Genomic DNA, 72,089 nt, shown 5'->3' with positions numbered 1-72,089 from the left:
AGGCCCATACCCCTTAACCTAAAAATCCTACCAAAAAACCTACAATAAAAAAAGGAAAAAGCCTAAGACTAAAGAAGAAGGGAGTTGAAAAAAGCTGCGCAGCCTTAGAAAATGGACGATCCCCATCGTCTTCTTCAAAATCAAAACCAGAGAACGACCCCCCGACCCCCCTCCCTGCGTCGTCTTCTTCAAGAACACCCCCCCCCTTCGTTTTAATTTCCTTGAGCAGCCATGAACAAGGAAGCAGCCATAAATGACTGAAGCTTCTTCTTCTTCATGAAGACACAAAAATAAACGGAGAGATCGAGAGACGAACGAGTCACCCGCAGAACACCAAGCAAGATCCCCCCCTGTATTTCATCTTCTTCACCTCATATTCTTCCTCATGAACCAAGACACACACCCATAGCAGCCTAACCCTAAAAGAACCCGCAACCTTCAGCTCCACTCCACCCCCTAGCCATTGCCGACCACCCTCTGAAACCAGTGACCCCTCACGCCGAACTCCCTTCCTCTCTAATATCGGAGTCGACTGCCAGAACCCTAGAGCGTCCGGTCATCATCCCCAGCCACTTTCAACAGTTGTAGACCACCTTAACCCTAACAACGACGTCTGCCTCTGCACACGCCATCACAGCTCGCCGAAAAATGACCATCTCCAACATCAAACGGAACCCTTGTATTTGAAGTCAGTAGTAGCTTTTAGAAAATCAGGGGATGTGAGGTTGATTTGGATCTTGAAACGATATGAAAGGAACAAAAAAAAGAACAAAAACAAAAAAAAAACGGACAGAAGCCAAGGAAATCAAAAATAATACAGATTCGTGTTTTTTATCTTTATTTATCTTCGATTCTGTTTTTCTTGGGTTTCAAGGACGAATTTTGGTTAAGAGTTGGGTTTGAATCCGAGCTTGGTTGAGTTTTTGGTGCTAATTCGGGTTCCGTCCGCAGTTCGTCACATTTTTGAGTGTTAAACATTGAAACACAAATTTTTCGGCTATATTGAGGTCCAATTCTATCATTCTCTATCCGCTTTATTCAAGCTTAATGTTAAATGTTTGTCTGGTGATATGATCCCATTGTTTATGTAGTTGTTTTTTCAGTAGTTTTGAATTTGCTCGCATGTTTGTTCGAATTGGTTATAGCTGAACATGATTTTGTCACAGTATAGAAACCGGGTGCTATTCATCAACTGAATTATGTCAAAGAAGATTAAAGGGGCTCGGGTGTGCATTTCATGTGACCCAAATCCAAATCCCAAAACGTTGAATAAAATGTGTTCCGGATTGCGGGTGCATTTTATGTGGCGCGATCCAAAGACATGTTTTAAACGACGTTTAATCTACATCAAATGGAATAAAAGCGGTTAACAGCTAAAATTTGCACATAGGTTCATAATTGTTTAAAATCAGATAATTAAGCTGAATATAACAGTTGAGCGACCGTGCTAGAACCACGGAACCTGGGAATGCCTAATACCTTCTCCCGGGTTAACATAATTTCTTACTCGAATTTCTGGTTCGCGAACTGTTAAACAGAGTCAGTATTTTTCTCGATTCGGGATTCAACTGGTGACTTGGGACACCATAAATCTCCCAAGTGGCGACTCTGAATCTTTATAATAAATCTCATTTCGATTGTCCTTTAATTGGAAAAACTCCATTATACATCCCTTCCGGGGGTGTAGATAAAAAAGGAGGTATGACAACGGCCGCGAAAAATACATTGCGGTAGTAGTCCAAACTTTAGAGAGTGCATCATTTTTCCATTTTTCCAGTTTAGTTCCTGCACTGCATCAAACCAATCCTACACACATCTCACAACCAGTTAGACCAAAAGTAAATCCTATACGACAAAGAAAATTAAAGAAAAACAAAAAGAAAGACACATGGGTTGCCTCCCAAGAAGCGCTTGATTTAACGTCGTGGCACGATGCAGGTTACCATCAAATCACTTTAGATGGAGCAGTGCCACCATGTGGCTATCATCAATCTTGCCCAAGTAGTGCTTGACCTTGTGACCATTAACTCTGAAGACCTCCCCATTTTTTTTCTTCAAGTCAAGTGCACCAAACAGAGTCACAAACACCACTTCAAAAGGTCCACTCCATTCCGACTTAAGCTTTCCCGGAAACAGACGTAACCGAGAATTGTACAAGAGAACCAAATCACCCACTTTGAACTCCTTGCCACGAGAATACTTATCATAGAGGTACTTCATCTTGTCCTTATACAAGGGCGGACTGGAGTAGTACTAGAATCGGAATTCATCAAGTTCATTAAGCTGCTCCACACGAAGATTTGCTGCCACATCCCATTCAAGATTCAACTTTCTCAAAGCCCACATGGCCTTGTGCTCTAACTTAACCGGTAGATGTCAAGCCTTCCTAAACACCAACCGGTACAGAGACATGCCAATCAGAGTCTTGTAAGCAGTTCTATAATCCCATAGAGCATCATCCAATTTCTTTAATCAATCGGTCCTATTTGCATTGACCGTCTTTGACAATATACTCTTGATTTCCCTATTTGAGACTTCAACTTGGCCACTCGCCTGAGGATTATAAGGGGTAGAAACTTTGTGATTGACACCATATCTTGAAAGCAAAGTATCAAAAGCTCTATTGCAAAAATGAGACCCCCATCACTTATGATTGCTCGAGGAGTGCCAAACCTAGTAAAAATGCTCTTATTGAGAAATGCAACAACACTCGGAGCCTCATTGTTGGGCAAAGCCATGGCTTCAACCCACTTTGAAACATAGTCGAATGCCACTAGAATGTATGTGTTCCCACACGAACTAACAAATGAGCCCATGAAATCAATGCCCCACACATCAAAAATATCAACTTCAAGAATGGTATTGAGAGTCATCTCATCTTTCTTCAAAATTCCAGCCGCTCTTTGACAATCGTCGCATCTCTCCACAAGTTCACTTGCATCTTTGTACAAAGTAGGCCAATAAAACCCACAACTAAGAACTTTTGAAGCCGTCCTTGCCCCGCCATAATGGCCACCATAGGGAGAGGAATGACAAGCCTCTAAGATACTCAATTGCTCCTCCTCCAGGACACACCTTCGGATTACACCATCCGTGCAGATGTTAAACAAGTACGGTGCATCCCAATAGAAGTCCAAACTATCCTGTTTGAGCTTCTTCCTTTGGTTAGAAGAGAGCTAACATGAGATTATACCTGTCACAAAGAAATTAGCAACGTCCGCAAACCATGGCATACCATTCACCGACACAGAAAGGAGTTGTTCATTGGGAAATGAATCATTTATCTCTAGGCCATCACAAGGCCTCCCCTCCTCCTCCAAGCAGGACAAGTGGTCCACCACTTAATTTTCACTACCCTTCCGGTACACAATCTCCAAATCAAACTCTTGAAGTAACAAGACCCATCATATCAACCTAGCTTTGGAGTCATTCTTCGTCATAAAGTACCGGAGTGTGGCATAATCGGTATGAACTATGACCTTGGCACCCATGAGATACGACCGAAATTTCTACATTGTGAACACAATAGCCAAAAGCTCTTTCTCAGTCAACGTGTAGTTCACTTGAGCATCATTCATTGTCTTGCTCGCATAGTACACCGGATGAAACATTTTGTTCAGTCTTTGACACAAGACCGCTCCAACCGCAACATCACTCGCATCACACATAAGCTCGAAAGGCAAGCTCCAATTGGGTGCGGTAATAATAGGAGTGGTGGTCAATTTGTGCTTGAGAAGTTCAAAAGCTTTCATACATCCCTCATTGAACATGAACTTGGCATCTTTTTCTAATAACTTGCACAAGGGATTCACTACCTTTGAAAAGTCTTTGATAAATCTCTAGTAGAACCCCGTATGCCCAAGAAAACTTCTAACTCCCTTGACAAAAGTAGGGGGAGGGAGCCTTGAAATCACTTCAATTTTTGCTTTGTCTACCTCTATACCACGCTTTGAAATTCTCCTCAACCATGAAGTGTCATTTCTCCCAATTAAGAACAAGATTGGTTTCTTCACAACGGGCCAACACTCTATCAAGATTTTTCAAACATTCATCAAACGAGTCACCCACAACGAGTAAGAGCCAACGAGATTTTCTTAGGCTCATAAGAGTAAGAGCCCATTCCATGTAAGGCCTTCATCCTCATTGACACACTCCACTCGGCCTTCATCCTTATTTACATCAAGATTAAACAATACCGCCTCTAGAGGGTCCTCCGCATTGATCATTGCACTAGTATCATCAACTATCACTTCCATGACAAGGTCCACAAAGAGCACACTTCAGAACTGTTGGTCTACTTCATTGACTTGCACACATGAAAGACCAATTTCTCATCACCCACTCGGAAGGTGAGTTCCCCTGCTTCCGCATCAACTAAGGCCTTCCCAGTAGTAAGGAAAGGTCTTCCCAATATGATCGAAACCTCATAATCTACATCACAATCCAAGATCACAAAATCATCTGTCAAGATAAATTTGTCCACCTGTATAAGAACATCATCGATTATACCCAAAGGTCTCTTCATTGTTCTATCTGCCATTTGCAATCTCATGGAGGTCGGCCTCGGTTTCCCAATACCGAAAGTCTTAAAAACTGAGTAGGGCATCAAGTTGATACTTGCCCCCAAATCACATAGAGCCTTATCAAAGTCTACACTCCCAATGGTATAAGGAATGGTAAAAGCACCAGGATTTTCTAGCTTCGGGGCCATTGAGTGCACTATTGCACTAACTTGATGGGTCATCTTGATAGTTTCACAATCCATGGATCTTTTCTTTGTCACCAAATCTTTCATGAATTTAGCATAACCCAGCATTTACTCTAGAGCTTCCACCAAACGCACGTTAATGGATAAGCTCTTCATCATGTCAATAAACTTCTTAAACTGATTCTCATTTTTCTGCTTCGCAAGCCTTTGAGGATAAGGTGGAGGTAGACTTAGCAAAGGAGCCTTGGCTTTAGGCACAACCATTTTTGATATGCCTATTACGTGTTCCCTAGACGGGTTCACGTCATTCTAAGTTTCCACCTCGGCATCTTGGATATCAATCCTCATATTCATCAATCACATTCTTAACCACCAAATGAATCTCATCTTCTTGCAACTTAACTTCATCACTCAAAATTTCTTTTTGCTTGGAGGCATGCACATCATCGCCTAGTCCACTTCTTGTAGTTACTGCCATAACATGCCCATAATTGCTCCCACCCTTGTGGTTGACTACCGTATCACTAGGAAGAGCCCTCTTAGGACGAGCATTAAAGGATTGTGAGATTTGGCCTAATTGAACCTCCAAGTTTCGGATTGAAGTATTGTGGGAAGCCAACTAAGCATCAGAGTCCGCATTCTTTTTCATCATATGTTCAAACATTATTTCAATTCTCCCCATTTCATTATTGGAAGAATTAGGACCTTGGGATAGAAATGGGGGTAGATTGTTCGGTTGTTGATACATTGGGGGCCTTTGAAAGCCTTGCCCCCGATTTCCTTGGTTGCCATTGTTCCAACCACCCTGATTGTTGTTTCCACCCTAGTTGTTGTTGTTGCCACTCCAATTACCCTGATTGTTCTAATTATGTTTCTAGTTCCCCATTTAGAATTTTGGTTATTGTTCCCCCAATTATTATTCCCTTGTTGTTGTTGATTTCCCCAATTGCCTTGGGGTCTCCATTGTTGTTGGTTGGATGAATTGCCCCTTTGGCCCTAATAATTGTTCACATATTGTACTTCTTCATTCTGCCCATCATAGCCATCATCTTAGAATCCACCACTATCATTGTCATATTGATATGAATTCCCTTGGTTCTGTTGACATCTTTATCTTCTTTTGTAAAACTAGCATGTTGACACCCTCCATAGTATTAACCTATCGTGGATTTTGAACCTGCTATAACTATGCCTTTGCTAGCTGGTTCATTGTTGTTGTCAGCTCTGCTATTGCCTGCCCATGATCATGTAGATCTTTGTGCAAGTGAGTGACCGTAGGGTCACCCTGTGGCACATTGGCTCTACTTTGCCAAGCGGAAGACGTGTCAGTCATCTCATCAAGAATGTTACAATCCTCATCATAAGACAGCTTCATGAAATTACTCCCGGCAAGTTAGTTCACTATGCACTGATTTGTTGTGTTAATGCCCCGGTAGAATGTCTGTTATATCATTGCCTCAGTCATATCATTATTGGGACATTCCTTTACCATGGTTCTGTATCTCTCCCATATCTCATGTAATAGTTCGGTGGTCTCCTGCTTGAAAGGTAATATCTCATCCCTCAATGCTGCCATGTGCCCAGTGAGAAAAACTTAGCAATGAATTTATCCACCAACTCATCCCCCGTTGTGATGGAATGGTTGGGAAGTCATTCAAGCCAATCCAATGCCTTACCTCTAAGTGAGAAAGGGAATAATCTCAATCGAAGTGCATCCTCTGACACATTAGATTGCTTGCTCCCCAACAGGTATCAATGAAACCCTTAAGATGTTTGTAAGCATTCTGATGGGGAGCACCCGTGAAATACCCTTGCATCTCCAACAATGTCAGCATCACATTTTTAATTTGAAAATTGCCCGCCCGAATCTGGGATGGAACAATTGCACTAGCATATCCTTGGTTTGGAAGCACTCGAGGAGCCACTCTTGGAGGTAGCGGGGAGGGTCTGCAACATTATCATTGGCCTGGAGGCCTCTCCTTTGAGTTTGAGGTACTATAGGAACCTCATCATCAATATTGTCATCTACCTCCTCCCCCGGTGGAAGATCTCCAAGAGGTGCGTTGTTTGCTGCCATTTTGTACCATAATTTGTGACACACACAAATTAGTAACGTAGAAGGAAAGAAGAACAATATAAAAAACTACTTAGATAGATAGCCAAAACCGTTAGCTCCCTGGCAACGATGCCAAAAAGTGATCGGAGCCAACCCTACACCACTACAAAGTGGCGAGAGCGGTCAAAGTAGCTTTTACCCGGGATGGTTGGGATCGAATCCACAGGGAGCTAGAATTGCGAATTGGATTCCTATCTAAACTAGAAATGCATAGTGCTCTTAATTACACTTCCAATCATCTTTGGTTGTTTGATACTTCTAATTTTTAAACTAAATTAAACTAAGAGTGAATGCTTGTAAGATTTTCTAAATATTTAAAGAGGCACTAGGGAAGTGACTTTCTCCTAGGTGAATACTTGACGGGATCTAAAGCCTAAGGCAAAGAAGTTATGTTGGGGATTGTGATATAGCCAATGCACGGAATTACTCAATCTAAACCTCTCGGTAGCTTGAGTGACTTTGCCCTAATAGACTTTCTCAAGACCAATTGGGTGTCAAAATTGTGCAAGCAATATAGGCTCAACTCGTGTATTACTATCTCTAGGTTTAACCCTTTAATTGGGGCTATCAATCTTTTGATTACACCCCAATTCTTTGTTGGATTGATTTTCCTAGACTCAAGTTCTCTTTCTCAAGAAGATCCCAAGTCAAATAGGCACAAATTAGTGTTTACAACCACTAATTCAACATGAAAAACACAAATCAGTCCAAATATCAACTACCCATAAAAATCAAAGCCTTAAATCAAAAGACCCATCAAATACCCACACTAGGGTTGAGCCATAACCCTAGCTAATGGGTCTAGATACTCATAATAATGGAAGAAAACAGAGAAATAGATGAAGAATAACCCATAAATTATAATTACAAACTAAGATATTGATGATTCAGTGTTAATCTAGCTACAAATTACTTAAAATGGAATTAAACAGCCGTTCATGTGCTCTGGGATCTAACAGATTACAAAAGATCCCCTAAAAATGTGAAAAGAAAGTATTTATACTAGGCCAAATTTTTTGGACAAAAATACCCCTGACGAGGTACTGCATTCCGTATAAAATGCACCGCGGACCGCGATGAGGTTTCTTGGCTTAAATATTTACTCTCTGAAGCTGGCCATCGCAGGCCACATAAAATGCACCGCGGCCGCGGTGGCTTCAACTACGGTCTGCATAAAAAGGACCGCGGGCTGCATTGGCTTTTATCTTCAAACTCCCAACTCTCTGAACCCCCACTCCGCGGACCGCACAAAATGGATTGCAACCACGAAAAGGCTACTGCGGCCGTAAGAAATCCTCCATGGACCACATTGCCTTAGGCTCCGAAAGTGCACCTTTCTGAATCTCCTCACTACGGACCGCACTAAATGGCTTACGGCTGCGGTGGGTCTGTTGCAGCTGTACTTTGACTTGTTATTGGTACTTGTGCATGTTTCACTCCTTTTTGAGATGGTTTTGACTAATTGTCACCTTTTTGACCAAACCCTGCAAACAAGTACAACATGTAAGCCTTTTGGACTATTTGTATACATTTTTAATCCAAAACTTGAGTAAAAATGAGTGTAAAAAGAGTTAGAATCCCTAGTTATCATCCATCCTTCCAGTCCGTTTGATTCAGCACTACAGGCTTCTCACGATGCTCCACATGGACGTGGTTATAATGTACCTCCTTCAGGACAGCCAGCTCCTATCAGAACACCTCCTCTTCAGAGCTATTCTCAAGGTCAGTCGGCCTGCCAGGGTCAGTCTCAGTCTTCTCAACCGCAATACTCACTTTGAGAGCGGTGGGTATGGTCATATCTGGAAGGCTTGTTTGATATTAGTGGTTGTTCAGTCGCAACATCAGGGTTCACGTGCCATGGTTCAGGCATCGGTTGTTCCACTTCCTGCTCAGCCAGCTAGAGGTTGTGGTAGAGGTGCTTGAAGTGGAGGTAGAGGTATTAGAGGTGGAAGTCAAGCCGCTAGAGGTGGAGGCTAGCCAGCAGGAGGCCATCCCAGGAACGTAATTCAGAGTGGTGGGGCCCAGCCCTGATGTTATTCTCTTTTAGCCAGGCCAGAGGCTAAGGCCTCTGATGCAGTTAGAGGTACTAGAGGTAGAGGTAGAGGTTCTAGAAGTGGAGGTAAAGGTATTAGAGGTGGAAGTCAAGCCGCTAGAGGTGGAGGCCAGCCAGCAGGAGGCCGTCCCAGGAACGTAATTCAAAGTGGTGGGGTCTAGCCCTGATGTTATGCTCTTTTAGCTAGGCCAGAGGCTAAGGCCTCCGATGCAGTTATCACAGGTATTGTTCTGGTTTGTAGTAGAGATGCTTCAGTTCTATTTGATCCAGGGTCTACATACTCCTATGTGTCATCTTATTTTGCCCCGTATTTGGTCATGCCTATTGATCCTTTGAGTGCTTTTGTATATGTGTCTACACTGGTAGGTGATTCTATTTTGGTGGATCGTGTCCATCTTTCATGTATAGTTGTGATTGGGAGTCTTGAGACTCGAGTAGATCTGTTACTTTTGGATATGGTTGACTTTGATGTCATATTAGGGATGGACTGGTTATCACCTTACCATGCTATCTTGAATTGTCATGCCAAAACTGTGACCCTAGCCTTGCGGGGTTCATCTCGTTTAGAGTGGAGAGGGACTTCTAGTCATTCCACTCGTAGGGTTATCTCATATATGAAGGCCCGACATATGGTTAAGAAGGGATGTTTTGCCTATTTGGCGTATGTTCGTGATTCTAGTGCCGAGGTTCCTTAAATGGATTCTGTACCGGTTGTACGTGAGTTTCCAGAGATATTTCCTTTAGACCTGCCGGGGATGTCACTCGACAGGGATATTGACTTTTGTATTGATTTGGCTCCGGGCACTCAGCCCATTTCTATCCCGCCATATCGTATGGCCCCGCCAGAGTTGAAAGAATTGAAAGAACAGTTGTAAGACCTGCTTGATAAAGGCTTTATTAGACCTAGTGTCTCTCCTTGGGGTGCACTGGTATTTTTGTTAAGAAGAAGGACAGATCCATGAGGATGTGTATAGATTATCGACAGTTGAACAAGGTCACAATCAAGAACAAGTATCCATTGCTGAGGATTAATGATTTGTTTGACCAGCTTTAGGGTACCAAGGTATTTTCGAAGATTGATTTGAGATCTGGCTACCATCAGTTGAGGATTAGGGCATCCAATGTCCCTAAGACAGCTTTTCGCACTCGGTACAGGCATTATGAGTTCTTAGTGATATCATTCGGGTTGACAAATGCCCCAGCAGCTTTCATGAACTTGATGAACCGAGTGTTCAAGCCTTACTTGGATTCCTTCGTGATAGTCTTCATTGGTGTTTTTTTTATCTACTCCCGCAGCCGAGAGGAGCAGGAGCAGCATATTCGCGTAGTTCTCCAGACTTTGAGGGACAGTTAGTTATATGCTATGTTTTCAAAATGTGAGTTCTGGTTGTGTTCAGTTGCATTCTTGGGTCACGTTGTATCGGTAGAGGGTATTTAGGTGGATCCGAAGAAGATAGAGGCAATCAAGGACTAGCCTAGACCCGCATCAGCTACAGAGATCCGGAGTTTCTTAGGTTTGGCGTGATATTACCATCGGTTTGTGGAGGAATTTTCATCTATTGCAGCCCCGATGACCAGGTTGACCCAGAAGGGTGCCCAGTTCAGTGGTCGGATGAGTGTGAGGCGAGCTTTCAGAAGCTCAAGACAACTTTGACTACGGCGTTGGTGTTGGTATTGCCTCCAGGTTCAGGGCCATATACAGTATATTGAGATGCATCTCGTATTGGACTTGGTGCGGTGTTGATGCAGGATGGTAAGGTCATTTTGTATGCTTCACAACAGTTGAAGATTCATGAGAAGAATTATCCAGTTCATGATTTGGAGTTAGCAGCCATTGTTCACGTGCTAAAGATTTGGAGGCACTGTTTATATGGCATGTCATGTGAGGTGTTCACAGAGCACAAGAGTCTGCAGTACCTGTTCAAGCAGAAGGAGCTAAATTTGAGGCAAAGAAGGTGGTTGGAGCTAAAGACTATGATATCACCATCTTATATCATCCGGGGAAGGCCAATGTAGTGGTCGATGCTTTGAGTAGAAAGTCAGTCAGCATGGACAGTCTAGCGTATATTCTAGTTAGTGAAAGACCGCTTGCTTTGGATGTTCAAGTTTTAGTCAATCAGTTCGTAAGGTTGGACGTTTCTAAGCCCAACTGTGTATTAGCTTGTACAGTCGCTTGTTCTTCATTATTTGAGCATATCTGAGATTGGCAGTATATTGATACTCATTTGCTTATCCCGAGGGACACAGTGTGGCACGGTGATGCCAAGCAGGTTACAGTTGAGATGATGGAGTTTTGAGGATGCAGGGTCATATTTGTGTGCCTAATGTGGATGGACTTCGAGAGTTGATTCTAAAGGAGGCCCATAGTTCCTAGAACTCCATTCATCCAGGCGCCGTTAAGATGTATTAGGATTTGCGGCAGCATTACTGGTGGAAGAGGATGAAGAAGGATATTGTTGCATATGTGGCTCGGTGTTTGAATTGTCAGCAGGTAAAGTACGAGCATCAGAGACCTGGTGGTTTGTTTCAAAGGATTGAGATTCCCGAGTGGAAGTGGGAGTGTATCACTATAGACTTCATTGTTGGACTCCCATGGACTCAAAGGAAGTTCGATGCAGTGTGGGTTATTGTTGATAGGCTGACCAAGTCAAAACATTTCATTCTTGTGGCAGTCTCCTATTCTTCAGAGAGGTTAGCAGAGATCTATATCTGGGATTGTTCATCTACATGGCGTGCCCGTGTCTATTATTTCTGACCGAGGTACGCAGTTTACCTCACATTTATGGAGAGCAGTTCAGTGTAAGTTGGGCACACGGGTCGAGTTTAGCACAACTTTTCATCCTCAGACGGATGGTTAGTCCGAGCATACTATTCAGATTTTGGAGGATATGCTCCGAGCATGTGTTATTGACTTTGGAGGTTTGTGGGATCAGTTCTTGCCATTAGCAGAATTTTCCTACAACAACAATTACCAGTCGAGCATCTAGATGGGGCTCCCTATGAGGCTTTATATGGTAGGCAGTGCCTATCACCAATATGATGGTTTGAGTCGGGAGAGGCTCGGTTGTTGGGTACATATACAGGATGCCTTGGACAAGGTTAAGATCTTTCCGGATAGGCTTTGTACAGCTCAGTCCAGGTAAAAATGTTATGCTGACCGTAAGGTTCGTGATGTGGCATTCATGGTCACAGAGCGGGTGTTGCTTCGAGTATCGCCCATGAAGGGCATGATGAGATTTGGGTAGAAGGGAAAGCTAAGCCCTAGGTTCATTGGTCCTTTTGAGATTCTTGATCGAGTGGGAGAGGCGGCTTACAGACTTGCGTTGCCGCTGAGTTTATCAGCTGTGCACCCAGTGTTTCATGTGTCCATGCTTCGGAAGTATCATGGCAATCCATCCCACGTGTTAGACTATAGCACTATCCAGTTGGACAAGGACTTGATCTATGAGGAGGAGCCAGTAGCTATTCTAGACCAGCAGGTTCATCAGTTGAGATTGAAGAGTTTTCCTTCGGTTCATGTTCAGTAGAGGGGTCAGCTTGTTGAGGCAATGACCTAGGAGTCCGAGCCCGATATGCGGAGCCGATATCCCCATCTTTTCTCCGACTCAGGTACTTTTGTTATGTACGTTGGACGAACGGTTGTTTTAGAGGTGAAGAATCTGATGGCCCAAAAGGTCATCGCTCATTTTGAAAGTAAATTCTTTGTCTCGAGGCCTTGAAAACCTATTTTTGTCGCACATCGATTTGCGTACGCAGTCCGGACACATTTTCGAAAAGATTTTATGCGAAATCAAAGTAAAATAAGGAAATTGGCTTTTAATTTGATTAAAAATTGACTTTGGTCAACATTCGTGGTAAACGGATCCGGACCCATGATCCGACGGTCTTGTAGGGTCCGTAGTAAAATATGGGACTTAGGTGTATGCCCGGAATCAAATTTTGATGTCCCAAGCCTGAGAAAAGAATTTAAAGAAAATTGTTTGTTGGAAAATATAAAGGCCTTTAGAAGTAAAATGATGCATTTTCTTGATGGTATCAGGCCTGTATCATGGTTCTGGAGCCCGAAAGAAGTTTAAAATAATAATTAAGTTGAATCTGTGAAATTTGGTAAAGATCGGAATTGATTTGGTATAAATCGGACGTACAGTTGAGAAAATGGAAATTTTGGTGTTCTTGAGTAATTTTATGAATTTGAGGTTGAATTCATAGTTGTTGATGTTATTTTGATGATTTGATTGTACGAGCAAGCCCGCATGATGTTTTTAGACTTACGTGCATGTTTGATTTGGAGCCCTGAGGGCTCAGATGAGTTTTGGATAGGCTACAGGGTGAATTGGACTTAGGAAATTTCTGCTGGTATTTGGTATTTTTTGCCTAGGCCTCTAATCTCGCAATTGCGAGATCAGGCTTCGCAAATACGAAGATCTTAGGCTTGGGAAATGCGACTCAATCGTCGCAATTGCGAACCAAGCCTGAGCAGGCCATTCTCGCAAATGCAACATTTTGGTCGCAAATGCCACTATTCCTTCACAAATGTGAAGCTGACAGGATTTCAAAGAGTTCGTACATGCGAACCCCTGGTCGCAATTGCGACAACTAAGACCTGTTAAATGGGATTTTGACGAGATTCTTCTCATTTTTCAAACTTTTTCAAACCCTAAAACATCTTGGGCGATTTTCCAAAGAAAGGTTCTTCTCCAAATCAATTTTACGTCATTTCTAACTAATTTCTTTCAATCTAATCCTTCTTTTTACAGGATTTAATTTCAAAATCAAGGGTTTTTCATGGGAAATTGGGTGATTTTGGGTAAAACTTAGGATTTTCAAATTTTGGGGATTTAGACCTCGATTTGAGGTCCGATTTCGAAACAAATTATATATTTGAGTTCGTGGGTGAATGGGTGATCGGGTTTTGATTTGAACTTCGAGTTTTGACCCAGCGGGCCCGAGGTCATTTTTTTGACTTTTTGGGAAAACATTGGAAAACCTATTTTCATGCATTAGAATTGGCTTGTTTAGCATTTATTAATGTTATTAAGTAAATTGTGGCTAGATACAAGCGGGTTGGAAGTGGAATCAAGAGGTAAAGCAGTAGTTGAGGCTTGACTGTGTTTGTGGCATTGAGGTAAGTGTTTGGTCTAACCGTAGCTTGAGGGAATAGGAGTTGTGGTCTTATTTGCTATGTGTTAAGTGTTGAGTACGACGTATAAGTGTGGTGAGGAGTATCTATACATTGGTGTCAGACATGCCCGTGAGTCTTATACTATGATTGTTGTGACTCTGTTGTGTATTACCCATGTTTAATATGTTGATTATAAATATTGTAAAAGGCTTAGGAAAGTATTCTTGGTAATTGACCATTGTTGAGCATTGGCTCAAATTGAGACTTATGTTGTGAAGTAATGGTTGAAACGAGATGAGGTATATTGTTGATTCCCTTGCCGGAATGTTATTGTTTCCCTTGCCAGGAAGTTATCGTTTAGAATTGATTCCCTTGCGGGGATGTTATTGCTTATGATATTGTTTTCCCTTGCCGGGATATTGTTGTTATACTATTGTTCCCTTGCCGGGATTCTTTTGTGATTGGTTTTAATTTGTATATTGGGATCGGATTGCATGCCGCAGCAATATTATATGGGATCGGGTTGCACGCCGCAACAAGGAGTAATAAGGGTGGACAGGTGGGTTCGGGTTGCATGCTGCAACATCATTATATGAATTGGATCGGGTTGCACGCCGCAACATCATTATATGATTTGGATCGGGTTGCATGCCGCAATAGTATTATATGATTGGGATCGGGTTGCACGCCGCAACAAGAAAGAATAAAAGTGAATATTGATTCATTATTGTTTTTCCTTATTCTTGTTGATATGAAATTATGGTGTTCCTTATGTTTCTCTACAGAAATTCTATTAGTACTTGATATTTCCCACAGCATGTTCCCCCTTCCCATCTTTAACTGCTAGTTTCCGTTATTATTATTTATCGTATATGCTTTAACTACACAAGTTTATTTTGTAGTTTTGTCCTAGCCTCGTCAGTACTTCGCCGAGGTTAGGCTAGACACTTACCAGCACATGAGGTCGGTTGTGCTGATACTGCACTCTGCACTGTGTGCAGATCCCGATGCTAGAGCTTTTGAACCAAAGCGAGGTTGTTACCTTCAGTCCAGCGGAGACCCGAGGTAGTCCTGCAGACGTCCGCAGGCCTTGGCATCCCCTTTTATCATTTCCATTCTATGTTTATTTAATTCAGAGACAGACTTGTATTTTTCTATTCAGACCACTGTTTGTAGTATTCATAGATGGTTCGTGACATTGTGACACCAGTTCTGGGTAAAGTTGTATTTTGGATTTTCGTACTAGTATTTGGTTAAATTATCAGAGTTCGTCTTCCGCATTTCTTTTATTATTATTATTATTATTATTCCGTTGTTGATCACATGTTAATTTGAAATTGTTAAAAGGTTAAGGAAAAGGGTAATAAATCTGTAACACTCGGCTTGCCTAGCTTTCACGAGTAGGTACCATCACGACTCCCGAGGGTGCGAAATCCACGCCGTGACAAATTGGTATTAGAGCTCTAGGTTGCTTAGGTCTCACAATTCACGGATAAGCTTAGTAGAGTCTGAAGGATCGGTACAGGGACATCTGTGTTTATGCCCCAGAGGCTACGGAGTTTAGGAAAACTTCACATCTATTCTTTCCTGTCGTGCGACTTGATTTCTCAATGCTAATTGAACTTTGATAACTAGGGATTTTGATACATTTTATACTCCTTCTTGATTAAGTTTTGATTAGAAATGTGTACAAAATAGTCCCAAAGGTTCAGAAGTTGTGCTTGATTGCAGGTTTGATCAACAAGGTGACAAGATGTCAAAGATCAGCTCAAAAAGGAGTGAAAATTACACAAGTACCAAGACAAGATAAAGCTCAGGTAAAACAAGGCCAGTGCAGCCGCACACCATTCTGTACGGTCCACACAAGTGATGTTCAGAGAGTGTGCATTTCTAGGCCAACAGGCATTGCAACCACATGGGGTTTTGTTCGGTTCGCATTGAGTTCATTGCTGCCGCACTCGATTTAGTGCGGTCCGCAAAGCCAGAGTTCAGAGAAGTGTCAGTTTCAAGTTTAAAGTCCTATAAGGTCCGCGCTCCATTTCATGCGGACCGCACTAGAAGCCACCGCGGCCACACTTGATTTTGTGCAGTCCACATTGCCAGAGTTCAGAGAGCTGGATTTTAAGTCAAGAGCCTTAGTGCGGCCGCACGTGATTTTGTGTGGTACGCACTAACCCCACTGGGGTATTTTTGTCCAAATTTTTTAGCTTAGTATAAATAGCCTTTTTCCCATTTTTAGGTCATCAGATATTTTTGTACACTGGCTGCGCTCGTGACTTCGAATATTTTAGCTATTTTGAGTAGTTTTAGCTTCATTTCAACATTGAATCCTGAAGTTTAATTTAGCAATTAATTAATATGAGTTTTTATTCATCTATTTCTTTGTTTTCTTCTCTAATTATGAGTAGCTAGACCCATAAGATGGGTTTATGGATCAACCCTAGTGTGGGTAATTAATGGGTCTTGTGTATTGATGCTTGATTGTCTATGGGTATTTGATATTTGGACTAATTTCATGTTTAATTGCTGAATTAGTGGTTGTAAACACTAGTTTGTGTTTAGTTGACTTTGGCTCTTCTTGAGAAAGAGAGTCTAAGTCTCTGAAATTGGTCTAACAAGAAATTAGGGCGTACTCAAGAGATTGATAGCCCCAATTAAAGGGTTAAATCTAGAGATAGTAATACCCGACTTGAACATTGATTGCTTGTGCAAATTTGCATACCCAATTGGTTTTGAGAAAGTCAATCCGGGCAAAATCACTCGAACTACCGAGAGGTATAAAGTGAGTAGAATTGTGCAATGGTTATATTATAATCCCCAAATGTGACAATCATAGCTTAGACTCAAGTACCTAGACGAAAGTCATTACCCTAGTGCCTTTTACCAATTTGAACAACTCGCAATAGTTTAACCTTAGCTTATTTTAGTTTAATTGAGCATTGTAGATTTATAAAATTAGAAGTAAATCAAAACCCAAAATGTTTAGAAGTGAAATTAAGAGCAAATACACAACTCTGCTTTAGATAGACACCCGACTCCAATATCTAGCTCCCTGTAGAAATTGATCTCCACCTTAATCGGGTAAAAACTGCTTCGACCTCTCTCGCTACTCAATTGTAGTGCAGGGTTGGCCTCGATCACCTTTTTGGCGCCGTTGCTGGGGAGCTAATGGTTTTGGCTATCTATCTAAATAGTTTTGTGTATTGTTCTTCTTTCCTTCTTTGTTACTAATTTGTGTGTGTCATAACTTCAGGTACTAAATGGCAGCAAACAACGCCAATGACCCTCTTGGAAATGTTATTGCGGGGGAGGAGGTAGATGACGTCGGAGATGATGAGGTGTCTCTTATACCTTAAGGACAACGTAGAGGCCTCCAAGCCAATGCTAATGCAAATGACAATATTCCAGACCCTCCTCCGCCACCTCCAAGAGTGGCTCCTATAGTGCTTTCAAACCAAGGCTATGCAAGTGCTATTATCCCACCCCGAATCCGGGCGGGCAATTTTCAAATAACCAATGTGATGATGACTTTGCTAGAGCAGCGTGGGTATTTCACGGGCGCTGCAAATCAAAATACTTACAAACATCTCAAGGGGTTTGTGGATATATGTTGGGGGAGTAAGCAATCTAACGTGTATGAGGATGCTCTCCGGTTGAGACTCTTCCCATTTTCACTTAGAGGGTAATCACTTGATTGGCTTGAGCGACTTCCCAACCATTACATCATTACTTGGGATGAGTTGGAAGATAAGTTCATTGTGAAATATTTCTCACCGGGGCATATGGCTGTATTGAGAGATGAGATCTTGGCATTCAAGCAAGAGCCCACGGAACCTTTGCATGAAATTTGGGAGTGTTATAGAACAATGGTGAAGGAATGCCCCAACAATGATATGACTGAGGCGATGATCCAACAAACCTTCTATCGGGGCATTAATACAACAAACTAATGCATAGTGAACCAACTTGCTGGGGACAACTTTATAAAGTTGTCATATGATGAGGCTTGTGACATTCTTGAGGAGATGGCTGACACTTCTTCTACGTGGCAAAGTAGAGCCAACGTGCCCCAGGGTGACCCTACGGTCACTCATTTGCACAAGGAGTTACATGATCATGGGAAGGCTATAGCTTAGTTGACAACTACAATGAACCAACTAGCAAAGGTACAGTTGCAACAAGTTCAAAATCCTCACCAAGTGAATGCCATGGAGGGTGTTAACATGCTTTTCAACAAAAGAAGACAAAGAGGTCAACAGAACCAAGGAAATTCGGAGCGATTTGACAATGATTGTAGTGGATTCCAAAATTATGGTTATGATGAACAAAATGAGGAGGTGCAATATGTGAATAATTATCAAGGCCAAAGGGGCAATTCTTCCAACCAACAACAATGGAGACCCAAGGCAATTGGGGCAATCAATAACAACAAGGCAATGGTAATTGGGGGAACAACAACCAAAACTCCAACTGGGGAAATCAGAACAACAACCAAAACTCCAACTGGGGAAATTAGAACAATAATCAAAACAATCAGGGAAGTTGGAATGGTAACAACAACAATTGGGATGGTAACAACAATCAAGGTGGATGGAACAATAGAAACCAAGGAAACCTGGGGCAAGGCTTTCAAAGACCCCCAATGTACCAACAATCGAACAACCCACCCCTATTTCCATCTCAAGGTCCTAGTTCTTCTAGAAATGATATGGGTAGAATTGAAATGATGTTCAAACAAATGATGAAGAATAATGTGGATTCTGATGCGCAGTTGGCTTCCCACAATACCTCGATTTGGAATTTGGAGGTTCAGTTGGGCCAAATCTCACAGACCTTGAATACTCGCCCTAAGGGTGCTCTACCAAGTGATACGGTAGTGAACCCGAAGGGTGAGAACAATCATGTTATGGCAGTAACTACAAGGAGTGGACGAGGCGGTGATCTGAATGCCTCTAAACAAAACCAAATTTTGAGTGATGATGTTGATTTGCAAGAAGATGAAGTTCCTTTGGTGGTTGAAAATGTGATTGATGACAATGAAAATGAAGAAGTGAGGATTGACATTCAAGATACCGAGGTGGAAACTCAAAATGATGTGAACCCATCTAGGGAACACATAATAGACATGCCGGAGCCGGTGGTGCCTAAGGCCAAGGTACCTTTTCCAAGGCCACCCCCACCTTATCCTCAAAGGCTCACGAAGTAGAAAACTGAGAATCGGTTTAAAAAGTTCATTGACATGATGAAGAGCTTATCCATCAATATGACTTTGGTGGAGGCTCTTGAACAAATGTCGGGCTATGCTAAATTCATGAAGGACTTGGTAACAAAGAAGCGGTCTATGGATTATGAAACTATAAAGATGACTCACCAAGTAAGTGCAATAGTGCATTCAATAGCCTCGAAGCTTGAAGATCCCGGTGCTTTCACCATTCCTTGCACCATTGGGAGTGCGGATTTTGCTAAAGCTCTATGTGATTTGGGGGCTAGCATCAATTTGATGCCCTATTCCATTTTCAAGACTTTGGGTATTGGTTAGCCGAGGCCGACTTCCATGAGATTACAAATGGCAGATAGAACAATGAAGAGACCATTGGGTATTATTGATGATGTGCTTGTCCGGGTAGACAAATTTATCTTGCCAGCTGACTTTGTGATCTTGGATTGTGAGGTGGATTATGATGTTACTATCATTTTGGGGAGACCTTTCCTTGCTACGGGGAAGGCCTTAGTTGATGTGGAAGCAGGGGAACTCACCTTCCGGGTGGGTGATGAAAAAGTGGTCTTTCATGTTTGCAAATCAATGAAGCAGCCCAACAGTACCGAGGTGTGCTCTTTTGTGGACCTCGTCACAGCAGTGATAGTTGATGACACCAGTGCAATGATTAATGTGGAGGATCCATTAAAGGCCGTATTGCTGAATCTTGATGTCAATGATGATGAGGGCCAAGTGGAGTGCATGAACGCTTTACATGGAATGGGCTCTTACTCTTATGAGCCTAGGAAATTATCTTTGGACCTTGAAAATAGGAAGACTCCACCAACAAAACCTTCAATGGAGGAGCCTCCGGTGTTGGAGTTGAAACTGTTGCCTCCACACCTCAGGTATGAGTTCTTAGACTCAAATTCTACTTTGCCAGTTATTTTTTCCTCTTATTTTACTAACATGTAGGTTTATGCCACATTGGCGGTGCTTCAAAAGCGGAAAAAGGCAATTGGATGGACTTTAGCTGATATTCGGGGGATAAGCCCCGCATTCTATATGCACAAGATTATTCTAGAATATGATGCAAAGCCCTACTTGGAACATCAAAGGAGGTTGAACGAGGCAATGCAAGAAGTTGTGAAAAAGGAGGTGATCAAGTTGTTGGATGTCGGGGTTGTGTACCCCATCTCTGATAGCTCTTGGACTTCACCAGTGCAATGTGTACCGAAGAAGGGTGGCATGACCGTGGTTGCAAATTCACAAAATGAGTTGATTCCTACCAGAACAGTCACCGGTTGGAGGGTATGCATGGACTGCCGCAAGTTGAATAAAGTGACCCGCAATGATCACTTTCCTTTGCCTTTTCTTGATCAGATGTTAGACCGAATTGCTGGGCGTGCCTTCTACTGTTTCTTGGATGGGTATTCTGGGTACAACCAAATCTTTATTGCTCCGAAAGATCAGGATAAAACCACATTCACTTGTTCATATGGCACATTTTCTCTCTCTAGGATGCCTTTTGGATTGTGTAATGCACCGGCTACATTTCAGCGGTGTATGATGTCTATTTTCACTGATATGGTGGAAGACATTTTGGAGGTGTTCATGGATGACTTTAGTGTTGTGGGAGACTTATTTGATGAATGCTAGAAGAATCTTGTTAGAGTTTTGGCCCGTTGTGAAGAAACCAATCTTGTTCTCAATTGGGAGAAATGTCACTTTATGGTGGAAGAGGGCATAGTTCTGGGGTATAAAATTTCAAAGCATGGTATTGAGGTAGACAATGCAAAAGTTGATGTGATTTCAAAGCTCCCTCCCCCTACATCTTTCAAGGGAGTTCGAAGTTTTCTTGGGCATGCAGGGTTCTACCGGAGATTTATCAAAGACTTTTCAAAGGTGGTGAATCCCTTGTGCAAGTTGTTAGAAAAAGATGCTAAGTTCATGTTTGATGATAAATGTATGCAAGCCTTTGAACTACTCAAGCATAAGTTGACCACCACTCCTATCATTACCGCACCTAATTGGAGCTTGCCCTTTGAGTTCATGTGTGATGAAAGTGATATTGCGGTTGGGGCAGTTTTGGGTCAAAGAGTGAACAAAATATTTCATCCGGTGTACTATGCGAGCAAGACAATGAATGATGCTCAAGTGAACTACACGGTGACCGAGAAAGAACTTTTGGCTATTGCGTTCGCAATGGAAAAATTTCGGCCGTATCTCATGGGTGCTAAGGTTATTATTCATACCGACCATACTGCAATCCGGTACTTGATGACAAAGAAGGATTCCAAAGCTAGACTGATGTGATGGGCCTTGTTACTTCAAGAGTTTGATTTGGAGATTGTGGATCGGAAGGGTAGTGAGAACCAAGTGGCGGACCACTTGTCCTGCTTGGAGGAGGAGGGGAGGCCTCGTGATGGCCTAGAGATCAATGATTCATTTCTCGACGAACAACTCCTTTCGGTGTCGATGAATGGTATGCCATGGTTTGCGGATGTTGCTAATTTCCTTGTGACTGGTATAATCCCGTGTGAGCTCTCTTTTAACCAAAGGAAGAAGATCAAGCGCGATAGTTTGGATTTCTATTGGGATGAGCCATACTTGTTCAAGATTTGCACGGATGGTATGATCCGAAGGTGTGTGCCGGAGGAAGAGCAATTGAGTATATTGGAGGCTTGTCATTCCTCTCCCTATGGTGGCCATCAGGCGGGGCGAGGACGGCTTCCAAAGTTCTTAGTTGTGGGTTTTATTGGCCAACTTTGTACAAAGATGCAAGCAAACTAGTGAAGAGGTGTGATGAATGTCAAAGAGCGGGTGGAATTTCGAAGAAAGATGAGATTCCTCTCAATACCATTCTTGAGGTTGATATTTTTGATGTGTGGAGCATTGATTTTATGGGCCCGGTTGTTAGCTCGTGTAGGAACCCATACATTCTTGTGGCGGTGGACTATGTTTCAAAGTGGGTTGAAGTTGTGGCTTTGCCCAACAATGAAGCCAGAAGTGTTGTTGCATTTCTCAAGAAGAGCATTTTTACAAGGTTTGGTACTCCTCGTGCAATAAGTGATGGGGGGTCTCATTTTTGCAATAGAGCTTTTGACATTTTGCTTGCAAAGTATGGTATCAATCACAAAATTTCAACTTGCTACCATCCTCAAGCGAGTGGTCAAGTTGAAGTCTCCAACAGAGAAATCAAAAGCATATTGTCAAAGACGGTCAATGCTAATAGGATCGATTGGTCAAAGAAGTTGGATGGCGCTCTATGGGATTATAAGACTTCTTAAAAGACCCTGATTAGTATGTCTCCGTATTTTTTGGTGTTTGGGAAAGCTTTCCATCTACCAGTTGAATTAGAGCACAAGGCCATATGGGCTTTGAGGAAGCTAAATCTTGAATGGGATGTTGCAGCCAATCTTCATGTGGAGCAGTTTAATGAACTTGATGAATTCTGATTCCATGCCTACTCCAGTTCTTCCTTGTACAAGGACAAGATGAAGTAACTTTATGATAAATATGCTCGTAGGAAGGAGTTCAAAGTGGGTGATTTGGTTCTCTTGTTCAACTCTCGGTTACGTCTATTTCCGGGAAAGCTTAAGTCAAAATGGAGTGGACCTTTTGAAGTGGTGTGTGTGACCCCATTTGGTGCATTTGATTTAAAGAAAAAAAATGGGGAAGTTTTCAGAGTGAATGGGCATAGGGTCAAGCACTACTTGGGAAAAATTGATGACAGCCACGTGGTGACACTTCTTCATCTCAAATGATGTGATGGTAACCTGCATCGTGATGCGATGTTAAATCAGGCATTTCTTGGGAGGCAACCTATGAGTTTTTCTTCTTGTTTTTCTTTGATTTTCATTGTAGTATAGGATTTATTTTTGGACTGACTGGTTGTGAGATGCTACAGGATTGTGTTGATGCAGTGCAGGACAAAGTGGAAAAAAAATGTCAAGTCTCTGAAGTTTTCAATGCGGACCGCAATACATTGTGTGCGGACGCTAAGAACTCAGTGCGGGGAGCACAAAATCAATGCGGACCGCACTGATGATGGATGAAATTAACAGCTCTCTAAAGTTTACCACCGCAACCGCATTGCATTTTGTGCAGTCCGCGGTGGTCCACTGTGGCCGCAATGCATTTTGTGCGAACCGCAGTGGCTGCCTTGCCTGAACCTCATGATATTGAGTAGTGCAGACCGCATTGCTATTTAGTGCGGTCCGCATTGTGTTGGTAAGTTGGGCCTCAGGTCCTTTTCTATATATAGGGCCTGAGGCCCTCCTTTTACACTTTTTGATCCTTTTGCTCTCAGAACCCCTAAAACACTGTTCATCGTCCCTATTGCTCGTAACTAACTTCTAGGAATCATTAATCATCAGTAACTCTCACATTTGGTAACTTAACTTCTTTTTAATTGTTTTTATTTTGTTATTTTCTTTTATTTTTTGTTTTTCTTCTGTTATTCCCGTATTTCTTTCAATTCGGTAGTTTAGAGTGGTTAATTCCTTGTTAAAATTAGAATTAGGTAGTTAAAAACACTGGGCAAACTCTTAGGGACCTTTCTTAGGTGTAAAATTGGACTTAAAATCAAAATACATTGAACCCTTAGTTAGTGCTGCTTCTGGATACTCAGTGCGGACCGCGATGAATTTTGTTCGGTCCGTAATGATATTTTGTGCGGACCGCATTGCTGAAAGTCCTGAAACTTGATCTTCGAGGACCGCGGCCGCATTGCATTTTGTGTGGTCTGCGGTGCCTCAATGCGGACGGCATTACCATTTTATGCGGTACGCGGAGCAAATGTTCAGAGAGTGGGTAGTCTGAACCCCACCTCTGTGCAGACCGCATTGGCATTTTGTGCGGTCCGCACTGACCTCTGTGCGGACGCACTATGTAATATATGCAACTGTCTGCAACCTTTTCTTTTCTACAACTCTTATCTTAATTACTTCTACTAATACTAACAAACTTAGTGGATGTTGTTTGCATACAATGGTGAAATAAAGAGGCAATGGCTCTAAACAACCCGACAGAGGAGAATCCTCCCGGGGAGGGAAACAAAAAATGATAAGACTGAATCCTAAAGCCCGAAAAAACATTAAAAACATGAGGAAGATCATTAAAGTTGCTGATAGGGCCATCGAACAGTCTGGGAGTGAATACAAGCCCTCCCGGGATATATCTTCAGACTCAATCCCAGAGTACATCCCTGACTGGCCAGAGAGAAACAAACTAAGAGACACTCTTCCACCTTCCCCCACTGCCCAAACGTTAGTAAATGTATCTTCTGGGTCGTCTGAGGGCTTAGCTGAAGGCAGTGGGGATGAATACTCCACCACTCCCACAATTCATTATCCGGAGAGGGTGCAGTAGGATAATAAGAGGTAGTAGGAGAAGGAGGTGAACCTCAGATGGGAGGAATTGCTAGAACTAGAAAACCGAAGGTGTGGGAAGACCGGTTTGTGAGTGAGTTGGCCTACCATAAATTCAGAGAATGGTGGCCTGTGAGGAAATTGATCCCAGAGAGGAGTTTTGTTGATAGAGACCCCTTGCCTTACAACCCCAATGTGAGAAGGCAGTTTAGAGAGAGAGTGGGATGGGAGTATTTCTTAAACAACTGTAAGGATGCAAACGAGCACCTGGTCAATGAATTCTACACCAATGTTGCCCACATCAAGAAGGGCACCAAAGTGACCAAGGTGCGCAATTTGAAAGTGTTGTTCGATGGGAAAACCATAAATGACTACTTGGTCTTTGATGAGGAGGATGAGTCGTTGTATTCAGCGAAGATGAAATTAGGTGAGGAGGTCCATCCTTGGTTGGCACAGTATATGGCAGTCCCATGTACCACCCCCGATTGGTTGAATGCTGGAGTGAAAATTTTGAGGAGAAGTTTAAATTTTGAGGCCAAGGTGTGGAAAACATTCGTGTGCAACATATTGGACCCCACTACTTATGACAACTCACTCCCTCTTTACTGGGCAGTATTGGTAGCATCAATCATGGTGGGATACCCGATTAACGTCGGGAAGGTGATGTCTCAGGTGATTACACAGGTAGGCAGTGAAGGTGACAGAAACTACCCCTTCCCCAGCTTCTTAACCATGTACTTCATAGACTTAAAGGTAGAAAAGCGGCCATTTGATATCAAAGTGAAAGTAAAGGCCCTGTTCTCATGGTACAGCATGCAGGTAATGACAACCCTAAAAGCAAGAACTACAAGGGAACAACCACTGCTGCAACTAGCCAGTCTGAAGAGCCAGTAGTGTTTGTAGCTCTTACTCAGCCGTCGTCCATCTCAGCGGACATGCCCCCTGGTCCATCCACTTCAGCAGATCCAAAGATACCCTCTACCCCAGCCCACCCAGTGAATGCACACCGCCTAAGCCAGGCCCTTCTCAGCATCAATAACTAGATGCAGACAACTTCCTCTAAGTTGTCTGTCCTCACTACTACAGTAGCAGCTCAGTCGGCACCTCCATCTCCACAGGTCCCACAGTCTATTGAGGACGCCCTCAAGGATATTCTGGGCAACCAGAAGAAAATCCTTGACACTCAGAAAGTTCTTACGGACACTGTGGAGTCTCATGGAATAGCTCTCAAGGAGCTTGCCAGGGAGGCCAAGAAGATGAGAAAGACATGGGCTTCAAGGAGTCCGTACAGGAGTTGAGAGTTGAGGTTTGGCAGATAATCTGCCTTTGGATTTACTATTACAAGACCTTGTGCCAGCAGCTCTCCCCCAGCCAGAGCAGTCTTAGAGGCCTCCCAAGAGGAAGATGATGATTCCCCGAGAAGATGATGCAGTCATCCAGTTGGCAGACCCACCGGAGACCTCCTCCAGTTAGCCACAAGATGCAGCCCAGGAGCCTATCCAGGCCCAAGTCCCAGCAGTAGAGCAGCAGGCTATAGGGAACCAATCTGAGGTTCCCGAGCATATTCAGGACCTTAGGACCACTCAGGATCCCATGCAGATAGACGGGCCATAGGGAGTCTCTATATCCTTTTCCTTTTTATTTTTGGTGCTTATTTGGTTTAGTTGGCATTAAGGACAATGCCAGCTTTCATTTGAGGGGGTAGGCCATACATTGATTTGTTGGATGATTGTATATATTTGACAGTTTTTATGCTTTCTTTATTTTTCATCTTTGGTTTGTATATAATTTTAACATTTCGTTATATTTCTCGTACTTTTATTTTACTTTGGGTTTGTATATAAAGTTATCTTACATTGTATATATTCATCCCCTTTATTGTATATTCGATTAAATCCCCTCTTGTATATATTCATTTTACTTTCCGCAATTTTTCTTTCTTAGCTTCTTAATTATGTTTGTAGCTTCTTGTTTTGAATGTTTGCAATAAGCCTTTGGTTTTTTTAATTCCACGGTTCTTTCCAAAGGTGGAGTTTGTGTGAACCGGGTGGCTTTTCTCAATGATCGATGGTGTGACAACCTTCTTAAGGGTTTGAGTCCTTTTTTTCTTTTTGCTTTTAGTAGTTAGTTGTAAGGGTGCCTCAGGCAAAGCTTCACTTAGGCCTAGCACATTTTCTTTTGATCTCATGGTCAAAAATAAATTGTTATGTTTAGGATGGTGAAAGTCGTGATATTGAGACTCTTGTGTTGATAATCATAAAGTGGTTTTTCGGGACCATTATGTGCTCAAATCTTATCTAAGGTCGTTGTGGGCCCCCGACTATGTGTCTTCAGTGATCCCATAGCTAGTGTGGTGAGAAATTGCATTGCAAGTCCAAGTCTCAAGCCATTGGTCTAGAACTTGCCCTGAATGTTTGTTGAGACGAAATCCTAAGTGAATTTTGACTTCAGACATGATTATAGGCTCTCCTTAGTCCAAATGATAGCTTCAACACTTCCATAACCTACCAATGATAAGATCCCTAGTTAACCCTTTTGAGCCTTAGGCTTTATTTCCTTCAAGAACCATGATACAAGCATTTACTCGTTCTAAAAGATACCCTTTCTTGACACCCGATCTTTCCTTAGAACATGGCAAAAGTATAAGTTTGGGGGGAGAGACGAGGATTGCAACAAAGTGGTAAAAAGGTACAAAATGAAGAAAAGGAAAGACAATGAAAAAGAAAGAAAAGCAAAAAAGACAAAAAGAATGCTCAATGTAGAATTGAATAAAAAGGGATTCAAGAAAAGCAAAGAATGAAAGGTGTGGAAAGTTGAGAAAGAGGAAAAGATTTGAAATCTATAAGAAAGAGTGACAGTGTGTCTCTCTAACCCCTTAGAAAGAAGTGAAATTACTCAAAAAGTCAAGTGAATTTGTGCCAAAATGAAACAAAAGAGGTGCTTAAGGGAAGATGGAACTTACGTAGACCAAACATTGCCTACCCGGGACCAAAAACATTCACTAGGTCTCCACAAAAGCCCTATATGATCTTGTGTTGAATGGAACTTACATTAGTGGTGACTCACATAAGGGGCAAGCATATGGTACTTAGTGCCGGACTTGCGACTTTTCCTTGAAAGAGATGAGTGAATTTCCATTAACCTCGTTCTGAGTGCCATTATTCTAAAGGTGATGTTTGCTTAGGGAGAGCTGAGGATGTGTGAGTTTGGGTTCCACAATAACCAAAGTAATAGAAATAGTTCTTTGATGTGTTGAACTCTTGATGCTCTTGTGTCGCACTTAATCCATGGTGTTTAATAGGGTAAATGTTGTTAATTATCTATTTGTATTAAGGGCAATTGTTAGTCCCAATTGAGGCTAGATGAGGTCACTTTAGGACAGCTGAATTTTCTTGGATTTTCTCTTAAGGGGTGGGTCTTATTTTGTTTGCTTGAGGACAAGCAAAAGCTTAAGTTTGGGGGAGTTGATAACTAGGGATTTTGATACATTTATACTCCTTCTTGCTTAAGTTTTGATTAAAAATGTGTACAAAATAGTCCCAAAGGCTCACAAGTTGTGCTTGATTGCAGGTTTGATCAACAAGGTGACAAGATGTCAAAGATCATCTCAAAAAGGAGTGAAACTTGCACAAGTACCAAGACAAAACAAAGCTCAGGAAAAACAAGGCCAGTGCGGTCCGCACAAGTGATGTTCAGAAAGTGTGCATTTCCAGGCCAACAGGCATTGCGCCCGCATGGGGTTTTGTGCAGTCCGAATAGAGTTCATTGCATCCGCACTCGATTTAGTGCGGTCCGCAAAGCTAGAGTTAAGAGAAGTGACAGTTCCAAGTTTAAAGTCTAATGTGGTCCGCGCTCCATTTTATGCGGACCGCACTAGAAACCACCGCGGCCGCACCCGATTCTGTGCGGTCTGCATTGCCCGAGTTCACAGAGCTGGATTTTAAGTCAAGAGCCTTAGTGCGGCCGCACGTGATTTTGTGCGGTCCGCACTAGCCCCATAGGGGTATTTTTGTCCAGATTTTTTAGCTTACTATAAATAGCTTTTTTCCCATTTTTAGGTCATCAGATAGTTTTGTACACTGGCTGCACTCGTGACTTCGAATATTTTAGCTATTTTTAGTAATTTTAGCTACATTTCAACATTGAATCTTCAACTTTAATTTAGCAATTAATTAATATGAGTTTTTCTTCATCTATTTCTTTTTTTTCTCTAATTATAAGTAGCTAAACCCATAAGCTAGGGTTGTGGCTCAACCTTAGTGTGGGTAATTGCTGGGTCTTATATTTTTGTGCTTGATTGTCTATGGGTGTTTGATATTTGGACTAATTTCATGTTTAATTGATGAATTAGTGGTTGCAAATACTAGTTTGTGTTTAGTTGACTTTGGCTCTTCTTGAGAAAGAGAGTCTAAGTCTCTAAAATTGTTCTAACAAGGAATTGGGGTGTACTCAAGATATTGATAGCTCCAATTAGAGGGTTAAATCTAGAGATAGTAATACCCGACTTGAACCTTGATTGCTTGTGCAAATTTGCATACCCAATTGGTTTTGAGAAAGTCAATCCGGGCAAAATCACTCGAACTACCGTGAGGATAGAGTGAGTAGAATTGTGCAATGGTTATATCATAATCCCCAAATGTGACAATCATGTCTTAGACTCAAGTACCCGTCAATTGACCACCTAGGCGAATGTCATTACCCTAGTGCCTTTTACCTATTTGAACAACTCGCAATAGTTTAACCTTTGCTTATTTTAGTTTAATTGAGCATTGTAGATTTATAAAATTAGAAGTAAATCAAAACCCAATATGTTTAGAAGTGAAATTAAGAGCAAATACACAACTCCACTTTAGATAGACACCCGACTCCAATATCTAGCTCCCTGTGGAAATCGATCCCGACCTTAATCGGGTAAAAGCTGCTTCGACCTCTCTCGCTACTCAATAGTAGTGCAGGGTTGGCCTCGATCAAACTTCCACTCTGCTCTTTCATAGATGGTGAGAACATGTACTGCTTCATCAGCTGACCAGCAGCCCGAACCCCCAGTAGTAGTTCCTGCAAGGGGCAGAGGCCGAGGCCATGCTATGGCCTGAGGTAGAGGCATAGCTCAGCCTAGAGCTACAGTAGCAACACCAGCGGCGGAGCCTTGGGTTGAGTTTGATGACGAGGTTCCAGCCCAGCCAGTTCCAACAGGACCAACTCAAGTTCTAGAGGGGTTCATCGCCACCCCGGTACTTCAGGACCGAGCCCGAACCGATAACCCAATAAAAAATTTTAACCCGTTACCGAACCATTAACCCAATAACCCAGTACCGATAACCCAATAAATAATTAACGGTTCAGGTTATTGGTTTTACCCGATATATGCCCACCCCTAATGTTTAGGCTTTAGCAAATCAGTTCGTGAGGTTGGACATTTCTGAACCCAGCCGTGTGGTAGCTTGTACAGTCGCTCGTTCTTCGTTATTTGAGCATATCCGAGATCGGCAGTATGATGATCCTCATTTGCTTGTCCTGAGGGACACAGTGCAGCACGATGGTGTCAAGCAGGTTACAGTTGGAGATGACGGAGTTTTGAGGATGCAGGGTCGTATTTGTGTGCCTAATATGGATAAACTTTGAGAGTTGATTATAGAGGAGGCCTATAGTTCCCGGTACTCCACTCAATCGGGCGCTGCTAAGATGTATCAGGATTTGTGGTAGTATTACTGGTGGAGGAGGATGAAGAAGGATATTGCTGCATATGTGGCTTAGTGTTTGAATTGTTAGCAGGTAAAGTATGAGCATCAGAGACCTGGTGGTTTGTTTCAAAGGATTGAGATTCCTGAGTAAAAGTGGGAGCGTATTACTATGAACTTCATTGTTGGACTCCCACAGACTCAGAGGAAGTTTGATGCAGTGTGGGTTATTGTTGATAGGCTGACCAAGTCAGCGCATTTCATTCCTGTGGCAGTCTCTTATTCTTCAGAGAGGTTAGTAGAGATCTATATCTTGGAGATTGTTCATCTGCATGGCATGCCCGTGTCTATTATTTCTGACCAATGTACGTAGTTTACCTTGCATTTCTGGAGAGCAGTTCAGCGTGAGTTGGGCACATGGGTCGAGTTGAGAACAACATTTCATCCTCAAATGGACGGACAGTCCGAGCATACCATTCAGATTTTGGAGGATATGCTCCGAGCATGTGTTATTAACTTTGGAGGTTCGTAGGATGAGTTCTTGCCATTAGCAGAGTTTGCCTACAACAACAGTTACCAGTCAAGCATCCAGATGGCTCCTTATGAGGCTTTATATGGTAGGCGGTGTCGGTCGCAAGTTAGATGGTTTGAGCCGGGAGAGGATCGGTTGTTGGGCACAAATCTAGTATAGGATGCCTTGGACAAGGTTAAGATCATTCAGGATAGGCTTCGTACAGCTCAGTCCAGGCAAAAAAGTTATGCCGACCATAAGGTTCATGATGTGGCATTCATGGTCGGAGAGCGGGTGTTGCTTCGGGTATCGCCCATGAAGGACATGATGAGATTTGGGAAGAAGGGCAAGATAAGCCCTAGGTTCATTGGTCCTTTTGAGATTCTTGATCGAGTGGGAGAGGTGGCTTATAGACTTGTATTGCCGCTGAATTTATCAATTGTGCACCCAGTTTTTCATGTGTCCATGCTTCAGAAGTATCACAGTGATCCATGCCACGTGTTAGACTTCAGCACTGTCCAATTGGACAAGGACTTGACCTGTGAGGAGGAGTCGGTAGCTATTCTAGACCGGCAGGTTCGTCAGTTGAGATCGAAGAGTTTTCCTTCGATTCGTGTTTAGTAGAGGGGTCAGCCTATTGAGGTAGCAACCTGGGAGTTCGAGCCCGATATGCGGAGCCGATATCTCCATCTTTTCTCCTACTCAGGTACTTTTCTAATGTCCGTTTGAGGACGAACAGTTGTTTTAGAGGTGGAGAATGTGATGGACCAAAAGGTCATCACTCATTTTGAAAGTAAATTATGTGTCTCGAGGCCTTAAAAACCTCTTTTTGTCCTACCTCGATTTGCATGCGCCATTCGGGCGCATTTTCGGAAAGCTTTTATGTGAAATCTAAGTAAAATAAGAAAATTGGCCTTTAAATTTGATTAAAAATTGACTTTGGTCAACATTCTTGGTAAACGGACCCGGACTCGTGATCCGACGGTCTCGTAGGGTCCGTAGTAAAATATAGGACTTGGGCGTATGCTCGGAATCGAATTCGAGGTCCCAAGCCTGAGAAAAGAATTAAAGAAAATTATTTGCTGGAAAATATAAAGGCATTTAGAAGTGAAATGATGCATTTTCTTGATGGTATCGGGCCCGTATCTTGGTTTCGGAGCCCAGTACATATATAACATAATAATTAAGTTGAATCTGTGAAATTTGGTAAAGATCGAAATTTGTTTGGTATAAATCGGACGTATAGTTGAGAAAATGGAAATTTTGGTGTTCTTGAGTAATTTTATGAATTTGAGGTTGAATTCGTAGTTGTTGATGTTATTTTGATGATTTGATTGCACGAGCAAGTCCATATGATGTTTTTAAACTTACGTGTATGTTCGGTTTGGATCCCCGAGGGCTCGGATGAGTTTTGGATAGGCTACGGGGTGAATTGGACTTAAGAAATTTCAGCTGGTATCTGGTATTTTTGCCCAGGCTTCTGATCACGCAATTGTGAGATCAGGCTTCGCAAATGCAAAGATCTCAGGCTTGGGAAATGCGACCGAGGCGTCGCAATTGCGAACCAAGCCTGGGCAGGCCATTCTCGCAAATGCGACACTTTGGTCGCAAATGTGAAAGGGACAGTGGTCGCAAATACGACTATTCCTTTGCAAATGCGAAGCTGACAGGATTTCAATGGGTTCGCAATTGCGAACCCCTGGTCGCAATTGCCACAACTGAGACCTGTTAAGTGGGATTTTGACGGGATTCTTCTCATTTTTCAAACTTTTTCAAACCCTAAAACATCTTGGGCGATTTTCCAAAGAAAGGCTCTCATTCAATTCAATTGTAAGTTATTTCTAACTCATTTCTTTCAATCTAATCCATCTTTTTACATGATTTCATTTCAAAATCAAGGGGTTTTCATGGGAAATTGGGTGATTTTGGGTAAAACTTAGGATTTTCAAATTTTGGGGATTTGGACCTCGATTTAAGGTTCGATTTAAAAAAATTATATATTTGAGTTCGTGGGTGAATGGGTGATCGGGTTTTGACCAAGCGGGCACGGGGTTGATTTTTTTGACTTTTTGGGAAAACATTGGGAAACCTAATTTTATGCATTAGAATTGGTTTGTTTAGCATTTATTAATATTATTAAGTAAATTGTGGCTAGATACAAGCGAGTTGGAAGTGGATTCAAGAGGTAAACCGGTAGTTGAGGCCTGACTGTATTCGTAGCATTGATGTAAGTGTTTGGTCCAACCGTAGCTTGAGGGAATAGGAGTTGTGGTCTTATTTGCTATGTGTTAAGTGTTGAGTACGACATATAGGTGTGGTGACGAGTATCTATACCTTGGTGTCAAGCATGCCCGTGAGTCTTATACTATGGTTGTTGTGACTCCGTTGTGTATTACCCATGTTTAATATGTTGATTATAAATATTGTTCAAGGCTTAGGAAAGTATTTTTGGTAATTGACCATTGTTGAGCATTGGCTCAAGTTGAGACTTATGTTGTGAAGTATTGGTGGAAACGAGATGAGGTATATTATTGACTCCCTTGCCGGAATATTACTGTTTATGATATTACTTCCCTTGCCAGGATATTATCGTTTAGAATATTGTTTCCCTTGCCGACGTTATTGCTTATGATATTGTTTTCCCTTGTCGGGATATTGCTTATGATATTATCGTTTGTATATTGGGATCGGATTGCACGCCGCAATAATATTATATGGGATCGTGTTTCACGCCGCAACAAGGAGTAATAAGGGTGGACAGGTGGGGTCGGGTTGCATGTTGCAACATCATTATATGAATTGGATCGGGTTGCACGCCGCAACATCATTATATGATTTGGATCGGGTTGCATGCCGCAATAGTATTATATGATTGGGATCGGGTTGCACTCCGCAACAAGAAAGAATAAAAGTGAATATTGATTCGTTATTGTTTTTCCTTATTCTTGTTGATATGAAATTATGGTGTTCCTTATGTTTCTCTACTGAAATTCTATTAGTACTTGATATTTCCCACAGCATGTTCCCCCTTCCCATCTTTAACTGCTAGTTTCCGTTATTATTATTTGTCGTATATGCTTTAACTGCACAAGTTTATTTTGTAGTTTTGTCCTAGCCTCGTCAGTACTTCGCCGAGGTTAGGCTAGATACTTACCAGCACATGAGGTCGGTTGTGCTGATACTGCACTCTGCATTGTGTGCAGATCCCGGTGCTAGAGCTTTTGAACCAAAGCGAGGTTGTTACCTTCAGTCCAGCGGAGACCCGAGGTAGTCCTGCAGACGTCCGCAGGCCTTGGCATCCCCTTTTATCATTTCCATTCTATTTTTATTTAATTCAGAGACAGACTTGTATTTTTCTATTCAGACCACTGTTTGTAGTATTCATAGATGGTTCGTGACATTGTGACACCAGTTCCAGGTAAAGTTGTATTTTGGATTTTCGTACTAGTATTTGGTTAAATTATCAGAGTTCGTCTTCTGCATTTCTTTTATTATTATTATTATTATTATTATTATTATTATTATTATTATTATTATTATTATTATTATTATTATTATTATTATTATTATTATTCTGTTGTTGATCACATGTTAATTTGAAATTGTTAAAATGTTAAGGAAAAAGGGTAATAAAATCTGTAACACTCGGCTTGCCTAGCTTTCATGAGTAGGTGCCATCACGACTTCCGAGGGTGGGAAATCTAGGCCGTGACAAATTGGTATTAGAGCTCTAGGTTGCTTAGGTCTCACAATTCACGGACAAGCTTAGTAGAGTCTGAGGGATCGGTACGGAGACATCTGTGTTTACCCCCCTGAGGCTACGGAGTTTAGGAAAACTTCACATCTATTCTTTCCTGTCGTGCGACTTGATTTCTCAATACTAATTGAACTTCCACTCTATTCTTTCGCAAATGGTGAGAACACGTACTGCTTCATCAGTTGACCAACAACCCGAACCCCCAGTAGAGCTCCTGCAAGGGGCAGAGGCCGAGGTCGTGCTATGGCCTGAGGTAGAGGCAGAGCTCAGCCCAGAGCTAGAGCAGCAACACCAGCGGTAGAGCCTCAGGTAGAGTTTGACGACAAGGTTCCAGCCCAGTCAGTTCCAGCAGGACCAGCTCAGGTTCCAGAGGGGTTCATCGCCACCCCGATACTTCAAGATGCTCTGGTCCGTCTAATAGGCCTTATGGATAGTGTCGCCCAGGCAGGCTTACTTCCTGTAGCACCAGCTGTGTCTCAGGCTGGGAGAGGAGTACAGACTCCCGCTACTCGCACTCCGGAGCAGATGGCTCCCCAGTTTCAAACTCCAGCAGCTCAGCCAGTCGGGGTAGTTCAGTCGGGAGTTGTGGCTCAGACCAATGATGGAGCGGCTATGTCTGTTGATGCTTTGTAGAGGTTGGACAGGTTCACCAAGCTTTTTACTACCACTTTTGGCGGTACATCTTCTGAGGATCCCTAGGATTATTTGGATAGGTGTCATGAGGTTCTACGAAACATGGGGATAGTGGAGACCAATGGGGTCGACTTTGCTGCTTTTCGTTTGTCAGGATCCGCCAAGACTTGGTAGAGGGATTATTGTTTGGCTAGACCAGTTGGGCCAACTGTTTTGGCTTGGGATCAATTTTCTCAACTATTTTTGGAGAAGTTTCTTCCTTTCACTCAGAGGGAGAACTATCGGAGGCAGTTTGAGCATCTCTAGTTTCCGTTATTATTATTATTTACTGTATATGCTTTAACTGCACTGATTCATTTGGTAGTCTTGTCCTAGCCTCGTCACTACTTCGCCGAGATTAGGCTCGACACTTACCAGCACATGGGGTAGGTTGTGCTGATACTGCACTCTACACTATGTGCAGATCCCGGTGCTGGAGCTTTTGGACCATAGGAGGTTGCTGCCTTCAGTCCAGCGGAGACCCAAGGTAGTTCTGCAGACGTCCGCAGGCCTTGGCGTCCCCTTCTGTCCTTTCCATTCTGTTTTTATTTAATTCAGAGACAGGCTTGTATTTTTCTATTCAGACCACTGTTTGTAGTATTCATAGATAGTCCGTGACATTATGACACCAGTTCTGGATAGAGTTGTATTTTGGATTTTCGTACTAGTGTTTGGTTAAATTATCAGAGTTCGTCTTCCACATTTCCTTTATTATTAATATTATTCCGCTATTGAGCACATGTTAATTTGAAATTTTTAAAAGGTTAAGGAAAAAGGGTAATAAAATATGTAACACTCGGCTTGCCTAGCTTTTACGAGTAGGTGCCATCACGATTCCCGAGGGTGGGAAATCCGGGCCGTGACAATAATGTAGGGCATCTCTTTACTTGACATTGAGTATGGTATGTATTTTATAACTTAATGAAATTGTTTACAAAGAATTTAAAAAATGGGATTGTCATTGCTCTTCACTTTGCATCGTATTTGGAACATATACGTGTTTTCTCGGAGAAGCAAAAAAGCCAAGAGTGTGGATTAAGTAATTTTTAGGAGCATCGATTGAAGAAGCTTTTACTCCCTAATGAGACAGTAAGAATAGGTTTTTTTTCCTCTATAGATGTTGGATATTACTGTTGAATGATACAAGCTTCTTCAGGTCTCTTTCAGTTTTTCTTGTTCTATACTTTATAATTTGCTCGAATCAAGAGGTTAATATTTAAGGATTAATTTGACTTTCTAAAATGATTAACTAACACAATCCTTAGTTGAATATTGCAACGTCTAGATTGAAACAAGACCTAGCATTAATATCAGCTGGATACTAAATTTTAGACTTTATCATGTTGAAATGTCACGTGAAATCAGTGTATATGTTTTTCTTGTTTAACATCCAGATAGGTCGTTGTTGTTGATATCTAATTTTTCCCTATATATTTTCAATATGCAAAATAACTTCAAAATAGCATATATATATATATGTAAGCATATCCAAGTATTTTATTATTTTTCCATAATTTTTAAAGGTTTTTAAATCAATTTATTTCCCTTTTTCATCCATAAAATCCCAATAATTATGTCCAAAATTATTATTTTTGATGATTCATTTGTTGAATCTTTATATTTATGCCAAAATATGGCTAAGGTAATTTTTACATATTTTTACAATCTTATTTGGTATTTTATAAAGCTAATTGCATATAATTGCAATATTAGCCCTTTTAAGATTTAATTGTGTTTTATATTCATAAAAATTAAGCCCTGCATTTTTAAATTGTTAATTGTATATTATAAATCATTTTAGTGCTTTTAATTTGTTTCCAGAATTTATTTACTATTTTTTATAAATTTCAAAAGGGAAAATTGGCTATTTAAATAACAGCCCAATTGCATTTAAATTGTAGCCTAAATCTGACCCTAAATCAGACCCAATTTCCCCGACCCAATTTCATTTAAACCCGACCCCTAACCCAGTTTAACCGGCCCAACCCGGATCCTCTACCTACCCTCTTTAATCCAGGACGTTGATCCTCCAGCTTTCACCCTTACCATTTTTAACCCTGAAAGACCCCTAAACCTAATTCATTTTCCACCACCCGCCACCTCTGAATCCCTTCCCTCTCAATTCTCTCTGCAAACCCACATGAACCCTAGCTGTCGCTATCTAATTTCACCTTAATCCGCCTTAACCCCTGCCTAATCCATGGCCTCTCATGGCCATTTGAGATGTGTATCGGCCACTTATGGCTTCTGGGTGTTTGTTTCTGTGGTTTCATGGCCAGACCTCGAAGGAATCTGGTCTAGTCCTTGCTCGACTTCTGTTCATGGCCTTTCTTCGTCCATCCATGACCTTTCTCCGCCATTCATGGCCTTTCAAGTCAGATCCTTGACTTTCCTGGTTAGATCGGTAACTTTCAAGGTCTTTCTCACCTTTTTTGGGTTTTCCAAAATCCTAATCTTTAAGATCTTTCAATTTTCTTCAGATCTATCTTAGATCTTTGTTTACTACGAACTTCTTAAGTGTTTTCTCGAAGGTTCTTCAACTTTTCTTTCAAAACAACTCTTTATTTTTCGACGATTAGGGTTTTCCTTTAAGTTTTTCAAAAGATCTCTTCTTTGATTTTAATGTTGTTTGTGATTTTTTTATGTTTAAAACGATTTGCTCATGTTGTTCTTCTATCTATCTCAGCATGTTAAAAACCCTAGTTCCTTTTTTGGTCTTATCTGAGTTCTGAAACTATTTGTTTAAAGGTGTACTTGTTCGATTAAGTTCTTTGTTTATGGCTCTCTTTTCCTTGGTTGACTAATCTGATTTTGAGTTCTTATCATCTCTTAAATTCGGCTACTGTTGAAGCCCTAATTTCTTAGAAGTTTTGTCTCACTTGTTACTGTGAGACCTCTACTTGTTTCTGACTCTCTTTACCTTTTACTATGTTCTTCTTCATTGTTGATTCTATGTGACTACTTGACCTACTTGACTACTGTGCTTCGAATATTTTGTTGCTACTGAACCCTAGCTTACCCCTACTGCTATTATATGGTTGTGTTGCTTCTTTTTGTCAACATGTTTAACTCTGCATGCTTGTTCATCCCTTGCTATTTATATGGTGAAGTGCAGAATCATGTTCCTTTCTTGATTGATCTTGATTTCTTCGATCTTCCGACTAATTGTAAAAGGTTTTCTTACGAGCCCTAATTTTTACTCGTCTGTTTAAAATTAATTGATTCCTTTCCTTTAATATGATGTTTTACCTTGTTGAATCTTTTCCCAAAATAAGCACATTTTGTACTTAGACTTGGTTATTTACTTCATACTTTTACTGCCCTCTTATATGGCAATAATCAATCTGTCCCCAAACTGATTTCTTTCCTTAATTAAACTTGTTACTACCCGTTAAACAGTGATTCCTTAATTAAAGGGAATCACTTGCGTTAATTGATTTTGATTGTGATTATTTCCATGTTTGTGTTTATGATTTTACCTCTTCTTTACTCGTTTTCAAAACTATAAATACACACCCCCTCTTCTTTCAAGGACACGAACAATTTGACTTCAAGAACACACACTTATACTTAAAACTTTCTCTCTTTTCTCTTACTACTTGTGTTACTGCTTTGTCTAGCCGGCTGAAAACCAAGGCTAGACTGTGGAATTTTGCTTACTTTTTGCACTTTGCTTCTCTACTGGTATGTCCTAGTTAATTTTCAAGCATCAACAACAACATGTTTCTTTAATTGTTCCAACTTCTCTCATTCTTGTTTACTTCTGCTTATGTTTCTGCAGTCAAGTTACATTACTAGTATGCTGAAATATGTTCCTTTCCCCTTTTAAATTAATGCTCTCCTATGTGTATGAATCCCAAACCCCATGTCCCCTCTATGTGTTTGTGTTCCTTTGGTTGGTTTGTGGCCATGCCAGTATCACCTATTGTTGTGCATGACCGAACCAGACCCCTGTTGGGTCATGTGGTTACAAACAATGTATTCCCAAAAACCCTTTGACCCCTTTTATGACTATTAATTATGTGTTTTGATCATTACCCCAACTGATTTTAAACATTTCTACTACTGATTACCTTCAAAAAATAAACTTACCAGTCCAATTTTAAACAAACTCTTTTTTTTTAAACTGTGTATTCTGCACTTCCACTATATTCTTAGAACCTAGGTTCTGCCCCTCTTGTGTGAGCCTTGCCTTGGGACCCTCGAGCTCCCTATGAACTTGGACACATAAAGGCTGGCCCTTCCACACTGCACTTATTTCTATCTGGTTATGCAAACCTGGGTGTAAGCACTGCCCGGGGTCCCTTGAGGCCCTTAGAGAACTTTGACACACCCAGGTCAGAGAAAGGCTTTGAAACAACATTGACATTTGAGATAGTTTATTCCATAACTCAGAGAGGAAATCAAGAATCAGGCTTCCTATGGTTGTAACTTCTTATTTTTGCACTTTCTAATGTAATTCAGTCATTTTTGGTCTGTAATAATTTGTAACAAATATTGGGGTTGGCTAGTGAAAGGGATGGGATGATTATGCATGCTTTAGCTATTAGAAGGGTAGATAACATGCCTATAGTATCTGTTTAATAAATTTTGCATGTTTTACTTCCACACTTAGACACCATGCCTATAGGGTCTGAATGACTATAATCAGACATCATGCCTACAAAGTTAAAATCAGCTTTGAAATTAGATGTCATGCCTATGAGATCCAAATCAATTTTTTATAGAAATCATGCCTATAGGAATTTCGTTGTGATCAAATGAATCCTGTCTGCTTCACTTCATGTTCAATTAGATACCATGCCTATAGGACCTAAATCAGCCTTTAATACTTAGATATCATGTCTGTAGGAATTAAAATCAGCTATAATAGAGATCATGTCTATAGGATCTAAAACGAGTTTAGTTAAAAATCGGTTTGACTCGTACAGTTCTGAATCAGTTTAAATAACCTGCTCTTTTAAATTAATACGGTTAGAAAGCATGCCTATAGGATCCAAATCGCTCGTTTCGAATTGTTTACTGTTTTACTACATTCCTAATTAGTAATAGACATCATGCTCATTACTGCGCCTAGGAAAGCCTTAGGTAATAATGATAAAACCGAACTCGCCTTTGTTTAGTTAGCACTGCTACAACCAGCAGGCAGGCCTGATTCGGACTTCTTATCTGAGTTATGTAATAAATTGGTCTGCTTCAACAATTAAAACACCCTGCCTTAGTACTTTAAATTATGACCCTAACTGTGTTTAATTCATGCTATTTATATGCATTGTTTGCGGAGGTATATATGATCCTCTTAATTGTTTATGTGTTTCCTCTTTAAATGCAGTCCTACATGTTTTTGTCTGTCGTCTTAGCCTTTTACCTTTAAAACCTAAAAGTCAGCCTAAAATCCTCCCACTTATAGGAATATTAGTCCTAAATTCCTCCGGGACTGATAGGAATGGGACGGGTAACAACATGCAATAGAGGTCGAGACCAATCTGCGCTTTAATACCTTAGCGGGGTGGGAAGGGTAGATATGGATATGATAACAGGTGTGCTAATACCACGTGTATCCCCTCTTCTGAGGAGTGTCATACCGGATATTGCATTTATGTGATCCATATTATAAACAAACCTAGGACCCCCCCTCCTTTTTATATTCTCAAGTATTTATAAAACTGTAACTCTTTTTTTTTAAATTCGCTTTTTAATGATTGTTTTCAAACTCCTATGTGTTTAAATTTAAATCTCTTACTATTTGAGCATATACTAGTCTATTTGCTAACTGTACAAATTCACAAAACTGTCTGGCCGGGAACCATACTAGTGGATCCTGAGGGGTGCCTAACACCTTCCCCTTAGAATAATTTCAAGCCCTTATCCTATCTCTGGTTATCAAACAAATTTAGAAATGAACCTTATAGGTGTCCTAATTCACCTTAAATCATTAGGTGGTGACTCTTCAAAATGCAAACACCGTTCCCAAAAGGAATGAGTTGTCCCATCCCCAAAAATGTCATAAACCCAATTTTCCGATGTGAAGAGGGAAAAAAAGGGCGCGACAGTTGTGGTTCAAGTTAGTGTTTTCCTTTAAGCTTCATTATGTGTTTGTTTTTTCCATATGCTTAATTCATTTTTGTTAAATATTCGGCATTCACTTTTGTTGTTGTGTTTTTTTATTTTTTAAGAAAAGGAAATTGACTTTCCATATGGCTTATATTTATCTACAGGGGTGTAACTGGAAACTTAAAGGTTGTAGATTGAGTCTTCCTGATAGAGAAAACGGAGAAAAGGTTAAGGAGTTTGATAAAATCTACAAACGACGCAAGGAGAGGAGTTTGATAAAATCTACAAATAAAGGGACGTCCAAAATGACTCGTTATAGAGAGAAAGAAGAGGAGTTTGATAATGTCTACAATGAGTTCAGAAAGTAGATGACTTTATCATTTGTTAGTTATGTTTCATATAATTTGTGTAGCAGTTATTTGTAGGCCACTTTCTCATTCCAGTAGTTTTAGGAAGTTATCTCCTAATTTTTAGGTGGATGGTGAATCCACCGGTCTTTTATAAGATTACTTGTAAACACATTCCTTTTCTTCTCATCCATATTAAAAAAAAAAAAAAATTGGCAATCAGACTTGAAAAATCTTATCTTGTCTCCTATTTCCCTCGCACTTTTCTCATTTCTTATAGTTACAAATGAAACTAGAAGGGAATATTCTGAAACTCGTATACAACATATCCAGTATAATCCCACAAATTAGGTCTGGGGAGAATATGTCACGGCCCAGGTTCTCCCTCCGTGAATCGTCGGGACGGCACCTAGTCTCTACGACTAGGTAAGTCTAACACTTTGCGGGAAATAAGACGAAAACATGAAAAACTAACAATTTAACAGGTAAATTATTTAAGAAATTTAGATGTCTCGCGACATATACAATAATCACCCTCGAATTGAACACAAATGCTCCCAAAACCCGAAATATCATGAATTACAAGCTACAGAAAGAAAACAATGCTTTTAAACTCTAGAATCTATCAACGAAGAAAATACAAGAAAGTCTTTAGCTTAAGGAAGAGTAGATAGGGACTCTTGGGTCTGCGGATGCGGCAGATATATCTCGAAGTCTCTACAATCGTCTCGCCTCACTGGTAATGCAACTAATGTGAGCTACCTGGATCTGCACACGAAAAACATGTGCAGGAAAGGGCATGAGTACACCACAGCGGTACCAAGTAAGTCCCAAGCCTAACCTCAGTCGAGTAGTGACGAGATTAGGTCAGGGGCCCCCGAGCTACAAAATAATACAAAATGAAATATTGCAGTAAGAATAAATACTAAATTTAACAAGAATGAAATCACAGAAAAACAACAACTCAGTACACAGAGATAACAAGGGATCTCCCGGGATACCATCCCGTAGTCCCAAACGTAAATGTGCAGGGGGATCTCCCGGAATACCATTCTGTAGTCCCAAAGTAAATATATAGTACAGGGAGATCTCCTGGGATACCGTCCCGTAGTCTCAAACATAAACATGTAGGGGGATCTCTCGGAATACCATTCCGTAGTCCAAAGTAAATAGGCAACTCAATCAACATAAACAACAAATTCAACAAGGAATTCTACAGTTTAGACTAAGTTCATATGAATGAAGACAGGTAATTTTCACTAAACATGCTGCACAGAGTTCGGAGAGGCAGTTAAGGTAGTTAAGGCAGTTAAGACAGTTAAGGCAAGTAGGCATGCTTTCATAAGCTAAACAGGATAGTTATATATACTAGTGTTGTTCAGTTAAAGGAAAACAAATATTTGCTTAAAGAAAACGTGATTTTTCACCAAATATCTCGTGTACGCACTCGTCACCTCACGTACACAACGCTCATATATCAAACAATACCAAATCCTAAGGGGAGTTCCCCCACACAAGGTTAGGCAAGCCACTTACCTCGAACCAAGCTCAAATCAATCCGAAATCACGCTCTTACCACGAGTATCCAACTCCGAGTGGCCCAAATCTAATCAAATCAATTACATAACGTAAATATAGCTACAAACAACTAATTTAGCTAATGGAATCAAAGCTAAGGCAAGAAAATAGAAAAAGCCCAAAAAGCCTCTCCGGGCTCACATCTCGGAATCGGGTTAAAGTCATAAATTATGAACACTCATTCACTCAAGAATCACTCGTGCAAAAATCAATTAAATCCGACGCCTAAATCCTACTCAAATCTCAGATTTTTGGTTGGGGAACTTTTCCCCCAATTTCTCAACTTCCTCATGTCACACCTCCTTTTACCACCCAAGAGGGGATATAAGGGAGCTTTTCCAATTAAAGTGACATTATTCGAAATGAGATTTTTTTTTTTTTTGGAATCGCTACTTGGAATAGTTTATTATGGTGTCCTAAGTCACCGGTTTATTTTAAATCTCAAATCAGGGAAATTTAGACTTTATTCAAAAGTCTGCGAACTAGAAATTCTAAGTAAGGAATTATGTTAACCCGGGAGAAGGTGTTAGGCATTCCCGGGTTCCGTAGTTCTAGCACGGTCGCTTAAGCTATTAATAATTGGCATATTATCTGATCTACTATATATTTTCAACATATTGTGCATTTTTAAACTTTATAACCGCTTTTAATTATTCTATGGAATTATTCTGGAACAAGTTACGATTGTCGTATACTTGTTTGTTTGATACACATTGTGAATCGTGTCACAGGAACTGTACCCACGATCTACAACATGTTTAATTTATTAAAGTTATTAGAAATTATGGCCGGGTCACATAAATATACCTCCGGATTTGGAAATTAGGTATCACAGCTACGTCACGGTAACCGTACCCGTAGCTATTATGACTTTATTATAAGCGCGCCTAAAGCAAGCTACAAATGCTTAAAAATATTTTCTATACTAAGTTATAATACTAATATGAGGGCCATAGATTTAAGTGATTCGATTGTGATTGGCACACCTCGATTTATTTTTAAAATATTTGTATTTTTACTAAAGCAAACTAAGGATGCTCCCATTTAAATATAGTTTAAAATTAGGTATCATAACTACGCCAGGGGAACCGTACCCCTAGTTGTGATAATTTATTTAATCGTGCCTAAAGCAAGCTATGATGTTCATAAGTATTTTCTAAACTAGTTATGAATGTTCAAAGTATCTTCTACACTAGTTTTGGTATTAATGTGAGGGCCATAGATTATAAATTTCAATAGTAGATGGCACCCCTCAGTTAAACTTCTTCACATATATTTGGTCCGAGTTGAGAGCAGCGAGAGCAACGACTAACAAGATTCGCACACATTAAAGAGTCGAGCAAAAAAACAACATCAGGACAATTAGATACAACATCAAATTAGCACAAGTCCCAGATCTCCACAGTAAACCATGGGGGTAAAAAAAAAGTAGACAAATATACAATTTAAACTATTCATTTTTTTTTGATGCGCTAGTTCAGAAATAAACAGTGCAAGCATATCAGCAAGATTAATGAGATTTGTGGACTAGTTTATTTTAAACAATAAAGCAATTGACTAAGTAATGAGCTTTCTCAGTTAGTCAGTTACATCTGTTTACGCCTCTTCCTCATCCATCCCAAAAATGAAGCCAAACAAAATTGTTTATCGATTGGATTAAAGAAGATCATCCTCCAACTAAAATTCAAATCGTTCCCTAGACCAAATAAAAGTGTTAACAGAGGATCTAAACATAATTACAAAGTTGGATTTATGAACCAAATTGCATAACTTCAGCTTTTCCAATGAACTTCCCAACACAGAATACGTTGCCTCATCAATGAAATAATTCATTAGAATTTATAAAAATACGATCAAGTAAAAAGGCATTGTATCTCAAACAGAAGAAGCCTATGAGAAATTAAAAAAAAAACACCAATGTCAATGGATATTGAAGGAGAATTAGGAAATTTACTTCTAGAAAGAATGAGAATAGAAATCATCGCTGACAACTTTAGCAAAAACCACTTCGGCCAGTGGTGATCTGTTCTTGTTTAAACTTTTCAATTAAGGATTTTCCCTTTTTATTAAACTAAACTAAAAGAAGTAAAGAATCAGATTTTAACCAAAAACATCATACCATTTCCTTGCAATTTCAGCAAGTTTTTAGCACATAAATATCCAAACAACACTTATATTTCGAGATTGAGATAAATACCTCTAAACATCAGTAAATACAAACGTGAATAGCCAAATAAAGGCAAGAGGAAAGTTGTAGCTTAGCAAAACAGCATCAACGAAACACAGCATCATCTTCACGGCAATTCCATCAACAGCGCTCAACAGACCCAGAATACTCTTGACCGGAAAACTCGAATTGGCGATAGAAATTTCCAGTCGACTACGAATTCATAATCAGACTTCGATTTCAACTGAAAATCCATCACTTTTAAAACAGAAATCGATCAAAATATGAAGAAACAAAATGTTTTGTATTAAATACTTCAGGAGCTCTTTTCAAAGCTTTTTATGAGAGAAAAATGAAGAGAGAAGGTGGAGCGAAGGCAAAGGGGTGGCTGATTTTTTGATGCTTTGCACCGCTGTTCTCTTTGCTGAAGGGAAAAATGGGTTCTCCTTTTTGTGTGGGTTTGATTCTGTCTATTGAAGATGAGAGAGCAGCGAAGAACAAGGTCCAGGGAAACGGCGCTGTCCGTTCTTTAGTGTAGGTCCCTTAAGGTCCCATTTTTTTGAGTTTTTTGCTGATCCTAAGGACGAAGAAGATGAAGTTCAAAGGATTTGGAAGGTGAAGGAGAAGAAGGTCCAGCGGGGGTCTATTCTTTGGTCTTGAAGAAGATGAACAAGGGGTCATTTTGATGGAAAACGGCGGCTCTCCTAGAGTGTCTAGGTCTAGGGTCTGTAGGTTTTAATGAGAGGGGGGTCTTGGGCTAGGCGGGTCGGGTCAGGCGGGTTTAGGTAGGGAGATTGGGCTGGTCGGTGGGTCTGGGTAGGGATTTGGGCTCAATATTAATTTTGGCCCAATCAAGTTTAAACCAGCCTTTTCTTTTCAATTTCCTTTTTTTCTTTTGTTTTCTTTTTCTTCCTTTAATTAATTAAAAACCTAAATTAAATTCCTAAATTAATTTAAATTATAAAATTAGGCTAATTGTTTAACTATAATATTTATGAAAATTAGTTGATCCTAAATTAAAGAGAAAAATTAATGATCCAAAATTAAAAACTAAGAATGTAAAAATGAGCTATTTTTTTGTGATTTTCATTTTTGATAAAGCAATTACTTAACTAATTAATCCTAAAATGTGAACAAAAAATCTAAATGTATGCATGATATTTGTGGCATTTTTTTCACGATTTTAATAAAAACTGAATGTGCAAAAAATGCAAACAATTAATATAATTCTACAAAAATTCCTAAACATGGCAAATAATTAAGAAAAAATCTATTTTCTTGAATTTTATAGGAGTAATTCGTACAGTGCAAAAATCACGTGCTCACACCTCACTCCAATTCAGTAATTTAATGAAGAAAACAACTATGGATTAATGAAATATGTTTAAAATAATTAGGAATAGTTATCCAATGATTTCCTCTCAAAAACTCTTGAAAAATCTCCTTCCACCGAGCTCCAAATCGAATTTTGTATTATGAATTTCAAACCCTCAAAAATCTCCTTTTTTGCCTATTGATTTCTGCTTTTGCTATCCCAAGACCGCATATGCGGTCCCGCACCTGCCAAATTTCCATCGCAGGTGCGGCTTTTCACTTAATGCACCTCATCCGCTTCTGCGATCAAGATATCGCACCTGCGTGTGCGCACCTGCGGATCCTCGTCCGCTTCTGCGGTCCCAGACCGCTCCTACATTCCTTCACTCGCACCTGTAGGCATTGCAGATGCGGAACTCCTCTCGCACCTCTAACCCCATACCTTCTCCCAAAATCCGCTTTTGTGCTTAGTCGTTCGTATATGCGGCCCCGCACATGCGGTTCCCTATCGCAGGTGCAAAAACACCAGAACCAGCACACCTAAAAATCCTCTAAGTCCAAGTTTTCACCCGGTGAGCATTCGAAACACACCTGAGGCCCTCGGGATCTCAACCAAACATACCAACCAATCCTAAAACCCTATAAAAACATAGTGAGACCTTAAATCACATTAAACAATGCTAAAAACACAATTCATCCTCCAATCCAAACCTAATGAACTTGAAACTTCAAAATTCTGCAAACGATGTCGAAACCAACCAAACCACGTCCCATTGACCCCAAATTTTGCACACAAGTCATATTAAACACTAAGGACCTACTCCAACTTCCGGAATCGGATTCTGATCCCGATATCAAAAATTCCATTGCCGGCCCAAAACTCTAAAAAATCAACTTTCGCCATTTCAAGCCTAAATGAGCTACGGACATCCAAAACACAATACGAACATGCCCCTAAGCCCAAAATCACCCAATGGAGCTAATAGAATCGATGAAATTCCATTTCGGAGCCGTCTTTACACTGTTTTGACTATGGTTTAAATTCTAAGACTCAATCTCTTATTTAGGCACTAAGTGCTCAAAACACTCCGAAACTCAAAACAAATCCTCCCGGCAAGTCACAATAGTAGAAATAGATAACGGGGAGGCAGTTAATAGGGGATCGAGGCGTTAATTTTCAAAACGACCGGCCAAGTCGTTACATCCTCCCCCTCTTAAAACATTCATTCAACCGGCTGCGCATATCCTGCTCGGTCTCCCAAGTCGCCTCCTCGACCAGCTGACCCTGCCACTGAACCTTTACTGATGCAATGCTCTTTGACTTCAGCTTTCGAACCTAACTGTCCAAAATAGCCACTACTTCTCAACATAAGATAGATCCTTGTCAAACTGGACTGAGCTGAAATTCGACATGTGAGACGGATCACCGTGATACCTACAGAGCATCGAAACATGAAATATCAAATGAACTCCTGCCAAGCTGGGAGGTAAGGCAAGCTCATAAGCAACCTCCCTAACACGCCGCAACACCTCAAAGGGACCAATAAACCTTGGGCTCAACTTGCCCCTCTTTCTGAATCTCATAACGCCCTTCATAGGCGAAACCCGAAGCAAAACCCGCTCTCCAACCATAAATGAAATATCGCGAACCTTTTGATCCGCATAACTTGTCTGTCTGGACTGGGCTGTGAAAAGTCTATCCTCAATCACCCTAACCTTCTCCAAAGCATCATGAACCAAGTTTATGCCCAATAATCTAGCCTCACCCGACTCAAACCAACCCATTGGGGACCGACGTCGCCAACCATACAGAGCCTCATACAGTGCCATATGAATGTTGGACTGATAACTGTTGTTGTAGGCAAACTCCACAAGTGGCAAAAACTCCCAAAAACCTTCAAACTCCATCACACATGCACATAGCATATCCTCAAGAATTTGAATAGTAAGCTCGGAGTGTCCGTCTACCAGGGGGTGAAATGTTGTGCTCAACTCCAACTGAATACCCAACTCATGTTGTACGGCTCTCCAGAACCATGATGTAAACTTTGTGCCCCGGTCAGAGATGATAGATACCGGCACGCCATATAGTATGACAATATCAAGGATATAAACTCGAGCCAGTTGCTCATAAGAATAGGTAGTCATCACAGGAAGGAAATGAGCCGACTTGTTCAGCCTATCTACAATCACCCATACTGCATCAAACTTCTGCTAAGTCCGTGGGAGTCCAACAAAAAAATCCATAGTGATCCGCTCCCCTTTCCACTCCGGAATCTCTAACTTCTGAAGCAATCCACCCAGTCGCTGATGCTCATACTTCACCTGCTGGCAATTTAGACACCGAGCAACATACTCCACTATGTCCTTCTTCATCCTACGCCACCAATAATGCTGCCTCAAGTCCTGATACATCTTCGTGGCACCCAGATGAATAGAGTACCGCGAGCTATGAGCCTCATGAAAAATCAACTCACGTGAACCATCTACATTAAGCACACATATCCTACCCTGCATCCTCATAGCACCATCATCCCCAATAGTGACCTCCTTATCATCACCGTACTGGACCATGTCCTTAAGGACAAGCAGATGGGAGTCATCATACTAACGCTACCTGATACGATTATAAAGATAAGACCGAGAAACCACACAAGCCAATACTCGACTAGGCTCAGAAATATCCAATCTCACAAACTGGATGGCTAAGGCATGAACATCCAACGACATGGGCCTCTCTACTGTTGGTAGATAAACCAAACTCCCCAAACTCTCTGCCCGATGACTCAAAGCATCGACCACCACATTGGCCTTCCCTGGGTGGTACAAATTAGTGATATCATAATCCTTAAGCATCTCTAACTACCTCCTCTAGCGCAAATTAAGATCCTTCTACTTAAACAGATGCTGCAAACTCCGGTGATCAGTATAGATCTCACAAGGGACACCGTACAAATAATTCCTCCAAATTTTCAAGGCATGAACAATCGCAGCTAACTCGAGGTCGTGGATAGGATAGTTCTCTTCATGCACCTTCAACTGTCTGGACGCGACAATAATAACCCGCCAAACCAAGAAACCTCTGGATCTCTATAGTTGAGGATGGTCTAGGCTAACTCTGCACTGCCTCCACCTTCTTCAGATCCACCTTGATCCCTTCACTCGACACTACGTGACCCAAAAATGCCATAGAATCCAACCAGAACTCACATTTTGAAAACTTTGCATATAATTTCTTTTCTCTCAAGGCCTGAAACACCGTCCTTAGATGCAGCTCATGATCTTCCCGACTCTAGGAGTACACCAAAATGTAATCAATAAAGACAATGACGAACGAGTCAAGATATGGCCGGAATAGACAGTGCATCAAATGCGTAAATGTTGCTGGGGCGTTGGTCAGCCAAAATGACATAACAAGGAACTCGTAATGACCATACCGAGTCCTGAAAGCAGTCTTTGAACGCAAATCAATCTTGGAAAACACTCAACCACACTATAACTGATCAAACATGTCATCAATATGAGGCAAAAGATACCGGTTCTTCACTGTAACTTTGTTCAACTGACGATAATCAATGCACATCCGCATAGAACCATCCTTCTTCTTCACAAACAAGATAGGAGCACCCTAAGGTGATACACTTGGCCGAATAAAGTCCTTATCAAGAAATTTCTGTAACTATTCCTTCAACTCAGGAGGGGCCATACGATAAGGAGGAATAGAGATGGGCTGAGTGACCAGCAACAAATCAATGCCAAAATCTATATCTCTGTTGGGCGGCATGCCTTGAAGATCAACTGGAAACACATCAGGAAAATACCTCACTACTGGGATTGAATCAACTATAGGGGTATCAATACTGACATCTCTCACATAAGCTAGATACGTATCACACCCCTTCTAGACCATTCATTGAGCTTTAAGAAATGAAATAACTCTACTGGGAGTGTAATCTAAAGTACCCCTCCAATCTAATCACAGTAAACCTGGTATCACCAACGTCATAGTTTGGCGTGACAATCAAGAATAGCATAATGGGGCGACAACCAGTCCATGCCCAAGATAATATCAAAATCTACCATGCTGAGCAATAATAACTCGGCTCTGGTCTCAAAACCACTAAGAGTAGTCAAACACGACCGATAAAAGTGGTCCACAACAAGAGAATCTCCCACAGGAGTAAACACATAAATAGGGGAACTTAATAAATCTCGAGATACGCCCAATTGCGAGGCAAAATAATAGGACACATAGGAATAAGTGGATCCCGGATCAAATAGAACCGATGCATCTCTATGACAGACTGGAACAATCCCTGTAATGACCAAATCGGAAGCAACAACCTCTGAACGAGAAGGAAGGGCATAGTATCTGGCCTAGCTTCCCCCTCCAGGGCGACCTCTACCTCCCTAACCTCCACCTATAGCTGGCTGTGCAGGTGAGGCGGCAGCTGGTGCCGTAATCATAGCCTGAGATTCTTGTGGAGCATGCTATGGCTGAAAAGTCTGTGGAGGTGCACCCCTCCTAAGCCTGGGACAATCCCTCACCATAATGCAAGTGTTACCATACTCAAAACAAGCTCTGGGAGGGCGTGGCTGTTGTGACTGGCCCGTGCCAGGTCTGTTAAACTGACCACTGAAAGCACCCCGTGTAGGAGGCACACTAGATACTCGAGTTGCATAATAAGATTCCTGAGGTCTATGAGGAGCTGGAATACCACTGGCCGCTGGAAGAGCTGAATGAACAGTGCGACTCACATAGCCCCTACCATGACGAACTACAGCTGGGGCAAGGGGCAAGAATAATGGCCCGACTCCAGAGACCTCTTGGCCTCTCTCTCCTCCCTATCCCGAGCAAGCATACCCTCTACCCTCCTAGTAATACTCACCACTTGCTAATACGTGATATTCATCTCTAACTTCCAGTCCATGCTAGACCTGATGCTGGGAATAAGCCCTCAATAAACCGGTGAACCCTCTCTCTTACTGTAGAAACCAAGGTTGGTACATGCCTAGCCAAGTCAGTGAAACATACGATATACTATGAAACAGTCATAGTACCCTGGCACAACTGCTCAAAATCCATGCACCATTCGTCCCTGAGGCTTTGAGGGACATACTCCCTCAAATACATATCCGAGAACTGAGTCCATATAAGGGAAGCTACCTTGGCCAGACTATCCAACTCAAAAGTACGCCGCCACTGATAGGCTGCCCCTTGAAGTTGGAAGGCAGTGAAAGAAACCCCACTCAACTTTGCTATGCCCATAGTGCAGAGGATATGGTGGCACTCCTCAAGAAATCCTTAAGCATCCTCTGATACTAGACCATTGAATGTAGGAGGGTCGAACTTCTTATACCTCTCAAGCCTCTGTTGCTCTTCCTCTGAAACAGTTGCCCTATCCTCGGGCTAAGCTGGGCTGCAAGTGGTACCAGTATAACCTCTGGGATCTGATCGATCTGAAATAGCTACTCTGGGGTGCGGGCGGCGGGAGTCCGTTCTCCTCCCCCGGCCTGAGATCTGGCTATAGCAAGGGGAATCAACCCTGCCTGGGCTAGAGTTATGTACATGCTCATGAACTGCGCAAGGGTCTCCTGGAGAGCTGGAGTAGTAGTAGTAGTAGTAGGCGTATCAAGTGCCTGGGATCCGGCTGGAGCTACTGGAGGCTCCTCTGTAGTCTGTAGCAGCTCGTCCGGGTGCTTTGGCTATACCACATGCGCGTCCTCAGCCTCTTCCCCGGCCCCAGCCTCTAGCGGCTCTAGTAGGGGGTGCGGGTGCCTGGTCATCTCTGGTAGCATGTGTCCTCACCATCTATGAAAGAATAGAATACAGAAGTACAGGATTTTAGAATTTAGAATTCAATAATCTCGCACGACAAGGAATCAAATGAAGTGTAATTTTCCTAACAGTTCCATATCCTCCTGAAGATAAGTACAGACGTCTCTATACTGATCCACGAGACTCTAATAAACCGACTTGTGACTCACGACTTCTATGAACCTAGGGCTTTGATTCCAACTTATCACGACCCAAGTTCTCCCTTCGTGAATCGTCGTGACGACACCTAGTCATCCTAACACTTTGCGGAAATGAGAAGAAAGCATGAAAAACTAACAATTAATAGGTAAAGTTATTTAAGAAATTTAGATGCCGCTCAACATATACAATAATCACTCTCGAACTAAACATAAATGCTCCCAAAACCCAAAATATCATGATTCACAAGCTACAGAAAGAAAACAGTGCTTTTAAACTCCAGAATCTATCAACGAATAAAATATAAGAAAGACTTTAACTTAAGGAAGAGTAGATAGGGACTCCTAGGTCTGAGGATGCGACAAATATACCTCGAAGTCTCTACAGTCGTCTCGCCTCACTGGTAATGCAACTGATGTGAGGTACCTAGATTTTCACACAAAAAACATGTGCAGGAAAGGGCATGAGTACACCACAGCGGTACCAAGTAAGTTCCAAGCCTAACCTCGGTTGAGTAGTGACGAGATCAGGTCAAGGCCCTACTGGTATATATATAACAAAATAATACAAAATGAAATATCCTAGTAAGGATAAATACTAAAATTTAACGAGAATGAAATCACAGAAAAACAATAGCTCAGTACATAGAGATAACAACAGGGGATCTCCCGGGGTACCGTCCCGTAGTCCCAAATGTAAATGTGTAGGGGGATCTCCCGGGATACCGTCCCATATTCCCAAATGTAAATGTGTAGGGGGATCTCCTAGAATACCGTTCCATAGTCCCAAAGTAAATATACAGTATAGGGGGATCTCCCAGGATACCGTCCCGTAGTCCAAACATAAACATGCAAAGGGATCTCCCGAAATACCATTCCATAGTCTCAAGGTAAATAGGCAACTCAAATCAACATAAACAACAGTTTCAACAAGGAATTCAACAATTTAGACTAACTCCATATCAAAGAAGACATGTAATTTTCACTAAACATGCTGCACATAGTTCAGATAGGCAGTTAGGGCAGTTAAGACAGTTAAGGCGCATAGGCATGCTTTCCTAAGCTAAACAGGATAGTTACATATATTGGTATTGTTCAATTAAAGGAATAGAAATATTTGCTTAACGAAAATGGGGTTTTTCAACAAATATCCCATATACGCACTCGTCATCTCACGTACACGGCGCTCATGTATCAAACAGTACCAAATCCTAAGGGGAGTTCCCCCACACAAGGTTAGGCAAGCCACTTACCTTGAACCAAGCTCTTGCCATGACTATCCAACTCTGAATGGCCCAAATCTAATCAAAATTAATTACATAATGTAAATATAGCTACAAGTAACTAATTTAGCGAATGAAATCAAAGCTAAGGCAAGAAAATAGAAAAACACCCAAAAAACCTCCCCGGGCCCACGTCTTGGAATCGGGTAAAAGTCACAAATTATGAATAAACATTCACTCATGAGATCACTCGTGTAAAAATCATCCAAATCTAAAGTCTAAATCCCACTCAAATCTCAGATTTTTGGTTGGGGAACTTTTCCCCCCAATTTTTCAACTTCCTCACTCCAATTCCTTAATTTAATGAAGAAAACAACAATGGATTAATGAAATATGATCAAAATTGGATTAGGAATAGTTACCCAATGATTTCCTCTGAAAAACATACCAACCAATCCTAAAACACCATACGAAGTTAGTCGAACCCTCAAATCACATCAAACAACGCTAAAAACACAATTCATCCTCTAATCCAATCTAATGAACTTGAAACTTCAGAATTCTACAACCAATGTCGAAATCAACCAAACCATGTCTAATTGACCCCAAATTTTACACACAAGTCATATTCAAAAAGGTAGACCTACTCCAACTTCCGAAATCGAATTCCGACCCCGATATTAAAAATTCCACTGCCGGCCCTAAACCTCAAAAAAATTTGACTTTCGTCATTTCAATCCTGAATGAGCTATGGACCTCCAAAATATAGTCCGAACATGCCTCTAAGACAAAAATCACCCAGTGGAGCTAACAGAATCGACGAAATTACATTCCGGAGCCGTCTTCATACTGTTCCGACTACGGTCCAAATTCTAAGACTTAAGCTCTCACTAAGGGACTAAGTGTCCAAAAGCACTCCAAAACTCAAAATGAATCCTTCCTGTCACACCTCCTTTTTCCGCACCCGCGAAGGCGCAAGGGGAGTTTTTTCCAATTAAAGGACAATCGAGAAGGGATTTATTTATTTATTTCAGAGTCGCCACTTGGGAGATTTAGGGTGTCCCAAGTCACCAATTTTAATCCCGAATCGAGGAAAAGAATGACTCCATATTACAGTCTGCGCACCAGAAATCCGGATAAGGAATTCTGTTAACCCGGGAGAAGGTGTTAGGCATTCCCGAGTTCCGTGGTTCTAGCACGGTCGCTCAACTGTCATATTCGGCTTATTTATCTGATTTTAAGTACCATTATGAACCAATGTGCCAATTTTAACTTTTTACCGCTTTATTGTTATTATTTCAAAAAGGATGTGAACATCGCTTAAAACATGTCTTTGGACTGCGTCACATGAAATGCACCCACAATCCGGAACATATTTTATTTGATGTTTTGGGATTTGGATCTGGGTCGCATGAAATGCACACCCCAAGTTTTAAGAAAGTAGATTATTAAACACGCACCTAAAGAGACTATCGTGTTATTATTTTGGGAAGGGCCGTGAAATTTGCTAAACGGCCCGTCCCGGAATCTAAGTATTTAATATATACATTTAGAGGGCCCCGCAGCTTCTACATTTTTGTTTGTCGAGGCTCGTCTCATTTTTATTTTAAAGGATAAACCTATAATGACTATATTTCCTATTAAGTTCGTCTCTAAAATAAAAGAAAATCTCTTAATTATTTACATGCTTGCAGATTATTTACAGCAGGATCCGAAATGCTTTTACAGAATAAGGAAACATGACCATGCATACGGACAGCTGATCGAACATTATGGGCCCAAATCCAGCTCATGCGGAATGGGCCAGACCTGGGCCACTGTTTATCCGAGGCGGGTCTGTTTGGTCTGTTTTGACCTGGGCTCGACCTTCATAAGGTTGAGGGGCGCGGACTTGTGCTAATTGTTATAAGGGTGTGGCTTGATAATTATAACGAGGCAGTTTATCAAAAGAGAATGAAAATTAACTGAGGCGGATAGTTTTATTCTTTGACATGCATTAAAAGAGAATGCTAATTACAAAACACAACTAATTTCCAAGACATAGCCTAGTATACTGCCAATCCTTTTGTCTGTCAACCTAACCAACATATGATATTAAACCATACTACATTTTTTTGTATTCACTATATGAAAGGACCAACTCCAATACCCAAACAAGATTGTAAACCATTACACACTACATAATCATCTATATAGCAACTACATGTGGACATAGATGTCTTCAAATCTTCCCTTTTGTATTCATGCTCGACTTTCAAATTACATGGACAGTATTAGTTGTGTACCTGGTATAGAGGAACAAAAGAAGAAGGAAAAGGATCAGCTGAGTAGTACACAGCAAACAACAGCAACAGCAGATTCACAGCAACAACACAGCAACAACAACCAGCCAACAATGATGAAGCTCAGCAAGGAGTCGAGCAACAAATAAACAATCCCAGAAAAACAGAGTAGGAAATAACAGCCCAGAATGTTGAATGTAACAGCAACAGAAATCCAATGACCACAAGAAAGCTTGGCAAACGACAGAAAAGCAAAACCACAAAGACAACCTGATCAAACTGGACTCTTACACAGTTTCTTCTAGACAATACTCATTCACAATGTTCTGAAATTTATTTCTGTTTTTCCTTTTTCAGCTTTCTTACTCACAGAATCTCTCAAGACTCCAAAAAAAAAATTCCTTTTCTAATGGAAGGTCTGCCTCTTTTATAGCCTAACCTTAACACTTTACAGTCTGTTTTACAACTCAAAATTGCCCCCCTCGTTGTTTTTCCACTCACTTCTTTTAAATAAACAAAACCCCCATCAAATCCCTGACAGCCCCTCTCTCTTTTGTTGTTAAAATGTACTGATCACTTGTTTATTTAACCAAAGTATGGGCAGTAGGAATATAATCTGACAGCACATGCTGTCCAATTATTTTAATTCCTTAAAGCTAACCATACACATGCTGCCCACGGTCTAAACCAAATGGCATCGTGTTTTAAAATCAAAGTCTGAATCTGCCATTATAACCTTTCCCCTAGATGTTCTTTAATTCGATTTGAACAAAATCAATAGGCAATACAATTCAGTTCCTAATGGGACTCAAATACGATCACAGCAGAAATAAGCAATACGAATCAAGTTGTTACCATTAACGATTGAAACTAATTGACGACATATATCGACTCGACTATATTAATCGTAACACATAACAATCAATCGTTCATATAAACAACACGTATAGAGTCCCGAATGACTTCAGACAAATTTGTTCAAACACTGGGAACTTATATGAATTAAACTCGTTTGACGACTAATCTAATTGATGAACACGTATATCACAGGGTATATTCAGAACACAAACAGAAGACAATTGACCAAATAAAAAGGCCTTTAACAGAGATGGAAGAAATCCGAATGAAAAATAACAAAATGACAAACAAACACAACGAAATATGCTGACAACTTAATTAGAACTAAAACAAAAGAAAGGAAAACTTACCAAAAGAGTTTGAAATCAAAATGACCCAAATCTGACTCAACTTCGAACTCTTGAGGCCGAACAAACTTTAATCAGGGTGTTCTCACGTGAGAACACCTTGATTAAGGTCTATTAGACCTCAAACCCTTGTCAAGACCGGCCGGATTCCCCAGGTGCATGTGTTTCAAGTTCTGGATTTTCAGATCTGGATTTTTAGGAGTTGTGGGTAGATTCGGACCAAACCAAGCTTGGTTTGGTCACGAGGAAGGTCAGGGGAGTGTCTGGTATGAAGATGGGGTGGTTTGGCATAGATCGAGTTTTGTCTCGAATCTTCAAATCCAGATTCGAGACGATAGGAGGTGATTCGAGGTTCGTGGTTAGTGGATTCGTGTTCAGGGTGGTTGGATGCTTTAGGGGTGTGAAGGGGGTGGTCACCGGCGTTCGTGCCGCCGGGTTTTGGTGGAGGGGAAGCTAGGGCGGCTTGCTAGGGTTTGGGGTTTCAGTTTGGGGAAGGAGACGAGTGAGGGGTGGGGTGAAGGGTTGAGTTTATATATGGGGAGGCTGATTGGATCTGAGCCGTTAGATCAGATGATCTCAACGGCTTGGATCTGATGCTGAGAAATGAGACGGGGTCGTTTGGTTTAAGTGAGGGGTTGGATCGGATTGGTTCTTGGGTCGGGTTTTGAAACGGGTTACTGATAGAGGTCCTGAGCCGTTGGATCGAGAGTTTGAACGGCCCAGATCAGACGCATGATGCGGCGTCGTTTCGGGAGGTGGTCAGGGCAGGCCTGGTTTGGACCGGGTCAGATCGTTGGTTTGGGCCTGTTTTTGTCTTATTTTTTTTGGGCCCAAATTGATTTCAACTTTCTTTTGTTTTCCAATTTAAAGAAAAATAAAAATAACTAATAAAACAAATGAAATTAAAACAAATAACAATATAGCACTTCAACATAATTATCATACCAAATAAAAATGTTTAAGTAAGTTAAATCACAACCTAAAACGAACGACGCACATATATTTATATTTTTGAATTTTCTTTTAACGCCACATATATTTTTTGTATTTTTGTTTGATAATGACTAGATGCAAAATGGACAGACTCACAAACGACTAACAACACATGTCACGGAAAGATCGAAAAATTGTACAGCGAAGCCTTTTGCCACTATTTTTATTTTCTTTTGGAGCGATTGTCCGTGAAGCAAAAATCACGTGCTTACAGCTGCCCCTCTTTGCACGAAGACACGAAGGGTTTTCGCGCAAAGATAAAGCGAGCGATTTTTGCCCGTCCGAATACTCCGTGTGAAGCATTTTTTGAAAAAGATTTGACCGAACCTTTGCTTCAGAGGTTTCCTACATATCCTGGGCTGAACAGGAATCAGGTCAATGTAGTTCGGGAAATTTTTGGTAGCTGGGACTACCGTGTGACTGTAGTGTTTGCTGTTGTTGCGCGCTGTTGTTTGCTGCTGTAGGATGCTACTGCTCAACCGATCTCCCTGTTACATTGCTCTTAAAGGAAAAACAAGAAGCTAAGCTAAACTGAGGATCCTGAAATCTCATCCATCTTCAACTTGTTCTTGTTGCCTTGCTTTCTTGTCGGCTAACGCTTTCCTCTGACGCCTTTATTTTGTGAACTTGGAGATGATGCTGGTCCTTCACCTTTTCTGAATGTCAGTTCTCATCACTTTGCTTGATTTGCTGGGAACATGGCTTTCTTCCTTAAATCTTTCAATGGTTTCTTCAGCGGTATGGTTTTTCATCTGAATTGTTATGTTGGGCATGCCATAATGTTTCCGAACTGCTTCTTCTGAGACGCGTTCTTCCTTCCTTTTGAATGTGCGCTTGCTTTGGCAGACTTCTGCTACTTGGCGCTGGGGATTTTATTGTTTTTCCTTCTTGGGGCTCTCTGTTGTAACCTTCCGTCTTCAGGTGGGGCTACTGATTCCAAACTCTAGAGCTGAAGTATTCCCGCATTATACTGGTGGGCGACCTAGAACTTAAAAATATTCCCGCATTATACTGGTGGGCGACCTAGAACTTAAAAGTATTCCCGCATTATACTGGTGGGCGACCTAGAACTTAAAATGTATTCCCGCATTATACTGGTGGGCGACCTAGAACTTAAAAGTATTCCCGCATTATACTGGTGGGCGACCTAGAACTTAAAAGTATTCCCGCATTATACTGGTGGGCGACCTAGAACTTAAAAGTATTCCCGCATTATACTGGTGGGCGACCTAGAACTTAAAAGTATTCCCGCATTATACTGGTGGGCGACCTAGAACTTAAAAGTATTCCCGCATTATACTGGTGGGCAACCTAGAACTTAAAAGTATTCCCGCATTATACTGGTGGGCGACCTAGAACTTAAATGTATTCCCGCATTATACTGGTGGGCGACCTAGAACTTAAAAGTATTCCCGCATTATACTGGTGGGCGACCTAGAACTTAAATGTATTCCCGCATTATACTGGTGGGCGACCTAGAACTTAAAAGTATTCCCGCATTATACTGGTGGGCGACCTAGAACTTAAAAGTATTCCCGCATTATACTGGTGGGCGACCTAGAACTTAAAAGTATTCCCGCATTATACTGGTGGGCGACCTAGAACTTAAAAGTATTCCCGCATTATACTGGTGGGCGACCTAGAACTTAAAAGTATTCCCGCATTATACTGGTGGGCGACCTAGAACTTAAAAGTATTCCCGCATTATACTGGTGGGCGACCTAGAACTTAAAAGTATTCCCGCATTATACTGGTGGGAGACCTAGAACTTAAAAGTATTCCCGCATTATACTGGTGGGCGACCTAGAACTTAAAAGTATTCCCGCATTATACTGGTGGGCGACCTAGAACTTAAAAGTATTCCCGCATTATACTGGTGGGCGACCTAGAACTTAAAAGTATTCCCGCATTATACTGGTGGGCGACCTAGAACTTAAAAGTATTCCCGCATTATACTGGTGGGCGACCTAGAACTTAAATGTATTCTCGCATTATACTGGTGGGCGACCTAGAACTTAAAAGTATTCCCGCATTATACTGGTGGGCGACCTAGAACTTAAATGTATTCCCGCATTATACTGGTGGGCGACCTAGAACTTAAAATGTATTCCCGCATTATACTGGTGGGCGACCTAGAACTTAAATGTATTCCCGCATTATACTGGTGGGCGACCTAGAACTTAAAAGTATTCCCGCATTATACTGGTGGGCGACCTAGAACTTAAAAGTATTGAAATTGCTTCCCCGTTCTTCCGAGAAAATTTTCGACAATTGGCAGAAAATTTTCTGCCCCGGTTTTTGGTGACTTCCCTGGCGTTGCATCTTGCTGCCATTGTCAATTCTTTGTTCTCCTGCAATAGACAAAAGGATTTAGTCAATTTTAATCGTGGTGGTAGAGGGTGCCTTTCCAGCGAGCGATTTTTCTCTCTTCCCCTTTTCTTGCTCTATGTCCCCATAATCGATTAACGGGCAGAGTTGCCTGCTGGGGGGGTCTCTAGCTTGCTGGGGATTGACTTTCAATTTATCCCCTTTTCTGCTTTCTCTTTAAACGCATGATGTGGGAGTCTGCTTCTAACTCCCGAAACCACTCCCTTTTGGAGCTTATTCTTCCAACATTTTCGGGCACAATCCCTGCATTGCCTGGGACCGGCCTTCAAGGCTGTTTGTATTATCCTGCATTGGGATGAATTCCCCTTCGGTTTCTGGTAGTAAGCTTTGAAAAATCCTTTCAAGACACATTTTAGGAAAAGAAATAAAGATATGGAAAAGGAGAAGATCTTTCTGAACGAATATTTTGGTGGGAGAAGAAACTCAAAAGAACTTATCTGGAGGATACGACTGGTCCCCGTGATCATGACGTGCACCATAGATTCCCGACCCAGTCTATTTGTATCAATCGATTTGCCCGATGGTCTGACTTGCTGGGGATGATAAAGGAGTGTCCGTTTCGGATGTTGTAGCTTTTGCTGATCTGTCTTGTCGCCTCATAGTGCCCTTCGAGGGGTTTTCACTAATGAGACTCTCTCGTTTCTCTCATCTCCCGGCGCCTTATGGTGCCTGTGAAGGTTTTCACCAATAAGACTCTCTCATTTCATATCCCTCATCTTACATCGCCTCTCGGTGCCTGTGAAGGTTTTCACCGATAAGACTCTCTCATTTTATTTCTTTCGAGGATCCGGGGTGTTGTAGATACGACCCTCTCTTCCGGGGATTCTTTTGACTATCAACTCATTCCCAGTCTTACGATCCTCTTCTTTGCTGGGGATCAGTGTATTATTCTCGGCCTTATTTGCCGGATTTGGCATCTCTCGAACATTGATCGGGAGGTCTTTTGGATGTTGATGTTGGTTTTGGTGTGGGATTGAAGAAAGGCTACAAAAATGAAAACAATTTGAAGGGTGATGTGCTACAACTTTTGGAATCAAACCTTTGTTGGAACTTAAAACATAACCTCTGCCCCAGTTTTCTTGCTTGGGGAATTTATTTTTTATGCTTATGTTGAGCTATGTGCGTTACGCACATTGTGCCTATTATGCACACTATGTACATTATGCATCCTATATTTGCTATGATGCATACTATGACCGAGCCGTGAGGCGCCTACGTATCCTCTTTGAGGAATCAGGTCAAACGTAGTTCCCACGGTTCTGTATTTCTTATGATTTTATCTTCTTCTTCCTTTTTTTTTCCCTTCTTTTCACTTTTTTTCCTTTTTTTTTTTTTTTTTTCATATCTTTCCCATTAGTGATTCCAAAAGAGGGGTATTGAAAGAATTGCTTAAGGCTCAAAGGGGGAAGCGAGGGTTAAAAGTGTTTGGATAGAAGAAAGAATTGCCTCCGTCATCTCATTATTCAACAAATGCCAAATACAAACAAATAAACCAAAAGTTGCCATAATTAAAGAAGTTACGCATAATATCTCTTGACTGCATCTGAATTGATGGCCATGTCGGACACATCTACCTTCGACATCTGTCAAACACAAAGCACCGTTGGACAATACTCTGGTCACGATATAAGGCCCTTGCCAATTTGGGGCGAATTTGCCTTTTGCCTCGACCTGATGTGGGAGGATCTTCTTCAATACTTGCTGCCCTACTTCAAACTTCCTGGGGCGCACCTTCTTATTATACGCTCTTGCCATTCTCTTCTGGTACAGCTGACCATGGCACACTGCTGCCAATCTTTTCTCATCTATCAGGCTCAACTGTTCCAATCGAGCTTTGACCCATTCATCGTCATCAATCCCGGCTTCAGCGACAATTCGGAGGGACGAAATTTCGACCTCCGTTGGTATCACGGCCTCAGTTCCATACACCAACAAGTAAGGAGTTGTGCCTATGGAAGTCCGGACGGTAGTGCGGTAACCCAACAAGGCAAAGGGTAATTTCTCGTGCCATTGTCTGGACCCTTCCACCATTTTTCGCAGTATCTTCTTGATATTCTTATTGGCTGCTTCGACTGCTCCATTCGCCTTGGGACGATATGGGGTGGAATTGCGGTGTGTAATCTTGAATTGTTGGCATACCTCTCTCATCAAGCTGCTATTAAGATTCGCACCGTTATCCGTGATGATCACTTTTGGGATCCCAAATCTGCAGATGATATGGGAGTGAACAAAGTCCACCACTGCCTTCTTGGTTACTGATTTGAAGGTTTTAGCCTCAACCCATTTGGTGAAGTAATCAATGGTCACTAGAATGAACCTATGACCGTTGGATGCTGCTGGCTCGATGGGCCCAATGACATCCATGCCCCATGCTACAAACGGCCAGGGTGCTGACATCGTATGTAACTCTGTTGGCGGAGAATGAATCAAGTCTCCATGTATCTGGCACTGATGGCATTTCCTCACGAAAGTGATACAGTCGTGTTCCATGGTGAGCCAATAACACCCTGTTCGAAGGATTTTTCTTGCCAATACATATCCACTCATGTGTGGCCCACAAACTCCAGCATGTACTTCTGCCATAACCGTTGTTGCCTGCCTGGCATCTATGCATCTCAACAATCCCAGATCCGGGGTTCTTTTGTACAATATTCCCCCACTGAGGAAGAAACCATTCGACAAACGCCGAAGGGCTCTTTTTTGGTCTCCAGAGGCATGTTCTGGATATATCCCCATCCTGAGGTATTCCTTGATATCATGAAACCAGGGTTCGCCATCTGCTTCTTCTTCTATGGCATTGCAGTAGGCGTGCTGATCACGGACCTGGATGTGTAGAGGATCAACATACATTTTGTCAGGGTGGTGCAGCATTGATGCTAAGGTGGCTAAGGCATCCGCAACCTCATTGTGAACTCTCGGGATGTGTTTGAACTTTACCGATCGAAATTGCTTGCTCAGATCATGCAAGCATTGTCGGTATGGTATGAGCTTTAGATCTCGTGTTTCCCATTCACCCTGAATTTGATGTACCAAGAGGTCCGAGTCTCCCAAGACCAAGACGTCTTGGACATCCATGTCGGCAGCCAAGCGCAGACCCAGAATGCAAGCCTCATATTCGGCCATATTGTTGGTGCAATAGAAGCGTAGTTGAGCCGTAACAGGATAATGCCGTCCTGTTTCAGAAATGAGTACTGCTCCTATTCCAACCCCTTTTGCGTTTGCAGCTCCATCGAAGAAAAGCTTCCAACCCGGTTCCTCAGGTAATTCCAACTCATTCGTATGCATCACCTCTTCGTCAGGAAAATACGTTCTTAAAGGCTCGTATTTTTCGTCAACGGGATTCTCTGCCAAATGGTCTGCTAGTGCCTGGGCTTTCATGGCCGTCCTTGTTACGTAGATGATATCAAACTCTGTGAGCAGAATTTGCCACTTTGCCAACCTTCCCGTGGGCATAGGTTTCTGAAAGATATACTTCAATGGGTCCAAACGGGATATGAGATAAGTAGTATATGAAGACAGGTAGTGCTTCAACTTCTGAGCTACCCAAGTTAGGGCGCAACATGTTTTCTCGAGTTGAGTGTACTTGACCTCATGCACTGTGAATTTCTTGCTAAGATAGTAGATGGCTTGCTCCTTCCTCCCTGTGTCGTCATGTTGCCCCAGTACACTACCAAATGAATTTTCCAAGACCGTCAGGTAAAGGATTAGGGGTTTCCCGGGCTTAGGTGGGACCAATACGGGTGGATTAGACAGATACCCTTTGATTTGGTCGAAAGCTTCCTGACACTCTGCTGTCCAACCTACTGCAGCGTCCTTTCTCAGCAGCCGAAATATGGGCTCACAAGTTGCTGTGAGTTGAGCGATGAACCTGCTGATATAATTGAGTCTACCCAGCAAACTCATTACCTCTGTTTTGTTCCTTGGCGGTGGCAAATCTCGGATGGATTCAATTTTGGATGGGTCTAACTCAATCCCCCGTCGACTGACGATGAATCCTAGCAACTTTCCTGATGGAACCCCGAATGCGCATTTGGCCGGGTTAAGCTTGATATCATACCTTCGGAGTCTTTGGAAAAATCTCCTTAGGTCTGCTACATGGTCCTCCCGACGCCAAGATTTGATGATCACATCATCGACGTACACCTCAATTTCCTTGTGTATCATGTCATGAAACACGACAGTCATTACCCGCATGTACGTTGCCCCGGCGTTCTTTAATCCGAATGGCATTACCCGATAGCAGTAGGTTCCCCATGGCGTGATAAACGCTGTCTTCTCAGCATCCTCCTCGTCCATTAGGATCTGATGATAACCCGCATAGCAATCCACAAAGGATCCGATCTCGCGCCCTGCGCAATTGTCGATCAAGATATGAATGTTGGGTAGAGGAAAATTGTCCTTGGGACTTGCTTTGTTGAGGTTGCGGTAGTCAACGCACACCCTGATTTTTCCATCCTTCTTTGGGACTGGTACCACATTGGCCAACCATTCGGGATATCGAGTGACCCGAATGACCTTCGCTTGTAACTGCTTAATCACTTCTTCCTTGATCTTTACACTCATTTCCGTTTTAAATTTCCTTAGTTTTTGCTTGACCGGAGGGTATGCCGGGTCAGTGGGTAATTTGTGAACCACTAAATTGGTGCTTAATCCAGGCATATCATCATATGACCAGGCAAAAACGTCTTTGAATTCCCTGAGAGTTTTGATCAATTCTGCTCTGACATTCGGCTCAATGTGGATGCTAATTTTGGTCTCTTGGACGTTATCAGCGTCTCCTAGATTCACAGCCTCGGTGTCATTTAGGTTAGGCTTGGGTTTCTCTTCAAATTGGCACAGTTCTCTGTTTATTTCTTCGAAGGCTTCACCTTCGTCACATTCAGATTCATCGTCACAAACGACCTTTTGCATCATTGAGTCGGTTTCAGATTGATTTATTAGACTAGGTCGAAGATCCGCTGTGCATGCCATGTCATTAGAACCAGTAAAAAGAGAACTGTTCAGAAAGAAAAAGAACAAGACAAAAATTAAAATGAGACAAAAGAAGAGAACTTTATTAAATTTGCGGGATAAAAAGGGTTCACACTTTTACAAAAACGAAAGTAAAATTTGGATTACACCCTTGAATAATCCGATCAAACAAACAAACAAACAAAACATTAATCAAAGCCTACTACCAAGACTCCCCTCGGACAGGAAGAGGAGTAACCGTCCAATTGTTGGTCTTGGCCTCAGGCCCCACAAATTGTATCTCTGCTCTGCTGGAACCTTCTCCAGCTTCCACCATACTGACATCCGCGAATAGCCTCTCAAAACTCTGATTCAGGTCTTCATTTATACCGATCAAAGGTCCTCGAATCTTTGGGATCGCTGACCCCTTGGCACTTGCTTTAACAAAAGACCTTGAGAGGCGTGGCACTGGTTTAGGCAGAAACCAGACCCTCTTCTTCATTCTTCGCGCCTCCTTCCTGTCTGCTGCGGTTGGTTTGAACCCCAACCCGAAGGTTTCCAGATTCTTAGGAAGGGAAACAGGTTGGACTATCCCTTGAAGTTCAACTCCCAGGCCTTTTCCCGGCACAAACCCATTACCCAGCATTTCTGATACCATCATGACTGTTGCGGCAGCTACCCTAGGGTGCGGGATGATTTCTCCTTCAGAAATTTTGTTGGCCGACCCTGTATCGAGAATCTGGTAGACCCAGGGACCCTTGTCATCAGTGGTCTCTATGAAAGGCACAATGGTTCCGCTCATGGTGCATGTTGTATCCTCGCCGTGCAACACGACCTCTTGTCTTTCCCACTCGAACTTCACTGTCTGATGTAGGGTGGAAGGCACCGCTTTAGCTGCATGAATCCAGGGTCGTCCTAACAGCAAGTTGTAAGATACCGTGGCGTCCAATACCTGGAATTCCATGGTAAACAGGACCGGACCAATGGTCAGTTCAAGTACAACATCCCCCACAGTGGCTGTTCCGTTTCCGTCAAACCCCCGGACACAGATGCTATTCTCCCGGATTCTTCCACGGTCAATCTTTAACTGGTCCAGGGTGGATAATGGACAAATATTGGCGCTTGAGCCGTTATCCACCAATACTCGGGTTACCACCGAGTCTTCACATTTGACAGCTAGGTATAGAGCTTTATTGTGCTCCGTTCCTTCCACCGGCAGGTCATCATCTGAGAATGTCACTCTGTTCACCTCGAAAATCTTGCTAGCAATGGTTTCCAGGTGGTTTACAGAAATCTCACTGGGTACATGGGCCTCGTTCAATATCTTTAACAGGGCCCGACGATGTTCCTCGGAATGGAGGAGTAATGACAATAGTGAGATCTGGGCAGGTGTTTTTCTCAGCTGCTCAACCACAGAATAGTCTTGTACTTTCATCTTCCTCAGGAATTCTTCAGCCTCTTCTTCTGACACTGGCTTCTTGGTTGCCACTGGGTTGGTTTTTCTTAACTCCACCGGAGCAAAACATCGACCTGATCGAGTCAGCCCTTGCGCTTCACAACTGACTTCTTCCACCTGTTTTCCTTGGTACGTCACCACTGCCTTTTCATATTTCCAGGGCACAGCCCTGCTGTCAATCATCGGCAGTTGGACCACCGGCTTTATGGTCACCCGTTCTCTACATACCCCTTTCAACATGACTGCCGGTGTGGGCAGGATCCCTGGTATTACCAACTTGCTTGGCTCGGGTTTGCTTGCTATGACGGACGGGCTCTTCCCTAATATCACTACCGGCTTGACGCCTCCTCCCTGTGACTATACACTCATTCCTCCACTGGTTAATACCTCTTTCGGGGCGGCTTGGATCATCATCACTGTTTGTGAGGGTTTTCTTAATTCTCCTCCCTCACACACCAACTCAATCATGTGAGTTTCGTGGTGCGCTGGCAGTGGGTTTTGGTTGATGTTAGGAGCCTCCGGTGTCTGGACCTCGATCTTATTGGTGTCAATAAGATCCTGTATGGCATGCCTTAACTTCCAGCACTTCTCGGTATCGTGCCCGAGCATCCCTGAACAGTATTCACAACTGATTGAACGATCCAAATTCTGAGGCGGGGGATTTGGTTCCCGAGTATGGACAGGACTAACCAAACCCAATTGCCGCAGCTTGTGGAACACAGCGGTGTAGGTTTCTCCCAGTTCGGTGAAGGTTCTTTGCTTCCGCAACCTGTCATTCCTAGCATCTGGATTTCCCCGGAAACCTGCCCCTGAAGGGTTTCTATATGCCCTTGGTGGAGGGTAGGTGTTTTGTGGTGGTGCATATATGTTCTGGGGAGCCGGTGCGCGCCATTGTGGGCGAACCGGAGGCTGAGTGTATACCTGGGCTTGGTGTACGGAACAATGTGGTTCTCGAGGTGGATAGAAATTTTGTGGTGGGTTGTATGGGTAGTTTGACCTGTGAGGCCTGGGTTGGTTGTAGTGCGGCCTGCCAGCCCTGGACCAACTGCCTGCCTCGATCGTGGCAACCTCTTCTTTCTTTCTTCTTAGCGCACCTCCCGTGCCGCTTTGAATAGCCTGGGTTGTGGCCTTAAGTGCCGAATAGTTTAAGATCTTGTCCGACCTCAAACCTTCTTCTATCATGACCCCTATTTTGACCACCTCGTTGAAAGATTTTCCAACCGTTGTCACCAAGTGACCAAAGTAGGTTGGATCCAATGTCTGCAAAAAATAGTCCACCATCTCTCCCTCTCTCATGGGAGGATCGACTCTAGCTGCTTGTTCTCTCCAGCGGAACCCGAACTCGCGAAAACTTTCCCCGGGTTTCTTCCCAGTTCTCAATAACGTGAGACGGTCAGGGACTATCTCCAGATTGTATTGGAAATGACCTGCAAAAGCCTGTGCTAGATCATCCCACGTGTACCACCTGCTGAAATCCTGCCTGGTATACCATTCCAGTGCAGATCCGCTCAGACTTTGGCCGAAATAAGCTATCAAAAGCTCATCCTTGCCTCCTGCCCCTCTCATTTTGCTACAGAATCCCCGCAAATGTGCCATGGGATCACCGTGCCCTTCATATAAATCAAACTTGGGCATCTTGAACCCAGCCGGGAGTTGGACATCTGGGAAAGGGCACAGATCTTTGTATGCCACGCTGACTTGATTGCCCAGCCCGTGCAAGTTCCTGAAGGATTGCTCCAGGCTTTTGAACTTTCTTAACACTTCATCCTGTTCAGGGGCCTTAACCGGCTTCTCAACCTCTGCCGGTACTTCCAAATGGGGATTGTAAGCCTGTGGTTCCGGTGCGTGGAATGTAGGCTCGGGGGGATAGTATTGGGTGTCGTGAGCCTGAAACAATGGCTCACTAGTCGTTCGCTGCAAAGGGGCTGATGTAGGTCCCACAAAAATGGGAATGTTGGGTGTTGGGAGAGGTTGATGGGGTGGTGGAGCTTGGGAATCGTGAGGGCTTCTTTCTTGATGATAGAGGGGATTTGGGCGGCTTGTGGAAGGGCCAGAGTGAGGGTATTCCGGCATGTGTCCCAGTGTCTCAGGGCTCTTTTGTGTTTTGGCCAGGGCTAGCTGCATTGCATGCATCTCTAGTCCCATCCTTTCAATCTTTTCCATTGCCTCTTTTAGCAACTGGCTCATCGGCCTTTCTTCCTCATTACTATTCTCTGAAGTAGTCATGCTTGTTGCTACCGGTCCTTTGGATCTGGTTTGGTATGAATGTGTTGCCAGAATTCTTTAACAACTAACTGTCTGGTATCAGACAACAACAAACTTTGTTAGTGTTAGAGCTTAACAGATTTGATCATAACACATAGAGGATGCAATGCACCTAGGCAGTTAACCGTTTCTACATGCTTTGCTTCAAACCACATGCGTCATCCCGGTTTGTTCATTCGTCTCTTTTTAAAGTATTTTGCGAAACCCCGCGTTTTATTTTATTTACATTTTTTTTTCTTTATTTATTAAAAGCAGTCGAATCTTATGGGGATTGCCTACGTATCACGTCCCCGCGTGAATCAGACCAGGCGTAGTTCTGCCTCAAAGCAAAGACACACAGTAATTCTTCTGGAGTCACTTAATTTCATTATCAAAATTTGCTATTACACAGTACTTAAAATAAAAATAGCAGAAGTACAGACTCCACGGTTTTAAACTTGGTTTAACAAAAAGAAAACAACATATGGGAAAACAACCACAGCCAAATAAACAGGACTTGACCCAAACTAATTCTCCAATTTAAGGGCCCGCGAGGCATCATTCGGCCTTTTTGCGGCTCTAGGTGTAAGGTCTCTTTGCAGGCTCTTCAACTCGCTCATAATCCGGAGGACGCAGCCCATGATGGAGACAAGGAGGGTCTTCTGAGGTGTTCGCTCACATGCCAAGCATTTCATGTAGATGTAATGCCCTATTTCATCAATCCTTGCTCGAATGTTATCTCTTTCACTGAGCAACTGCCTGATTTGTTGGTTCTTTAACCCCAGTGCCTGAGCATCGTCGGCAAGTCGATCCTGAAACAACCCCATTTGTCTTTCCATGCAGGCCATTGCATCGTAGCACTGTCTTCTGTCGGCCTGGGCGTCTCGTGCTTGTTTGACGATCCGATCATGTAGAGTGGAGCTCGTCTCCCTTAATATTCTGACGCTCATTTCATAATCCCTTATGACCTGTTGCAAACGCTGCTTCCGGGCCATTGCGTACTTTGCCCCTCTGACCTTCATCCTTGTTATGCAAGCTCTTGATTGTTCTAATTCTTCTTGGCTTTGGATGACCTGATTTCTCAAACTTGCTATCAATCTTTCATCAGAGCGACGCTTCTGTCGGTCAACGTTACTCTTACTGGCTTGGCGAAGGCGGGCCTTCAAGGTTTGGTTTTCTTGGGCTAACTTGTTTCTTTCAGCCTGCTCCGAGGCGACTTGCACATTGTTCTCAAATACAAGCCTTTCAACTTGTTGCTTTAGCTTCCCGATTTCGACCCGGTAACCTTTCTCCCTTTTTAACCATCCCCATTGCTCTTGTGAATCATTGGTGAAGTGTTGGACGTGGGCCCTTTTAGCAGGTCTTTGCCGAGTCTGAAACCTTCTTTCGAACCAAGCATCGTACTTTGGGTCTACCTCACCTTTAGCTAGCTCTCGTACCATGGTTTTGGGCTCCAAGAATCTACATTCATGCCACAGTTTTCTAATCTTCCCCTCGGGGAATATGACTCCCGGGCTTAATTCCAAGGCATGCTTGCTCAGATTTTCATCATTAGGGACTACTTGAAACCTGCCCAGTTGTCGTAATACCCGATGAGGGGCATATGGCTGGATGCTGCGAAGCCCCATTAAGAGAACATGACATTCTTCAGCCGACATGTAGATAACCTCAGTATCAGTCAACCAACCAAATGCCCATTCAATTTGGTCAGATGTTGTTGACCTTAACCGTGTAACCCATTCTTCGACACCTTCAGGAAATCTGGCGCCTGTCATGCGCTTCTTGAATCCGCTGATACAATTCCTCTCGGTCAACCCGTGGTTCATGTATCCTACTCGGTGATGGAGGTGTTCCTGCATCCATAGCTGAAGTAACAGGTTGCAACCTTGGAAGAACGTACCTCCTTCTCGGCATATAGTTAGAGCCCGGTAGATTTCGGACAAAATCAAAGGAACCACAGTACTATTGGTTCTTTTGATTGCCACGTCGGCCATCCCTACCAGACCTATCTCTATCTTTTTGTCCTTCCTTGGGCAGACCATGACTCCCAAGAATGCTGTGATAAAAGCCAAAGTACGTCTTGCTTCCCATTTGTTTCTGTTCCCTCCGTGAGTTAGCCCAAGGTTCGGTTCCTCGAAACCCTGCGGGGTTCCGTACCGCTGATATAAGAAATGGAGATCACAACACCCTCTCGATAAATCGTCATGTTGTACCTTCCGACTAATGCTTAGTAGATCCAGAAACGCATGCGGGGACACTGGCCTTGGCGAAAGCAAATATTGCCCTCTTAACTTCTCATTCAGTCCCGCATATCCGGCAACTTCCTCAAGTGTCGGTGAAAGTTCAAAGTCAACAAAACGGAATACATTGCAGGTGGGGTCCCAAAATGGTATTAGAGCTTCAAGAATATCTGTCCTCGGCTCAACACCCAACAAATTTACAAAACCTCCCAATATTCTTCCTATTACCCCTTTGCTATCGGCTTCCAAGTCATTCCACCACATGTGGAGTTGTAGAGGGACCTCGCTGAGGGCTGAGAATGGTTCATTTTGCTCTGTGTTCATCCTGCACATTTATTAGGGTGACCTTTTAGGTGAAAACAAAAACCTTTATTTTGACTCTAACCAAAAATCTTTGGACAAAACAAAAAAAATTTATTTATATACATGTGTATACATATATACATATATGCTTTATGGTATATCATTTTTGGTAAAAATGGAAAA

General features: G+C 42.0%; 1 long non-coding RNA gene across 1 annotated transcript; it reads right to left on the bottom strand.

The window, feature by feature from the left end:
* Positions 1-42,050: 42,050 nt before the first annotated feature.
* Positions 42,051-46,034, bottom strand: LOC104213230 (uncharacterized). Its single transcript, XR_011401727.1, has 3 exons — positions 45,363-46,034; positions 43,124-43,193; positions 42,051-42,355 (listed from the first exon to the last, which is right to left on the bottom strand). It is a non-coding gene; the product is annotated as an uncharacterized lncRNA (long non-coding RNA).
* Between the last annotated feature and the right edge of the window lie 26,055 nt (positions 46,035-72,089).

The sequence above is a fragment of the Nicotiana sylvestris genome, chromosome 8, assembly GCF_000393655.2.
Source record: "Nicotiana sylvestris chromosome 8, ASM39365v2, whole genome shotgun sequence".
Classification (NCBI taxonomy): domain Eukaryota; kingdom Viridiplantae; phylum Streptophyta; class Magnoliopsida; order Solanales; family Solanaceae; genus Nicotiana; species Nicotiana sylvestris.
This window is presented reverse-complemented; position numbering and strand designations above follow the sequence as displayed.